The sequence below is a fragment of the Orussus abietinus genome, unplaced genomic scaffold, assembly GCF_000612105.2.
Source record: "Orussus abietinus isolate OABI.00-Male unplaced genomic scaffold, Oabi_2.0 scaffold3, whole genome shotgun sequence".
In the NCBI taxonomy this organism is placed as follows: domain Eukaryota; kingdom Metazoa; phylum Arthropoda; class Insecta; order Hymenoptera; family Orussidae; genus Orussus; species Orussus abietinus.
In genome coordinates this window covers 2,656,693-2,717,084 of record NW_019395984.1, presented here as the reverse complement: position 1 = coordinate 2,717,084, position 60,392 = coordinate 2,656,693, and the positions used below count along the sequence as shown (strand labels likewise).

General features: G+C 51.7%; 2 protein-coding genes across 2 annotated transcripts; both read left to right on the top strand.

Annotated features, from left to right (window-relative positions):
- Positions 1–18,623: 18,623 nt before the first annotated feature.
- Positions 18,624–47,290, top strand: LOC105699043 (discoidin domain-containing receptor 2). Its single transcript, XM_023433905.1, is given in 15 exon segments — positions 18,624–18,708; positions 33,749–33,851; positions 36,367–36,598; positions 36,843–36,990; positions 40,188–40,352; positions 40,935–41,068; positions 41,386–41,593; positions 41,676–41,771; positions 44,688–44,863; positions 45,128–45,613; positions 45,700–45,837; positions 45,899–46,212; positions 46,307–46,541; positions 46,717–46,866; positions 46,940–47,290. Coding segments are annotated over 15 exon segments (2,820 nt in total). The 3' UTR covers positions 47,090–47,290.
- Positions 47,291–50,634: 3,344 nt separating this feature from the next.
- Positions 50,635–52,283, top strand: LOC105699062. Its single transcript, XM_012423762.2, has 3 exons — positions 50,635–50,778; positions 51,142–51,255; positions 51,410–52,283. The coding sequence occupies exons 1-3, from the start codon at positions 50,706–50,708 to the stop codon at positions 51,532–51,534; spliced, it is 312 nt and encodes a 103-aa protein (XP_012279185.1). The 5' UTR covers positions 50,635–50,705; the 3' UTR covers positions 51,535–52,283.
- Positions 52,284–60,392: the final 8,109 nt, after the last annotated feature.

The following is a 60,392-nucleotide window of genomic DNA, read 5'->3' as shown; positions in this document are numbered from 1 at the left end:
AACCATCTATGGAGCACACGGTTTTTTGCAAACAAATTTCACGAAGTAAGGAATACCTTTTCGTGTATCCTGATCCTTTCACCGAACCAGGACTATTTTTTTACAACACGTAAGCCTATCTAAATAATGGGACACCATGTTCCTGGGGCAGGGGGAGGGGGATATCTTCACTAGCCGAAGAGTTAAGGCTTACCCTCGTTAAGAGACTCTTCGGCTTAACGACTGCTGATTGATGGGTGGAGGCCCCGTTAAGTTCCATGGGGGAGGGGGGTTTAAAAGTCAGGAGGTGTAATAAGGAACGTGTCGAGGAGAGAAGGATGGGTTGGGGCAGGATTCTTGAGTTCGAACTATGAGGATGGAGCGGTGTCCTTGAGTGGTCCTGGCGCCGAAGAGGCGCACGGGATTTATGCAAATGCAGAGGATTGGTTGGGCCGAAGTCTGCAAACGGAACGGTTGACCTGTTTTTTTTTCAGGGATTTTTGTAAGACCGCTGGCAAGTGATCTCTCGCTGTTGGTATCGTTGATTTCTCGTGGATAAGCTGATGTCCCTTTTTGACTTTCGAGGGTGAGGGAGGATCCGCGACTTAGATCGGAAGCCGGGGATAAGAGGGGTGAAGGGCATTGAAATTTGCGGGGATTACGCCACCGCTGGATTACAACGAAGCTCTTGGAGCTGAGCCACCGGACTTCGCCGCATCCAGGGATCGGATTTCAAGGGAAGCCTTTAAAACATCGGCATCCCTTAACACCACCCCGTCTATGGGGTGCGTTAAGACTCGGCGGGCATCCGGCGACCCGGAAGCCCCCTTGACCAATCGCAAATCCGAATCGAGACGGGCGATAAAAGCGATAGCAGCGACCCTCCGGATGGAAGGGTACAACTTTACGGGAATCCATTTTGGAGAACACGCGCCGAGAGGGAGAAGAGAAGGGTTGTCGTCGAGATAGCCGATGATCTCGCAACACCCCTCGTATATTCCGTCGCTTGGGGGCGAAAAAAAACACATGTCACTAGTGATGGTCAGGGCTTCAAAAAATGCTCCCCTCCGGAGGCCCAACAAGTTTCAACGCCACCCCGCAGCTTCCCATGTAAAATCTTAATTTTTATTCAATTATCCATCCGAAGTCCCTCGACATAACCTCGGTAGGATTTTTCTCACGCGTAATTATGTTACCGCGGGGTGGGAACTGATATTCCTTGGTGTAAACCACGTCGGGCTCTTCTTCCTTTTTGCGGGAAATTGGATCCCCTTAATGAATCGAAGTGGCCGGTAAATGTTTCTCGTTAACCCCGCCCGGGCGGTTTTTTCCGATCTCGAGGATGCTTCACCCGGTTTCGCCAGACCCCAAAGTTTCGGCAACGATGGGAACTTGCGGGCCATCGCGGCCGGAAGTTCGCTAATGAATTGCTTTGGGGATGGCACCAGCGATTCGGCATCGATCGGGGGTGGTTCACGCACGTGGCGGACTGAAACGCGGAGTTTCCGCGTCGACGGGGGCGCTAACGTCGCTAACGTCGCAAACGTCGCCCCGTCGTATGGGGAAATAGTGGGCCAATTATCCCCTATACCCCTTCGGGGCCGAGTGCCGCATATTCTCACGTCCCTCGATAATCGACGGGTTCTCCGCGTTCATCTGAACGCCTCTCGGCCGATCCTGACGTGCTTCCGCGTCTGCCGTCCCTCGTTCTCCGCGCTATTTATATTATATCCCCTCGTACTAGCTACTACTTATCCGTTCCCCCTATTTATGTTGTTGCTCGATTTTTAAAAAAGAGAGATACGCCCACGTAAGATTGCCGAAACTGCGCGGCACCGAGGAATTCTCGATTTCCTAAATCTTCCACATTCTGTGAACAAAAATTATCCGAAATACTAGGAGATTTCTGCACCTGGGAATTTCTTGATTACCCCCTCCGCCGCGATAAGGTGGAGGTTTCTTCTACTTGGCATCCGGAGATATCCCTGGGAATATCGGGGAAGAAGTTTGGAGTAAGGAGCGCGTTAGCACTTTGCTACGTGCCCCCGTCCCCCCACCCGGAGGACGTGGCCCCCCGGAGGATTCTTTAAAAACTCTTTACCCCCACACACGTGTAACCTACCGGAGGCCATGGTCGTTCCCCCCCGACACGGGGGTATACACATACCCCGCAATTGAAAGCGCCGACCAAACGACTCCAATTTCGCCTTTATGACTTCTTCCGAACGGGGAAATCATGAAACTCGGTAGAGGCTCGCGCCAAGTACGTACACGTGCTCGGACGCACTTGCCACGTGTAGACGTGGAAAGGCCGTCGAGTTCTCTCTGCCGTTGGGACCTCCGGGTCCACTTTTCGGGAACGCGTCCCTGCGTTTCTGTGAGCACTCCCTTCCATTTCGCTTCTACCGAGCATTTATGATTGAGCACATCCATTCCACCCTCCTGAATGCTCGCGGCGAGACGTACGTGTACTTAGCGTATTCAGCCTTCAATTTCAGGGAGCCGACCCGAATCCCCGTTCGCGCAGGAAACGGCCGATTTATTAAAAATACATACACACAGGTCCAGTCCACGCGTTTCCAGCACGTGTATGCACACGTGTATATGCGAGTACTGCGCGAAGAAATTCACCCTAATTAACGGTGGAGATCAGGAGAATCGCAATTCCTTCCTTTTCCACACACCTATGCCGACTGCGAATTATTAAAGGGCTGATCGTGGGTACGGCAATTAATGTCGCATGGGTCGTGGATTAATTTCTGAATTACCGAGTACCCGGGTTAATTTCCTTTTATTTAGCGTCCATGACAAATGATACGAGGGGCGGATTGTAATTCGTTACGTTACACCCCGGATGACGAGTCCCGAATCGGCATGGATTACCATAAATCGCCATAAATCAGCATAAATTCTCGGCGTTCCTTAAAACGCGGGATTTATTAAGTAGGCGGAGGTACACCCGGGGCGCGGACGGCTGCGGATTCGCTCGCCGATGAAATTCATCCGCTGCGGAAAAAGGAGTAGCCGGCTGGTCGCCAAAGGGGTGGATTCCAGGGGGGGAGGGTTCGATTAAAAAGGAAGGAGGAGGGAAGACTGGATCGTTAGTGCCGAATTGAAGAGCTCGGTCAAAGGTAATGGCCGAAACCCCGCCAGCCCTGCGAAGGGGTTTTTCGGGGTTCCCGGGAATTATACGTGGACCTAAGGTGAATTTATTGGGGGGCGGGGGTGTAGGGTGGCAGGGGCTTTCGGGGGACTAATTAGGACGGGCATGAAACACGGAATTTCAGCCGGAATTCCGCTTTCCGAACGTTCGTCGACGCAAAGGGGGCGCGCGCTCGAAGAGATCGAAGGGTAAAATGAGAGAATCTCAATAAAAAAAAATTAATAAAAAATAGTCATAAACGGTTCGGCACTTTTTCTCGACATCCATTCTTTCTTGGTATGAAATTATTCCCAGTCGGGAATATATTCCTTTCGGGACGAGGAGCGCAACAGGAGCGTGGGTGGGAAATTCCCCGGGGGGTTCAGGGGGTCCTCTCTGTCGGGCGGGATAAAAAAAAGGATTGGGCGCGGAGGGAGCTTGGCGTAAAAAAAAAAAGAAAGGAGCTTTCGAATTTTCGAGCCTGCACCTGGGAGCACGAGGCGCGGCCCCGTTGGCAGCGTCGGCTTGGATTTCCACGAGCCGGTTAAAATACTCGAGGCATTGGCAGTTGGCCAGCCTGAGCTGACGAGGTGTCGTATATCTGCGGGAACAACTCGGTGTATCATTTCGCGGGGTGGCGAAGGGGGTGGCGAAAGTGCCGGGAGACGGGGGGCTTGCGGAAACGGCCGGGATGCAAATAATGCCGGCTGGGAGGCAATTCCTCCCCCTCCATGGGGAGCAATCCAAGGGCCCTAAGTAGCCGCTCCTGGCGAGGTAACCAGCCGTGATTCCTCCAAGAACGAATCTGGAAAGAGAAATCATCGAATCATTGAAAATCAGTAATTCCCAGGAATTTTCTGATTATCTTTCGTATCGAGTTAAAGTGATTTTTTTTTTATTTTTTGAGATCCCTCGAGCGGGCCCGATTCCGTAAACGTCGTTGTATGGGCGTCATTTCACGGGGGGTAGCCTCGAAAGGGGGTTGAAATTACTAGAATCCCCGATTTTCCTCATCTTCGTCATCAGGGGTGGAGGTGAATTTTTTTTTTACGCGCGTTTTTCGGAGCGGTACGGCGAACGTCGTTTCGGGGGCGTCATTTTGCGGGGGGTCCGGGACGGGGGGGCAAAGTGGTCTGAGAAGGGGTTGTGCACTCGCACTCGGAGTGTATATCGGGGAGTAATGCCGGCTGGGATGCAATTCGACGAGATGGTGCGCAATCTGCCGGTCTAAGTAGTCGCTCGGTACATGACGACCAACTTCGGGAATAATTGCTCCGCCTCTAAGTACGCGGGGGGCGGAAAAATGGAGCGATTCGCGGCTTCCGGGCGCGGATTCCGATTTCCGGACCAACCCGGTGGTTCCGAAACCCCCCAATTTCGGCGGCCTGGAGAGAGAGATACCCCACGGTCTTCTCCGAATGAATTCGTGAAATATTCAACAACACGCGTGCGCACTAATTATTGTATTAATATTAAACCGACCGCGTTGCGCGAGTAATGGGAAACTACGCGGAGGGCGACTCCCTTCGATTCGAAATGCGGATTCCGGATAAGTAAGGGGCGGAAAAAAAAATTATTGCACACCTAGGTGAGCACAAGTACGGACGTTTTCGGGAAAGCGGGGGATTGCACCATTGTTGGGAGGAAATCAGGGGACCCGACACGGTCGCGCGGATTTTTCAGACGTCACGGTAAGGGAGCCCGATTCTCTTTCCGCGCATTGTTGGCCGAGTCGTGTAGAAATAATTTTTCGACAATTCTCCCCGTCGGGACGTTCCCGAGAGAATGGGATATATTTTGAATAAATGTTAAAAACCATGCCGGCATACCCCGCGGCCCTGTACATTGGTCCGCGAGAGTGCGTTAGTTTTTCCGCCTTTTAAGAATATTTTATTCAGCCCTTTTGTCTTATTTTTAATTAATAACGCACGTCGAAGCCGGACGAAGATTTCGGGATGTCGTTAGGCGTTCGCTAAAATGCTATTCTTTTTTTAATCCCGGAGCCCTCTCCTCCTTGCCGCCTCTTGGCAAGTACGTCTTCCTCGAGGCCGCTTTTCTCGTCATGAAAAACCCAGTAACGACGAGTCCAACAATGAGCCTTCATTACCGTCAAGCCAATTCTGCCCAGGCGGAAGAGCGCGGAGACAATTTCAAAGAAATGCTGGATGCTTTTATTGCTGCCAAACAGAGGCACAAAGCACCTCGGAGTTAGAAATTCAGCCTGCCGATGTCAAGTTACTATTAAGGCCCGTAATTAGGCCGTCTTGTATCTCTCGGCTACTCTTGGCGAGTTTCCGCGCGCGGCAACCTAGTGTGGGATTTCCGTCCGGGAGGAAAATTTTTTAGGAAAATTCACCCTGGTGGCGGAAAATATTCCCGATGGCGTCCCTCGACGCCGGGGCACGTTCCTCGGGTTACTGAGTAACCGGGAGGCAAGGTTATCGGGGCATAAAAAAATCAATGATGGATAAGTACCCGAAGAGGGAGTCGGTATCAAGGCAGATCGGCCGCATGTGATAGCAGGCCTCTAGGAAGGCCGCGATAATGGACGGGGTGGCCGCCTTTATAGAGCTGTCGGACTGGTTACAAGCGGGACGTATACTGTACACCTCCCTCTTCAAGGCTCACTCCCACGCCTCCGATCCGTTTGTCCCGCATGCGGAATACCCGCACCGCCGAGGAACTCCGACGCGACTCTCCTCCGTCCATCCAGCATCCCTGGACCCATGCATCACCGATCAATAGGGTATCGATGATATCGACCTCGTGGTAACCATGGAATAGATTAGGACCACGTGGTTCCTTGATAAGGGCCGAATTCGAGAAATGGTTGTTTCGGTCCACGACGAGGAGCGTGGAACCTCGTACGCAGAGACGATCTTAAAATGAGATTCGGCTATTTAAGATTAAAATTGACATTTAATTCGACAATGTAGAATATCTCTGAAATTTTTTTGGTTATCACGGAAAATTCTGCTTTGAATTTTGACCCGGTGATTTTCGAGGGGATGAATCGAAGAAGGGGTCCTTTCGGTAGATCACGAAGGGCGTCGAGCTCCGTTCGCAGAGGCGTCGCGACGCGGCCGTAACGAGGCGTAAACCGTACGCGTCTATGTGCGATGCGGTATATTCCGCGTCCATCCCGTAACGCGCCATTACCTCGCACGCGGAACTCCTGCACGTCCGCGCGCGGTTCTCCGTGCAGAAGTTCCCGCAGAGGAACGGCCGCTCGGCGCGTTAGACTCCATTACTCTGTACCGCCGTTCGCCGATTTATTGAATAATTGAATCCTCCGAATGCAAATGTCGGAGGCCGAATATCAACGGGACCAAAACGCTTTATGAGAATCGGCCCGAAATCTCTGACTAATCTCCGGAAATCGATCGGCGCTATCGACGGCGTCATCGTACCCGATCAAAGATCGAGTACCAACTTCGACGTCGAACCCGCGGACGAATTACATGGTAATGTTAAATGTACTCCGAAAAATTCCCAAAAAGATCCGGAGGCAATTCAATTTCATGTAATTGACGTACGCTATGTGATTTACCCGATGACCACACGCAGGATTGTAAATGACCGTTTCGCGTGACGTGGATGACCAATGACCCTCGAACGTTCATTTAGGATTATCGACCCTCCCCGATTTTATTCCCATGTCACTTCCCCTTTGCTGGTCACTTCCTGGCCCTCGAATTTAAGGAACGATTTTCGCAGGCGGGCCGATAATTGGAGCACTTTTAAGTGATATCGGGGGCCGACCGGATTTATGGGCGTATCGGGGAAACGGAATTTTTCGAATTAACGACGGAGGTGCCGGAAGGAAATCTCGCCGAATGGAATTTCTTTTTTTTTTTTTTTGTTCCCTCCTGGAATCGCGCCGAGTCCGGGCGAGAGACCGATGAAAAACATTTCCCGACACGCGTGTCGCCGGGGAAAAAAAAGAAAAATCGCATTTACTTCAAACAGCGGAAAAAATGCAATTACCGGCCTTTCCGCTTAACGCGGCGGAATCGAATCGGTCTCTGCATGAATAGCTAATGCCAGATATCGGCGCGACTAAATGTTTTATGAGGACGACGGGGGGGATGGAATTACAGGAATCAAAATCTAATCGGCTCGAATGATCGCAACGAATGGGGAGGCAGAGATGATTAGGGGGTAGAGAGACAATTGGGAGGCGATATGCAAACGAGGGGAGGAAATTTTTCGTTCCTTTTTTCCCCTTCTCCATATTCTTTTTTTTTTTTCCCGATAATGCCGGCAGATAATCGCCGCACATTATTGATATCTCCATTTCTGATTTGTCGCACCTTCAAGATGGTTAATTAGGGACTTTGAGGGCTCTTCATTTATTTTTCCTATTTTTCCTTTTTTTTTCTTTTTTTTTCATTTATTCTTCGATTAATGGCTCGATTGGCGCCGCTCCTCGGGTACGGTTTTCGGGCCCGGATTTGGGAGAGCCGATCGATCGTATCGATTAGCCGGTCGACGTTATTCCGTTCGACGGTTCATTGAATAATTGAATCCTCGGTGCGAATCCTGAATACCGGATGTATCGGCGGGGCTAATACTTCATGAGAAAGAAAGGAAATCCGCGGGAATCAATCACTGATTGGGTTAAGTTATCGGGAAGGAGTAAGACCCTCGATAAGAGAGGGAGGGAAGAATCGGTGGGGGAGAAACCCCCCCTCCCCCAAACGGCCGTCCTCGTCGGTGTATTACCTTTCATTGCGGTTCGCTGAATAATTGAATCCCCCAAAGCGAATCCTGAATGTCGGATATCGGCGGGGCTGAATGTTTTACGAGAGCAAAAGGAAACCCATATTGCCGGGATCGAACTCTAATCGAATCGAATGATCTACGTGGCCGGAGGATTTGATGCAATCATAAGCCAAGGATATACCCGGCGAACCCGAATCGTCGTGAACACGATATTGCATTCTTGAGAAAAGTAGAAAAAAAAAAGAAGGAAAAACATATGAATAAATAGTCTCCCTACGATTTTCCGGATTTTCACCGTCATTTGTCATATTATGCGTTTCTACCGATCCATCGGAACTCGGCCTTAAATATTTCATCTTAACAGCATTGTCTCGCTGTAAATATTTTTAGGATTCTTTTCCTCCTCGAGATTTTATAAATTTTCAGATATTTTCTAGCGCGTGTACTTTTATTTTATTTTTTTTTTTATTTTATCCTGGAAACGTGGAATCCGCCTTGGAGAATGTGTTTTGCCGTAATTTAATTATTTATTAGTCGTGGAAGACAATCGGATGATTTTCCGGGAACGGTGGCGGGACTTGGTGCTCCCTCGGGATTACTCGAATTCGGTCCCCGGGATGCTGGGGGAAACAATCGGGAATTCGACGGAAGTTCCCCGCGATCGGAACAAGTGACTTTAAGTGGCGCGAAACTTCGGAACTTGATTTCCCCCTCCCCATCTGTCGCTCCCTCTCTCTCTCTCCCGTCATTTATCCGCCCCCTCTCTCTCCGTCTCCCGGTCCAGGAAGGTTTGTTCCTCCAGATGTTAATTAGCTACGGAGCCGTCTTGCTACCTGGATTAACTACAATTATATTGTCGCGATGGTGTAAGACCGACAGTCGAGGTGACAGAATTACGCGCGCGCTCGTGATAACGCCAAGTCCCCTGATAAGCGCGTTCGGTCGTCGTTAACGGCTTCTTCGAGATTTCCCGTGACTTTCGTCGAAATTACCGCGGATTTTCCTGTAATTCTCAATCCGTTGAATGAACTTGTTTTCTCATTTTCTTCGGTTTGGGAGAAATTCCGATAATGGCGACTCGCATTAATTGGTCATGGGAATTTCCATGATGGATACGTTAATAAGCTTCCTCGATAAATACTCAGGATTTTAAGGCCGTCCGTGACTTTCGCCCAAGTTCTCGCGGTCCGTTCCCCTAATTCACGATTTTCTTTCATGGGAAATTCAAAGAAACGGGCTTTTAACTCTTGCCCGCCGAGAAAGGCGACATGAACGAATGCGACGTGAAAACAATGAGCCGGGTACATGGGAACGCGTATGTATGAGTATGAATGAAAGAAAACCCGAGGAAGGAGAAAACGAGCTCCCGGGCGTTCTGGCTGCATCCAGCTTAAATCCATTTGGCGCAAAGTATAAAAAAAGGAGGGGAAAGAACCCACCGGTACGAAAACTTATTTGCGACCTCGTTACGATGGACAATGCGGGGGAATTCCTTTCGTATCCCTGGGAAATCCTTTTTTCACCCCGGGAATAGGAATATCACTTTTCTCGGGAGAAGTAGTCTCCTTTGCGACGTTCCTAGGGAGTGATTGCGCCTCTGCAAAAATCCCAGATGTAGAATAATCTGCCAGGAAAAAAAAAATTGAGATTTCTCGTGCCCTTGGAAATAAATTAATTAGGGCAAAATAGTCTTAAGCGACGTTAGGCCGAGCATGGATTCGTATGCATAATCGGCGATGGGGGTGAAAGGGGGCGAAAAGAGTTAAAAAGGGGCGAACCAGTTACCGGGGTTTCATGGCGGGCTTAATCCCACTCGGCAGGAATATAAGAAAAGGCTTAAAGTGCGCAAGTGCGAAAACTTATTCCCGACCTCGTTACGATTAACGAGAGGGAAAGAGAGGACCGACAATTTCCGCGGTTTCCTCCGCGAGATTCGCCGGGCGTTAATCTACGCCAATACTTTCCCCCCGAGTCTTTGAGTCGGGGGTGTTCTTTTCCACCCCCTTAATCGGCGGGGTAGGACAATGCCGGGACTGTGGGAATTATTGACGAATAGCAATTTAGCTTTCCGCCACTTTGGGGGGAGGGAGGGAAGGCGTTTTCTCTCCCCGATATTATGCGTAAAAGGGGTAACCCGCGAAGGGGTTGAAAGGGAATTTCGCCGGGTCGAGAATTAGCGACCCGGGGGTGGGGCCTGACACGCACAAATCGAGGGTCGAGCCTGCCTAAATAATTAGAGCGCAGCCTTTTCCGGTGCAAAGCTAATTGTGGGACGAGCAGTCGGAAAAGGAGCCCCAAAATGGCGCTGATAACAAAGGGAAACCCCGAACAACCCCTTCTAATCGGGACATATTTCACCCGCGGAGAAATTCCCAAAGGAATTCGACCGTTCCAGCCGAACCACCCCTTCCAGAAAATCCCACCCTTTGGTCCAGTTTTCAATATTATTTCCCTTACCCCCTTTCAAAATTTGAAACATCCCTCGTACGAGTCTTGCTCAGGGTTCGGTCCGGGGCGTCTCGTAAAAATCGAGGAAATTTTTATTCGCCTCGCCGCTAATTGCACCGGAGGGCTGCTGCCGAGGGGTGGCAAAAGGAAACGTTAAAAATGCGTGCAAAGTAAATAAGGTTATATTAGCGGGGCCGGCGGTCGGTACTTTAGACGAGTTACAGGTCGTGACATTGACGGATGAAGCGGAGAAAGGCATTTCCACCCTCCCGTGCACCCCTCGCCTCTCCCGGGCCATTATGCTACATAATTTACTGGCGCCCCCAGCGCCCCCCTCGACCACCCCCTTCGCCACTGCAGAAACCACGGCCCTGTGCCCCGCGTTGGAGTTAACCGCCGAGAACCGAGGGGCGCCTTTGATCGCTCCTCCTATCTCCTATCTCCTACCATCCGACCCTTCCTCACCCCCGGCCGCCCTCTCGCTCGCTCGCCTCTCTTCTGTTTGCATTTCTGTTGCGCGGCTCTTCTGAACGGGGGGTGCAAGCCCTCCCCCATTGTGCGCCGCAATTCGACCATTAATATCGTTTCCGCGTCCCCGGGACTCTCGGACGGCACCTGCCACCCCCGGACAAAAATGTCAAGTTCCACCCTCCACCCCTGGACGCGAACCGCTGAGACATTCCCCCCTTTAAAATGTACAACACGTTCATTGGCCAATAATTAAAAATCTTCCTTTTCTCTCTTTAACCGCTTCGAAACTACATATAAGGGACGATTCTCAACGCCAAGAATGAGGGACGAGTACATATGTTCTTTTTTATGAAAAACGTTTTTTTTTCCGGATTTTTTATAAGAGCGATTTCCAGGGTTAAGGCTGCGTTTTTGTGGGTGTGTGTGTCTTTTTATTTTTCATGGGTGCGGACGTCTCCACGGTCTCCCATTGTCGGGGCGAAGAGGCGGGGATGAAATATCGGCAGAAGTGGCGGAAAAGGGGGTGGGGGCTGAGGAAAGGTCGGCGGAGTAATCGGAAAGCCGGAAAAACTGGCGGTGCCACTTACGTCTTGTGACGTGCTCCAGAAATCGAATTCCCTTCCGGCCGCGGCCGGAGGGAAAACCGCACACTCGGGTTGTCCGCGTTTTTCGCGGCCCGTTTCGCGCGTATACGCCGCGCGGATGACGTACAACGTAACTCGGGAGATCGGAAGGGGGTGGAGGGACTCGATTCGACGTTTCACGAGGTCAAGGGTCGCTCTTAGGGGATGTTTACGTATTCGAGAATATCGCCCTCGATTTTCCATCCCCTTCCGCTCTCTTTCGTGCCCAACCTGCGGGGGAGGAAAGTTCACTACGCGGAATCAATGCTTATCTATGGACGTTTCTTAAGAAATCACCGAGGGGGCGTCCCGGGGGGTGAGGGGTGAAGGATGATTCGTGGGGCGCGTGGAGGGTGGTTCCAGGGTTTGGGGAGGGCCGCAGATGCAGAGACCGCTTCGGTTTAGGGGGCTTTTACGCACCCCTTTGGTCTGTGTATCAAATGGAGCTCCCCGGATCGTCGGGGGTGTTACCCCTCTCGGGACTAAGTGCCCCCACACCCCCAGACACCCGTAAACGACGCTTTCACACCTGTGCACGCAGTCGGGGAGGCTCGTGCGGGAAAGTGCACGCGTATGTGCACAAGTGACTGCACCCAACCCGTCCCGATGCGTGCACGCACCCCCGGTTTCCCGTTTCCGCGTAAAACCGCGAGGCGGCCAACTTTCCGCGGTATAAATAACTTTCAACGGGCCAGTCGTCTCGCGTCACTCCGCCGCGGCCATATTTCACCCCGAAGGGGGACCGCCGTTTTCCCATTTCACCCCTTGAGACCGGCGGGGGTAACAGCCCGGCTTTGTTTCCGCAAGAAAGTTCCGCCGAACCGAAATCCGCACACGAGGGAGAAACCATTCCCCCACTCGCCGGCCAACGCAGCGCTGGAAGAGTTGCCCCCAACTTTGGGGGGTGGTTCCACTTCACCCGGGCCTTGAGAAATCATTTTTTCTTCCTCCCCTCCCGATCTCTCATACGCGATAGCACTTCGATCGGGGGCGATCTCGAGGGTGAGTCAGGTGACGTAACGGAAACGCTTCCAGGGGGGAGCTTCTATTTCGAGATTCCCGGGGTGGTTTTAGTTCCTTTTCTCTCCCGGTAGCCGAAAGTGGAACTCGCCGCGCCGGGGGCCAGATTGATCGGCCCGATTGGGCCGCGCGGTTCGGCGATAGGGAAATAACCTCCCATAGAGAGGGGTGGAAAGGGGTATATCGCGGATCCGCGCGGTGTCACGCAAGCTCGAGCACTTTCGACCCTCTCGTTTTGTCGCCGATATCTCGAAATTTCCCGGCAGGGGGGGCCAGGGTAGGATTATTTTCGTTTCTTCGTATATTATTCCCTTATTTTCTTCTTTTACTCCGTTTTCCGCACCCTTTCCCCACTTTTCGGGAAATTCCCGGGAGCAAGCTCGAACACCCTTTAGGTTACTCGCGAGGCACTCGCTCGTTCGCGCGCACGCGAGCATTTAAGTGCACACGGGAGGGTGGGGAGGTGCGGCGAGTATGTGGAGCATAAGACAGGGGGGTGGAAACGGGGTGGGGGCGAGAGCGACGGGGAAAAGGAGGACTTTTAGCACCGAGTGGTCCTTAAAAAGAGGCAACACTATATGCGATGCCCACTTGGTAGGATGAAACGCCTGGCCGGGGCCGGAGACGCCGAAACTGCGAGCCGCAGCTGCAGCTGCATCCACCCCCGCTGGCGTGCATCCCCCTTATGGTAATGCCCACTCGCTCGCTCCGTGAATGCGCCTAAAAAGAACCGGCGAAGCGTCTGGATTTCAAAAGCCCGTTTCAGAGCCTCCGATGCAACCTGCCTCCTTCCACCCGCGAGTCGCGCTACGGCCCTTTTCTTTCCACCCCTTTCCGGACTTTTCCACCCTTTCTTGGCCCGGCCGAGCCCTCGAGGGCCCATTGGCCCTCCTATCTTGCCTCCTGGCGGCACTTCTGGTTGCGCGCCGACTCCTCTCCTGCGGTTTCCGCTCTGCCGCGAGCCCATCGATTCGGGCCCGTTAGGACCATGCTGCGGAGAACTAGTTTCCGGGGGAAAATTGGCGGAAATTAACCGCACCGGGGAAATATCAATTTTTAGGGGATGGTCGAACTCTCTGAATAATCAAGAATTGCCTACTTTTCCTTATGAACGCGAGAAACATTTCTTATGATTGGGGGAAACATTCGCAGATACAGAGATCTTAATTTTTCGGGGGAGTTCACCCCTGCATAAAACATATGAATTACCGTAGAAATAGACGTGGAGTAATATAAATTGACGTGTGTGTTGTTTTCTCTGTGCCGATTCCTGGAAAATCGAATATCGTTTTCCCGGAAAACGGAGGAGGAAAGTAACGCCGATGCATTAGGGGCGCGGGGCCGAAACTCGCGCAAACCGCGGCCCCGCGGGGCCGGAAAATGGCCGCAGATAGCGGGGAAAGGGAGTAAAACCGAAGCATAGGGTGCGGTATGACTATTTTCCCTATCTTTATCGTAACGGCCGGCCGTATAAAGCACGGAAAGCCCGCCCGGGCGGAACTGCTTTCGCCGTTCTCGAGTCTTTCTCACCCCGTCTCTCTCACCCCCGGAGAGGGTGCCATCCGTCGGTCTCTCTTTTTTTTTCGGAGCAGCCGAGGGGGATGGTGACTTATGCGCGTACTCGACCCCCGACGACACGCGGTAACGACGTATTCCGCGTCGCGGAAAACGCCGGCCGTGTATCGGCACGTATCTCCGCCCCCCCTGGCCCCTGCAGGGGGTGGGCCGCGGTTTTTGCACCCTTGCGGAATATTCGCAACGAGGCCGCGCATAACGCTTTGTACAAACAGGCCGCGGTTATCGCGCCGGAAGCGGAGACGTCGGCCGGGGGTGCGGGGGTGGAAAAGGGGTGCTCCAGAGGAGGCAATACCATCAGGGGGGCGAGAGGGCCACACCCCTTATGTGCCGCGCGATAACTTAAAACCGCAGGGTACGCGATAATGGCGCCGATAGGTTAGGTCGGCCCCTCCAGGGTTGCCGAAGCCGCCGAGACGCTTCGGACGTCTTTTACCGATGGCGCCCCGTAAATTACCCCCCACGCTCCACCCCCGCGACCCCCGTCACGCCTCCGCTGCCCCGCAAATGCGTTTCAATTGTTTGATACGTATCTCCGGGGGGCGGTTTAATTTTCCCCGGCCCTCGGAAAACCGACGTTTAAAATCATTTCCGTGTTTCGTCGCGCCGGGGGCTGCGTGGAGGTGGCTTTTCCGTACACCCTCCATGACGGGGGTAACTGCAGCCAGTGAACGATAATACCAGGTGGTGGGACAAAATTGGGGATGGAAAATTAAATTGGGGATTAAATGCACTTTTGGAGTTGGACCAAATTGTTCCACCAGGCAGTGGAATATTTTTAAGTCAGGGTGGAATCAGGGTGGAATCATTTAAGCGAACGTTCTTAGGGAGTCTCGATATACTTTTGCCATTGATTCCCTTCGCAGAGCCCGTAAAGTCCCATTGGAGCTGTTTTGCAGCGCCAGCAGGGGAACGTTCCTCCCCAGGTGGGGGGTCCGCCCCCGTGCTCGCATCCCCCATCGTCCTCTGCCCCTCTTCCCTCCTTCACGCTCGTCCAATCGCCGGGGAAGCACTTAAACTTCCCTTCGAAAACGTCGAGAAATCGAAATTCTTTTCGTACGACAAAGCCCCCACATTGCCCCCTCCACCTTTCTCTACCTCTCCCCCCCTGGCGTGTTCTGTATTCCGCATCACGTTCCCCCGGCTAAGTACGATCGACGATGAAAATCCGAGAGGAACTCGGGATGCTGGAGGCTGGCTGAGGGTCCAGGGTGGGATCGGAATATCGAACCGGCTCGAATGTAGCCCGAAGACCTGGGACCGTCACCCTGAAGAATTGTCTAAATTGCAGTTTCAGTTTAAATAAGAATCCCGCCGTGCACAGATGGGCTCTGGAGATATCCTAGAGTCGGTATGATTTTTTTTTCTTTTTTTTCTGGGAGGAATAATTGTCGATAAACCTTGAAGACGTGAAATCGAAGAATTGTATTCCGCGCCTCCACCAGTCCGCGTGAAGGATCGTATAGGCGGTTCTCCCTGGACGAGATCGATGCTTCCATTGACGATGCGGAAAGCGTTCCGGCGCGGTGTCCGGCGTGAAATTGAAAAACATATTTCGAAGGACGTCAGAATGGGGGCCCGGAAAGGTGCGGAAGAACACCCCCGTTTCTCATCCCCGGCGGATCCGTACGGCCGAAGGGGATGCCGAGGAACAAATCCTTGCTTGATCTGAAGGACGGGCTCGGATAGTTGTCGTTGCCATTCCGGGGGTTTTGGGATCACGGACAGATTGGTCCGTTGCTGGTTGGACGCCTTGCGAGCTCCGGGGATCCAAACATTTCCCTCCGCAAAGCCCCGTCAAACTTCTCTTCGGGAATCTACGTTGGAAGAGGCGATTATGCTTGGGATGAAACAAAAGAAATGAGAATGAATTTTAGGAGTGAATTCATCCTTGACTGTAGATTCGAGTCGCTCAAGAATGGCCGGGTAATTATATAAAAATTGTATGCAATGGATGAGCGAGTGTCGTTTAAAATAATTCTTTAATTATGGTAAAATGGCCACTTACCGTTGGGACGGCGAGGAGAAATGCCCGTACGGGAAATGACTTAATCCCGTAAAGCCGGGGCCGCCGTGCTTCCCAACAATGGCGGCTTTCTTCTCTTTTTTCGCCGTAAAGGAGCGTTTTGCGTGCCGCGCTATGACCAATATCTCGGCTCTTGACAAGCCACTTGACATATCGATCCTTCCCGCCCGAATCCCCGCCAAATTACGTAACCTAGTTACCGAGGCACTCGCGAGTTTCTTAACGTCATGGGTTTTTTCTTCGTAGGGACGAGAAAAATTTTGAGCTTTTTTGCGCAAGGACGATATTTGCAAGATCAAGTCCAGGAATCGAGGGCGGTAGGTCGAGTCTATCTGCGTATTCTTGTCCTTTGTCTTGCATTTGCTCAGACTTCCCGGCGCGACATAATGGGAGCGTTTTCCGCAAAAATATTCCATTTCCAGGAATTTTGCAGGCCGCAGCCCACTCTACGGGATGGGTCATATTTTCATATTTCTATCGCAGGACAGTCTTGCATCGGGTCTCATTACAGGGTGGGGTGGTGGGAAAACGAAGCGCGAGATTTTCCCCCGGGAACCGAATCGTCCGCCGTTCGTCCTGGCGACCTGGAGTGAATGTCCAGATGTGCCGGGAGAGGAAGGACTCTTTTTTCGAGAAAAGAATAATTTTCAGCCCCGAGAAACGCGAAAAGTCCAGGGGATCCGAAGCCTCGAGGTCTCCCCTAGCGGGGATTTTAGTTTAAGAGGTTTCCCATAACAAATAATTGAATTTTCCGGTCGAGCGGAAAGGAAGACAGGACTATTCTTTACGGAGGAGCGGCTTCGCCCATGTACCTTCTCCCCGAGTGCATGTGCAGGCCCATGTACCGCCCTCGCACATGGGGAGCTCGATCGGGGAATAAATGCATCCCTCCCAGGAGGGTCGGGGTGCCAGGTACATTTTTAAATAAGAATCAGGGGACACTGCGGAAATTTTCGCGGGACAAATAAATCGGATTACCCGACTTTGCGGAGGAACGTGAGCCAGATGAAAAGAGGGCGCGCCGAGGGTTGAAATGAGGGGAATGTCGCGAGACAGGGTCGAGTCGATGGAGCCTCGGATCGGCTTTTAAGCTGCAAGGGTGGCAGGACACGGGGGCGGATGGGGTGGGTTTAAAAATGGAGACTTGCCTCCACTTGTGAGGAAATTCTCTCTTGATAAGGGGATCCCCTCTCCCGGGGGAGGAATTCCCTCCAACTATTGAGGTCCATCGGATATTTTAGAATTATGCGATAACGCGTTGGTATTACTCTGGGATAAATAAGAATTTTTTTCTAATTGTAAACTCGCGGGTGGACTTAATTGTCAAACCCACTGCAGAGGGTCATCGGAGGGTGCATCGAGCTGTCATCGGGGTGGCACCCCATCCCCAAAGTCTCCGGTGCCAAAAACGGGGGCCGGCATTTCCGTTTCTTGGCACACCCCTGCGATGGGCAGTCCACCCCTTCGGGACGTGTGTCGCCTAGAGAAACACAGGATCCCGCAATGAAGTCCCCGTCCAATTAGCCGTACCTTGCACCCCCTACCCCCCAGCGGCCAAGCTCTCCTCAACCCCCTAGAACCGACGCTCTTATCAATTTTCCCCCCGTCGAAGAAGTCATTCCCACGACATGATAGCCGATCCAAGCCAAATAAGAGCCTGTTTGGACAGCATCCCAACTCTGTTGACGAAACCTCGAGATATTAACGTCCCTATATATATGGGGTTGCCTTTTGAGTCCCCGACCTCGGTCAACCTCGGGAAAAAATGAGCGGTGGAAAGGATGAAAAAAGGATCCTGCGAATTTCCACGGTCCTTTAAATTGCGGAATGTCACGATGTCCACATTTCTCATGTTTTCTTTTCTTCTTTGTCTTTCCTTTTTTACCAGAGACCCCGTCCAATTAGTTTGCCCTCCCTCGGGGGGTGGTAGATACATCGGGCCAATTTTTCCTCCCGAATGGCCAACAATTTCAATTTCGGACTCCTTATTATAACCTTGCGCCGATTCAAGTCCATTCGCGGAAACAACGGCGAATAAACCTTGAAATGAATTACGGGACCCGCTGAAATGCCCCTACTGTATTTTTTGTAATTTAGAGATTATTATACATATATAATACATATTGCCCGGTTTTAAGGTGGAACGTAACTTAATATTCATTGCTGTAAATTTCGCCGATTGTCACAATGTAAGTCTCCACGGCTCATTCTCCGGATTTCGATGACGTCCCCGACGCGTAAATATTAACGTGGCGCGCCCCGGTGTTTATATCAAATATTATCAAAGTGGATTAATTGTGAATTAAAAGCAGTCGGTCGGCCGATATTCGGGATAATTATCTGCGAAATCGTTGGACGTGCCGGTCGTTTACGGGATGGACGATCATTTAAATTATCTGATTACGTGTAAAATTGCGGATATTGCGGCCATTGTTCGACGCCGATGCCCTCGGTGATCTCTGGCCCTGGTTGGTCGGAGATTTTCGGACAGCGTTCTCTGGGAAACTATCACCAGAGGGGCATTCCTAATTTGACGAGGAATAAAACGGGCCCTTTTGTTTATTTCAGCCACAGAGCGTGTACTCTCTCGAAGGCTCTCCTCGCCGGAGGAAACATGAAGACTGATCGGCTGCCAACTATAGTTTCTGGACTGCTGGCACTGTTGGGGATCTTCATCAACGTCGACTCGCTAGACATACGTAAGTCCACGTAAATTGGCCCTGATTTATTCCCTACATCGCTACCGGGTCCAGATATGATAATCCGCAATATGCCGGGCGACGGAAATGGCGGGGCCTCTGTTTAATAATTCATTTATCCTCGCCTCTTTTAACAAGGAAATTCCACGAGGAATGGGGACCGTAACGGGGCCGGTCGGCATCTTCGTGATTTCGAGCAGGCCGTCATTAGACTAATTGAGCGCTCCCAATAAGCCTGGAAACGACACACTTGCACAACAAATTGGATGACGTTATTATGCAACGGGGGCGGCGCGGCGTAACAAATCCCGATCAGTAGGTCAAATAAACGAGGGACCTACAACCTTATTACGGGTAGATAGAATCGGATAATTGCGAGGCGCCATTTAGCGCACAACATCCCAGGCGGGCATTACGCAAGAAATGGCTACCTCGTTTAAAAAGGACCCCTGGAGAAATTAATACAATTCATTTTGGCGCGGATAGGGAGAATGATTTTATTTTTCTGTGGGGTATTTTTTCTTTCGTTAGTTGTTTTTTTTTTTCCCCTTTGCGTCGCCAGGGATTTCGAGAAATTGCCCGTGGGGGGTCGGGGGAGGGGGCAAAAAGGGAGTTTCAAAGTTGAAAACGGTGGAGCGATCAATTCCTGCGCGATGAGTCGCCAGAAGTATTCCACTCTCGTCCGCCCTCGGCTCCCTCTCGAAACTCTCGTCGGCGGGGCAGGTGATCGAAGTTTTTATTTTCCCCACATAGCCGGGGACGCCATCGGTCCTCCGGTAATGACTCGCAATTTTCCTCTCCCATGGGATCAATTATTTCGGGAGCGATGCGGCGAGATGAATTGCCCGGGACCTCTCTCTCTCTCTCCCTCTCCCTATCTCTCTCGGCTCCCTTTTCCGCGAAAGTTTCTCGCGAAATTAAACCAGGACTGCCCCAGGTCGACACGGGGGTTGGACGGCACTCCCCCTTTGCGGCTCCCTCCTGGAAGATGAAGTTTCGTTGAATTTTAATTTTATTTTTCAATGTTCACCTGCCTCTCCCTTAAACTGCACCTGAGGGATGCCGCTCCCTGTCCCGCCAGTGTAAGCCCCCCTACACCTGCAGTACCTGGGCAGAGGGGGCCAGGGTCCAGGGCGGCGAAGTGCACCCTCCCTCGGCGCTGCCCCCGGCCGGAGTGGGATGTGACTCGCGGAGGGTGGAAAAAGAGGGTGGGCCGGGGGAAAAGAGCGAAGAGACAGGGAAACGGAAGGCGCCATTGTCGGCAGGTCCGGGCCAAGGGGTCCTAGCTTCCGTTCTCCTCGTTATGGTAAATGGTCCCGTCCTCGAGGTCGGGCAAACAGTTACACAAAGATGAGTGCAGGTGGTGCACTCGACACCGACTCGAGACGCTTCGAGGACCGGTCCCGTACAGTTTGTCCACCCGTACGAGTGGCGGGACCACTTGGGACCCCCTGGACAGGTCAGCGGGGGGTCGCGGGGAGAGCTGGACCCGGAGGTGTCCGGACGCGAGGCAAAAGTAGCGACACGGCCATTGGCCGCTTTCCGAGCGAGGGCCGCGATTATTCCCTCCTCTCGAGACACTCTTCAATCCTGGAGAACGATCCCGAAGAACCTCCCGAAGAGCTCATCTCACGCCGGGGATCGGCCGAGGGATTTCAATTAATTTTCTGACTCCGTCGTGGAGTTCCATCTCTTGTCCCTCTGGGACCCAATTCCCGAGTTCATCCGATCAACTTTCGCCCGTGAAATTGACAGTTCCGTATAGGACAATGAAATGTTGACCGTGGATCTATCTCTTGAATTTGTCACGATGATCTGCTCGCTTGAGGAACTGATCAATTTGGGCGGGAGCTGCATCAAGGTACCAACAAGGTATCCTAGTTTGGTCCTGAAAGTAGTAGCAATTTCAGAGATGGATTCGTCTCTTCTGGTCCCGTAAAGAAATATCACGTCGTCGGTTTCCTTTTGCTCTCGAGGCGCCCCGACGTCGGTCCCGCTCCAGGAATAGCGGCCAGTCATACCGCCGGGGAAGTTCGGGAAGTCGCGAGTTTGTTGGTGCGTCAATCAGGGCCCGACTTCGGGGCCGCGTCTGCACCGCGAGGTATCCTCGAAGTCGAGAGTCGAACCGTTTAACGAGGTGCCAACTTGGGGAACTGGGTCGGACCGACGGCCGTTCATCCCCGGGACGTCCCGCCGACGTCCCGCGCCGCGGCCCACTTCGCCGGGGGGCCGTTAACAAATTAGCCAAGTTCGGTATTTGACTTGGTAATGATTTCGACTGGTCGTTCCGGTTAATTCCGCCAATCGTAAGAAGTGGGCGCCGACCACGGTACCAGGTACCCGAAGAGGACCACTCGATATCGGGAATCGTCGAGGACCGAAGAGGAACCAACGAGGATCCAAGACTTCAAGGGACTCGAGGCGCCCACTTCCCATCGGTCCAAGTCGAGGACTCCTCTATTTTGTCCCGAGATTCACTACGGACTGACGGCAATGATTCTTCTCCGGGGATTCACTAAAAACGTCAGCTGCGCGCAATCCGTGGACTCCCCCCTACCCGGGACAGGAGACAGGAGACAACAGACAGGGACATTTCCCTGGTGTCCCATTGTTGGCGGAGTCTTTGTTCAGCCGAAGAAAAGGATCGGCAACATCTTCCACCGGTCTTACATCGGGAATCCTCAAACGCCCCGGTCGTAGGGTTTGGTGCTGGAAGACGAAGGAGGTCCTTAACGAGTCCTGGGGAGGTCAGACGTTGGAGGCGCGTCTTCGGCCTCGAGTTTGACCCATCTCTGGTCCGAGGAACAAACTCCGAGAAGCACCCAGGATCCGTCAGCTGCGCGTAATCCCCGATTCCTCCTGATCTTGAATTCGCCTTCGAGGACGGGACGTGCACGCGGGGTCCATTGTTGGCGGAATCTTTGTTCCAGAGGGAGGCGGCGAACTAGCCGAGAGGCCACGGCTGCATAGACGGAAGGGGGTGCCGTCGTCTTTCGGATAAACCGTATTACCGCCCCATTGTCTACGGGCAACCAATTTGAAGTAATGAGACACAGTCAGTTGCGGAGAACAATCGACTTCCAGCAGCGAACCGGGCCGTCGCCCGATGCCTTCCTTCCGCGTTTAAGGAGGCCCGCGTCAATCTCCTGCACCACCCGACGCCGCCCATCACCACCCAAAACCACCCACGACCCAACCACCCAAAACCACCCACTCTAAGAGCTCATCCTCCACGTCCTTACGTGCTCCTAGGCGAGGCTTCCCGGCATAACTCCTGCTCTCTCCCTCTTTATACGTGTACGTATACGTGTCTATGTACACCCACCTCCACCCAGGGCGCGTAATATCGTTTCGCCTCGAGGCGCCGGCATATACGCGAGACAGATTTCAGTTAACTCTCGCATAATCTCCTCGTGAACGCCCATTAGCTGGCAGCCAGTTATTCCATTATTCGAGTGCGACTTCGAGGTAGGCGGCGACGGGCCCCACCTGGAGAACTCCGGCTTCTCGGCGAGACAGACTCCCGGAATCGATGGGGTTGCTCGGCTCCCTACCATGCCGCGGGATTATGCACCCTCGGATGACTGCTCCCTGCTAATCGCCGATTATCCGGACGCCGATCATCCGAGGTGGTAACCAGCCCAGCGAAGATTGGAAGACGGTCGACGATGACACTTCGTCGTCTCTGAAACTAGGATCCGAATTTTTGTTTGGGAGCTCAAGCTAGGTGGGAATTGACTCCTCCGGTCCAGGGATGGACCCCATCGCGGTTTCAATTCGAGATGACCCGGAACCAGGAGTCGGGTTTCCTGTTTGAAACGGTGATCAGGTGAACTCGGGTTGCCGGGCTTGGTGTCACCAAGGGGTTGTCTCTTGGTGTCACTTGGGAGGGCGTTTGGTCGTGGTCGGAAAAGGTGATGGTCGATGGGGTGCGGTGTTGGTGATGGGATCGGCAAAGGTGGGGATGAAATTATATGGGGTAGGCATTCGACGATCGGGTCCTTTAGTGGGTTTAGCTCCTAAAAGGTGACACGACCTCGTGTCGGGGTCGTCGACGAACCTTCCCACCTCGTAGCACCTACTCGATCCTACTCCAAGGGTTAGTTCACTCGAGTTTTACCACGGCGACGCGTTTACTCGCACTTATGGGGCGCCCTCGACCTACCTCTAGGTTGTAGGAGGTTATAGGAGGCGAAGGTTGAGGGGCTCCTGGCTTCTCGAGGCGAATCGATCCCCGACACCTGGAATCGGCAGGATTAGGTGCAGGGTCCTGGAGGATGCGTGGCTGCGTCTTTCGAGATATAGATGGTCCTGGGTCCATTGGGCGGATCCGGGTGGAATATGGACGCTCCTGGGCTGGTTCTTTGCAGGATGCTCCGGGAATTGGAAATTCTAGCGGTGGCTCTTCAGCCTTTTAACGCCTCGAGGTAGATAACGACTCATCGAGGGTACCTCGGATCCTTCCTCTTCCAGGTCTTGTCCTCAATCTCGCCGTTCCAGGGCGGCGGGCTTTGCTTTCGGCCGCGTTTATAGGTCGCTCCAGACCTATCTCAAGTCCCAAAGATGGAGGAGCTCTCCAACGAGAATCGAACTCGGCCGGATCGGCGGGATTCTCTCGCGTTTCCCAGCCGTTCCCGGGCTTTGAGATTTACGGTCCCGGCGGCCTCTGCATCTTAGAGCCTTCAGCTACTCCTCTTCATGAATTGTGTTAGGTCGAGGTGAGCTCCGGTGCTCGATACCTCCACCTGCCGAGTCTCTCCTTAAACGATGCCCGATTTATCCCCCTCGAATGAGACACCGACTTGATGCGCCCCTCAAAACCCTCTCCTTCCCTTCGAGAGTCTATGACGAGTCTACCGAACCTTAAGTCCTCGAACCCTTCCTCGGGATTCTTCCTTAAAAATCCAGGTCCTTCCCGAAAAATCCTGGATACCAGAATCCTGTCCTCGCTAACCCTGCCTCCAGCTCGCTTACTCCTGGTTCCTGGTAGTCTTCCATCAAAAGGACCTCCCTTCCTCTCGTCCGCGGGAGGTCGACTCGAGTTTTACCGCAGCTTTGCTTTTACCCGACATTTATGGGTCGCCCTCGAGCTGCCTCGGCTTCCAAAGACGGAGAAGCTCTCCAGCGGGAATCGAACCCGGGATCGGCAGGATTCCCTGGAGGTCCTTCAGCCAGGTCGTGCCGGGCCTCGCGATTTACGACCCTGGCAGCCTATACCATCCTGGACCCTCCCACCCTGAAGAGGGTGGATTCAGAGTCCGCGGAAAGTCTACGCACCGGTGCGTAACCTAGCGAGGCTCCTTGGCCCGCCACCTCGCTAGACCCTGAAGAGGGGAAGGGCGACGCCGAGGTAAATTGCATTGGCACCCCGAGAAAGGTCTCGCCGAGAAAATGGAGAGAATTTCGTAGAAACTTCCGCGAAAGTCGGCGTCGACCCCGTCGACGCCCGACCTGGTGCTCTGGGACGGAAAAATAGCTCCACCGGGCGTCCTGGGGATCCTTGATGCGTGCTCGACAAAGAAAGGGAAACGAAAATCATATGCAAAACCCTCCCTCCGGTGAAAATATTGAAATTCTAAAATCCTATAAAATGTGGATATTAATTGTACGGCTTGTTACGGAAAAATTTCCGAGGATTTTATTTATCCTTTTTTCGAGCTTGCGCCGAATCCTTCGAACGTTTTTAAGGTTAGGTCACGCAGGTTGCGACGGCAGAGGTAGTTTTTCGAGGGAAATACGTGAGATGGGGTACTATTGATTTATAGCCGTGGACTGGTTATTGTATCGGCGTAAAGAGAAAATGATAAACTCCGAGTTAGGTCGATACACGATAACGTGTGTTCGGCAAACGTCGGGGGAAAGGGGAATGTCGTGTATTTTATTGCCGGGGAGGTAAATTGCATTGGCGCGTCGAATAAGGTTTCGACGAGGGAAATGGAGAGAATTTCGACGAAACTTCCACGGAAGTCGGGAACCTCCTTGCGACTCGTCCCACGTTCGATATATCTGTATCTGCGCCTGAGGGATATAAAAATACTTGTAGCATCGCACCTCGTAGGCTCCGGCCGACACGTACCGACCAAACCACCCCATAAACTCAGGAGAGCCATCACTTATCAGGAACTAACCACCCCCACCCTGTGCCGAAACACCCCATTAAAAGATACAATTTTTTCTTTTTTTTTTTCCTCATTTCTTAGACCACGTCTCGGTACGGCGATTCGCTGGTTATTAACCTCACCCCATAAAAAGTCCAACAATTTCGTGTTATCTTCAAGTATCACCTCGATTAGGTACTTAGAAAAAAATCATTGAAAATCCTGGAAAAGTCGATCCGGGATTTTCGGGCGTAACTCGAGGCTCCCTCCGGACGACTCGCCGAAGGGGATCGATTCCTCGCCAGTGATTGGCATCGGCGAGTCGATTATGCGCTCGTTAGGCTCAAAGGATCTCTCCTCGGGCTGACACGCGACAACCGGAAGGTGGAATCGACCGCGGCGGGATCGAGATTAAGAGGCCACGAAGGGAATATGGATCGCTTTACGCGATACTTACCCCTTTTTTGCGCCCCCATCCCCCGGGTCGTCCCGGAAGTCGACTGACGGAAGTAACGTCACGCTCCGGCGGAACCATTAAAGACCCATCCGACGGCGGAGTTTATATCGCCGTTGAGGAGAGCCCCCCCCCTTTACCCCGCCCCATGACGCACCGTAAATACACAATGCGACAGTGATGGCTGTAAATTTCGCGGAGGTCCTGGAATTTTTAGTGTCGAATCCAGGAACACGGTGCTCGAAATGAACGTTATTACCTTGTCACGTTTATGGGACTTTGGGGACGGGCTTCGATGGCTTCGGGGGTGAGAACATGGGGTGGGTGGTGGGTGGTGAACGGGCGATGGGTGGCGCGTTATTCGGGAACGCGCACGTGGAAGAGGGCTCCTCGTCGCAGAGGGGCCAATAAATGACAATGACCGCTCGTTAAAGCGCCATTTATTTCCCAATGACAATTCGACGAATATTCTAATGGTGGATAATAATCGACGCGGTCGGCCCGACTCGCCGGGCGATACGACTCCGTTTTTCCAACGTTAATTGAACACTCGATGCTTTAATAAATCCGACGGCGTTTTGCCATTTTTCTCCCTTCTTGGTCGCCACTGCGATGGTACCACTCCAAGTACCTGGAAAAAAAAATTAGAAAAGCTTGGGAAATAATTAACCGGTAGCCGATTTTAGGGTTTAGGAGGGGTGGCAAGTCTTGGAGAAACGCAGGGGGAGGGATCGAACGCCGTTTGCGAGATTTTTTACGGGTTTTGTTGCCTCGGTTCCTTTTGAGCCCGGTGGTACCGATGATCCCAGAGCTGCCGACCATGGAGTTGGGTCACGAGTTTCCGTAGAAAGTGGAATGACAGGGAGTTTTGCGAGCGGTGCCACGCCGTGCCGGGCTTCCTGTCAACCGGAGAGCGACAATCCAATAAGAGGCTCCGACAACTTCGGGACACACTCGCTAACGAGTGAGGCGGCTCCAAGGTGTGAGCAAGGTACACGCCGAGGAAGGGGATGGGGCACTTGAAAAGACTCGACGGAACATTGACGTCTTTATGGAACAGCTCTGGGGGGAATACTTGGCTCGGTTCCGGTGATCTCTGCGTCTTGGCGCTTCCTTCCACCGACGTCGCCATTGAAGGCCTTTTGACGAGCATCGACTCTGCGTCAACGACTTCAACTTTGCGGGTGAAAGGCGCTCACCAGGACAGGGTTAATACTTTGGCCCAATATAATTGAATTAAAGAGTCCAGACTCAGTGGACGAAGGTTCTTAATTCCTGGGTAATGCAGCTCTGCAACTTCCGCGACATTGATCCGGCTCTCTGTATCTGTCGCCTTCTAACGACGTCGCCATTGAAGGTACTTCGACAAGCCTCCACTCTGCATCGGTAATTTTAGCTTGAACAAGGAGAAAACGTTCTCCAGAAAGGCATTAAAGTGCCCCAGCCAGGTGGACAAAGATTCCTGGTCGCCAGGTATGTGCAGCTCCGGACTGCCCGGGAATGTCGATGGCATAGTTGGCGAACTGACTGGGGACTATCTTCCTGAAACATGCAACATATTTGAGCGGTATGCAAACATTTGCAAGCAGTTCTCGGCCGAAGTCCTGCCGGGAGGAACTCGGGAGGGAGTTTGCTCCCTAATCGGGCGTGGGACCGGCGATAATGGGGTTCCCAACTCGGAGACCGCGCGGATGGATGCAGAAGGTGCCGAAGAATCGGCGGGGAGTTCCCACGGAACCGCGAAACGAAGATACATCCGACGAAGGGAGACGTCGGTACCCCGGAAGCTGCGGAAAACGCTTGATTAAATCCCGGCCTCATCCATATGCAGCGTATGCATCGCGTGCACAGGGGGATGAAAGAGTGCACCCCCAGCGACGAGCAAATCGGTGCTTAATTTCGACGAGTGTCGAAACCGCGGGCTTAATCGCTGATAAAGAACGCAAAGGATCCTTGGTCCAGGGGAAAAATAATAAAAGGACCACTCGAGGGGTCTCGTCAGGACATTGGAGTCTTTACGCGGGGGTGGAACTCGGGGAAGGATCCTTTCAGCCGCGGCTGATCCTGTGTACGTTCTCGAGTTCTTAGGTCGGGCTTCCTTCCTCCGGGAGTCCTTTGATCCTCAATCGAGGCGCTGTAAACGGGATAGGCGATCCTATAACTCCGGAGGTCGAAGGGGAGGGACGCCGATCGAGCGACGCCCCGATGCCGCGTCGATGTCGTCCCCGTGCTTAGAGGGTGTACGCGGAGAGTCGCCCCGTTGCCCTCGTATTGCCGCAGGGACGCCGGAGAGATACGAGAGGGATGCTGCCGTGATGCCGCCGCTTTGCCGGCGTTTTGCCACCCCTTTGGCCCGACATCGCCCCCGGATGCCGCGGGTTGGAACGGGGCCGGGGGTCGCATCCCTCCGCGTACCGATCACCCCCTTTCCGTTCGAGTTCAGCTCACTGCAGGGCACAAGGTGAAGGGATTACAGCCCCGCCACCTGGCGAGCTCCCACCCGCTTCGGGAGATTCTGCCACCCCCTGGGGTGCATCACTTTTCGCCCCGACCCGTCCGCCCTTAACTGAGCAACAACGCCACCCTCTCGCGAGTCTGATAAATAATGGGGGGACGGCGATAACGTCCCTCTATGGGAGAGGGACGGGGTGGATCTAACCCCTTCCGAACCGAATGTCGAGTGAAATTACCTAGAGGATTGGAATTCGAATTTTATACTCGAGTACTGCCTTCTAACCGGGATTTTTATCTCGAATTAACGAGACCCTGATTTCGTTCACCGATTACTAAGGGGTGGGTCGATTTATGATTCGTGATCGATGGTTTATGGCCTATGAATCTCGATTATCGATCCCCCGGATGAGCCCCTATTTTCCGGGGTGAAATATTCCCGGCACTCTCCGGGAGGGAACAATTGTCCCGGGGTGGAAACCCCCGAGAGCGGTATCGCCGTTTCATTCCTCCACCCTCCGAGGGCGAAACCACCCCTTTGCCTTATTTGTCCCCGCGAGCGAACATCTGCGACATATTAAATGACGAGCACCCCTGAGAGCAATCCCCTGGGTATTACACCGCGGACTTTTAAGACAAGAAGCTGGATTACTCCGCAAGCGAGTCGAGGGTGCCGAATGCGACTTTCGATAGGTCGAGGGGCCGGGAGGGGAAAATCGAGGGACCGAATTGGCGGAACCTGAGGGCTGATTTTACGGGGGAACCTAAAATTTGGGGTCGCTGGTTCTGAAAAATGGGGAGGAAATGTCTGATTCGGCGTTTTGTGCCGAAGGGGTCAATTTTGAAAATAGGGGAAAATTCTCCGACTGGGGGTTTCCTACGGGAAAAGGGGTTGATCGTCGAAATGGGAAGAGAAATTCCAGGGTTGAAGAAGCGCACAGGAAACGGGGTGGATTTTGAAATTTGGAGAAAAAAAATGTTTTTTTAGACGTTCCGAAAAATGTTCTCACCTACCCCGAGATAGGTAGTCGAACTTCGAAGTGGGGTGGAAAATTCCTGAATTGGTATTTCGTGCAGGAAAAGGGGTAGATTTCGAGAATGGAACGAGAAATTCCAGGAATCGTCCGGGAAAATTGGCGATTTCGAAATCGGGAAGAGAAACGTCTGATCCGGCGTTCCTGCAGGGAAAAGGGTAGGCTTTGGGGATGCAAAGCGGCCCTGTCATTGCTTCGCTTTACTGGGTCAGGGTCTTTGAGATTTTGCAGGGGCTGCAAATCACGATTCCGCCGTATGGCGAGGATACGAAGGCCCAAAAAAGAGGAGGCCAAGTAGGTTGATGTTATTCGGCAGGTGGAGAGCCGGATAAAGCGGCAACTTGTACCCCACGGAGCCCGGAGCTCCCAGATTTTCCGGGAAAGTTAACTTGTTTACGTATTCGGTTAAACCTGCCACGGGAAAGTTTTGTGTACCCTGGAAGCCGCCTTTCGAAGTTGGCTTTTCATTCCAGGAGGAGACACACCCCGTGCCCCGAGCGATGGGAACGGAGCTCGGCCGGAAGTTTCCTACCCTTTGCAGGATGGTAGCCGGGCTCGTCGAGGTTGTTAGGTGGAACCTTCGAGCTCCGGAGAATGCACATTTAGGAATAAATTTAAGTCCCCTCCCGCGCCAGGATTCGGAGGGAATTCCGCCCCGACTTATGGGGATGAAAACTGAAAGCCAGATAATTCCGGCGAACCCCGTTTAGGGACCAGTTGGAGAACGTTGGTGAAACCAGATGACTCTCGATGACGATCGCAATCGCCAGGAGTGGGCTATGGTTCCCATCCTAGGTATAAGGTGGAGCCTTCGAAATCCTAGAAAATGAACATTTCGAAATAAATTTAAACTTCCTTCACGTCAGAATTCGGAGGAAATTCCATTTTGACTTGGGGGGTGAAAACCGAAGGCCAGGATAAATTCGGGGAGCTCCATTTGGGGCTCGTTAATGAACTTTGGTGAACGTTCGCGAACCCGGGACGATGACTCTTGATGACGATCGCGGTCAGCTAGGGGTCGGATGTGGTTCCCGCCCCTGGGGGTCGCAAAAACACCCCTGGACCTTGGGGGCGAGTTCTTGCTGGATTTCCGAGGCGTCGTCGCCGCTACTCCACGTTCTCCTATCCGCGGCGCCTCCACCTCCGCGTTCGCCAAATTGCCACGCCAGCTCGCAAGACGAATTGTTCGACGTGGAATGCGTCGCAATGAATCCCCGAAACACCTCGTTCCTTCGACCGCCCTCTGACCCGCCACCTCGCCCTTATTCCGACGGCACGTTCGTCGGATTCCCGACGGCAAGGGCGCCGGCGTCGTTACCTTCCGAGCGGAGGTGGCGCCGACGCCGTTCCCACCTTACCCGGAGGTGGCGTCGCCACGGGACGCCTGCGACCTTCTTGGTCCCCAAATCGCGAAGGTCGAAATTTGAAAATCTGCATTATCCCAAAAGCAAAGAAATGAAAGGATAAGAAACTGGATAAACGGTATATAACACTGGAGTTTGGAAGAAGACGGAAAAATCTTGGAGGAATAATTGGGAAGATTGGCGAATGGGGTAATGGAGGAGGAATCGAGTAAATTTAAGTATGCGCCTTGAACTAATTAGAACTGGTCGCGACGTCGCCGTCCAAGTCGCCCCGCGGAGACACCGCCGCGGAATCGTCGCGCGTCCTCGGGGCCCGACGCGTGGAAATCGCAGCGACGAACTTCCGGGCTCTCAAAGTGAAAACAATGGCCCCAACTCGCCCGACCGGGACCGGGCAAATAATTAATTTAATTAATTCCCCTCTCTAATTGGATTGGCGGCTGGCGCGCGCCCCGCTGGCTGAATAACTAAACGGAAATAATACGTAATAGAAATATACACGCAATTATCTCTAGGCAGGGACTTGAGGCAATTAGTCGGCAAAAAGTCGCTCAAGTTGTACGGGGCGGTGAAAAAAAACTAAGGGAAATGTGCAATTATTCCCAGGTCGCGTTAACTGGCTCCGAAGTTGTCCCGTTTCGCGTTTTCCGGGGGTGGAGGGTGCATTTTCAGCGAAGCTACGGGGCCGATACTCGAATTTACTGCAAAACGGCGGAACAACGGGTGCGATTCCCCCGGGGACTCTTCCGCGCCGTTTTCGGCACGCACCCGTCCACGCGGCGCAAAACGTCCGGAACGGGGAAGAACAACGTCCGTTGCTCGCGCCGCCTCGAAACGCCGCCTTTTGTGCCATCCCAGGAAATCCACTCGCCTCCACTCGTTCAGGCAAATTGCGCGAGAGGGACTCCTGTCTCTAGCCTTTTCCTCCTCCCTTTATCCCGTTTCCCCGTTTTCTTGGCTTTTCCGGCCTTTCCTCGGCCCGAACGCGTCGATTTGCCGTCTCCTCGAATTAACGCGAGAAGCCTCGATTGGCCGAGCTTCTTTGTGCCTCAGACTTCGTTCGGACTAAACTCGGATTCGATTTGGACTGTTTAGACTTTTTAGACGTGTCAGACCTCTAGACAACGCGCCGTTAGCACTCAGGGATAAAGACAATTACTGGGCCGGGGAAAAGCTCGGTGGAAAATCGAATTTACCTGACGAAAAAAGAAAAATAAAGAATCTCCACGGATTTCGCTATCACCGCCACGTAATTATTAATTCCAACGGGGACTGGTTTTACTTATACATTGATTCATCTAATTGCAATTGTATTGCAACGATGCGACAGATGGGATAATTTTCCACTCGCCGAATTTTAGACCGATAATCGATAAATGTTTATGTAGGGTGTGATTAGGGGTGATCACTGATAATGGGAGATTATTCATTATTTTTCTATGAAATGTTCGGATACGCGGCGCCCGGCAAACCATCCCCTCGTTGGTCGTTAAGGGTGACTTTTCCACCCCTAACGAGCGAAGCTAATCGGTGATCCCATCCGCGCTAAAACGCGCTCCCCCGTTGCGGAATTTCGGAAAAACGCGGCGTTTCGGTTTCATGCGTCGCTTCTCGCGTAATATTTTCAAACCCGCCCACGAGCCGCCATTGTGCATCGCGGCCGCGAAATCGCCGTAGGGGAGTGCGGAATTGGCCCGGCGATATATCCGCGATGTATTCGCGATCCGCCCCCGCAATCGGCCGATCTCGATCGAGCCGAGGGATGAAATCCCATTTCGGTGACCTCCTCGACCCGTCGACGCGGTTTTCCTCCCGCGGGGGAAAAACGCACCCCCGGAGGACAGGTAGCCCCGCGTTTATATTCATTTGGATAGCGGCTTACGCTCTAAGTGCACCCTCGTATATCCAATGTGGGGACTAAGGAAGGTCCTGCCCCTCGTGAAATTTCATTTTTTACCCACAGTTGGAAAAATCTCTGAAAAGGTATATTTGTAAATAATTGAAGTTTCAGGGTGTCTTCCTTCTAGCCTCCATATTTGCTCTGTAAATTTTCAAACGACTCGGCATATTCAATTCGGAGGGGAGTTTCATATACGAGTACCAAATCTGGCGTCACTTCCATATCACCTTAAGGTCGTAGAGGAGTTTCAAATCGAATCGGCACGTTCCTCGAACTTCCTCTTAGATCGTAGAGTAGCCTCCGATGGAGGTGCGCGAAATTGGTCCCGAATTCTGGGTCCGGATGAAATCTGGATGCTGGGTTGGCGGCAGGTCTGCCGAGTGGATGGTCGTTAGTATGTAATAAACGTCCACCGGGCGGTGCATTTCCGCCGAGTGCAATAAACCGAAAATCTGATCGGGAGTGCATCGGACCAATCGCCTTGACGATGGAAATCTCTTCCGCCGGAGGAAATCCGTTCGATTCCGGGTTCGGACTGGACGCCGCGACGGCCCCGCCGTCCGAAGAAAAGTTTAATGGGAAGATTACACCTGAATGACGGCGTAAACTCGGGATAAATTGAAACGTGAATGAGGCTGCTGAAAGACTAATAAGTATGGTGATTGGATAATATCCCAGCGGCGCTTCGCCCAGGAACGTCCCGGGGTGTTTGCCCGGTCCACCAGACCTCGAGGAGCTCCGTTCCCCATCAATTCGTCCCTTCCATTTCATAGTTGATTTTTAAAAATCATAAAAAATACAGTCTCTCCTGGTCATCCCAGAACCGGACTCTCTTTAGAACCTGGAATTTTCACTGGATTTCATGGACCTCCCAACTTTATTCCACCAATCGAATACATTTTTTTTTTTTTCAGATCTCTGGAGTTCCAGAACTCGAAGAAATAACTCCCTGGCATAACCGTTCCCCGTTAATTCACCTTAATTTCGTATCTATTCGATTTTAAAAATTGTGGAAAATCCAGGACACCCCCTAATTGGTGTTTCAATTTTGGCCTCGATTTCGGCTCGATTTCATGAACCTCCCGGTTTCATTCGCCCGTGGGCAGACACAATGGACGACAGAGTTTACGTCGTGTAACTCTGGAGTCATTGGCTGTTCATCTACGTAATTAAACCCCAATGATGCGCCGCTCCGGGAACGCATAATGCACCTTCGGGATCGGGGGCCGGAAACATTCAGTTTTCAGCAGGGCGAGCTCGTTGTTCCTATTTTCCCGGGTGCTAGGAACGATAACGCGTTACGAGCCCGGATGACATCGATGACCGTTGACCGGTGTAATTAAACGGCGGTGATGTGGTGTTTTCGAATCGCATAATCATCCCTTGGGAGTGAACTCGGGGATCTCCGCGGTCCTGATAGCGTGGGATCGATCAGCTGATCCGCCGTCACGCGGGACGAACCCTCGATAACAAAATGACACGTCGATGATGCGCAATTAACCTGCAGCCTGTAAAGGGATTCCTAAGAAATATTCCGATGCGTTTCGACGGTCGTAAAATGTCCACATAATTTTTTCAGAGTTTTTTAAGAAGATCAATTGGGGGAGGATTCTCATAAAATTGTCGGGAAATTTCTTTAGAAATTCTTTAGAAATTCCGAGGGGCTCAGCCCCCCGGCATTGCTCTGCTATCTTGTTTCCCGGTCCTTGGGAGGTGATTAAACGTCGATAACTTTTCAGGATCATGTAACGCGCCTTTGGGGATGGAGTCCGGAGACATCCCCGACTCGGCTATCAACGCATCCTCGTCCTACGTAACCAACGTCGGGCCTAGAAGTGGACGGTAAGGAATATCTCCTGAATTTTTGGGGACTGTCGAATTTTTATTAAGAGAGGAAGTTCCTGGGGGAATCGACTCGCCAGCTCGTTTATAATTCTTTGAGTCGGGACGCTCTTCCGGGCCTTTTAAAGTGGATGCCATGGTCTGATTAAACTGTCATTCGGGGCCGAAGTCAACGCCCGGACGTGTCCTCCGCAGATGGCAGCCACTCCTTTGCGCCTTTGCGTCTTCGCCACCGTTTGCTCCAGCAAATTAATAACTTAACGAAATATTAACGTAGCGCTGGGTCGCTGTGGTTAGAAACTTAGGGGGCCGTAATTAAATCCCAACGTCAGGAAACCTCGGGGTCCTGGGATCGATGTCGGGAGACTCCTTGCTGAGAGTAGGCGTGGGCTGGACCACCGATGGCCCCAAATCCAAAAAGGGGACTATTAAATAGATCCACTGTAACATAAATATCCCCACTCTCGTTCCTTTTCAACAATATCCCGTGAGACGTGAAATGCCAAGAGAGGACTCAAAAACGTTCCAAATCGAAATCCAGATATTGCCTCAATCTTACAGGGAAGGTCCTTGCTGTCGTACGTCGCGGCAGTCTCGTCATCGCTCAAGCTCAGGGTGCAGTTTTAGGATAAAAAAAGTTTCGTCTTATTTCCTACAAAGTTATGCCAGGATAAAAGGAATAAACGGGGAAAGTTCAGGCTTGTTCCTCGGTTACCCCTTTTGGAGCAGTCTTCGCGCCCATCGGTTCGGTCGGGGGATTTTTCGGACAGATCAAACCACCCTGCGGATCATCCTGGGGGGTTCCCCGTCCAGCACACGTCGACAGGAGTTGGCAGACGGCGAAAGAGAGCAGCGGGCCGTTTTAATATAATTCCAGAGCCAGCAGGGAAAGGTTAAAACGGGCCGGCCGGGTCTTCTTTGTTAGGGACGGAGGTCCATAGCGGGCGTTGGCGGGATCCCTCGTCTCGCCTTCGCCTCCTCCTCGACTAACATTCGCACAAAGGGCCGCCTCCTTTGAAGGCAATAATGTTTAAACTTGCCCCCCCCTCGTGCAGGATATGAGAATATTGTTCCTCGTCGGTCGCCGCGCCTGGAATAAGCGCGACAAAGTCGCGTGCCTTCCCGCGTTTCGCCCTCGAGAGCCCCTGAGAGTCGCAGACTCGCGATTCGTATATTGCGGACTGGTAGAAACGTGGTTAAATCGAGATTGCGCGGATCCGAGGCATTCCTCAAATCGAAAAAAAAAAATAAGGACCGTAAAATCCGCCAAGGCCGCCCTGATACCGGAACGCCGACGACGAGGCGTTCCCTCGCACACCCCTTTCAACGATTATTCCACCCCTCTCGAAATGACTTAAAATTCATTACCGAAAATCCATATCAGGTTCCGATGTATACGTATCCAGGATGTCGGAGACGTTGGACTCGTCGCAGGCTGGGAAGGGAATTTCACGGTAAATCTCTGGTTAAACCTAGATCGCGAGTCGCTTTGAACGCACCGTCCGATGGGACATCTCCGGGGTGCTTCTCTTCGGGGCTCGCACCGATGCGCATTATTCATCGCGCGAAGAGGTGGGAGAGGCGAAACGAATGGCCGCATTCAAAAGCTACTTCGTATATACCGCCGGCTGGAAAGTTCATTCATCTTAGTTTAACGGGGCCAGACACATTTCAAACACCGCGACACAAATAACCGCGTTACGCGGCCCCTTCGCCACCGCGGAGTCCCCGGAGTATCCTGCCCGGGTGGAGGCGAGCAGGACATTTATTAATCACAAAGTACAAGGGAGCAGACAGGCAAATAGAGAGACGAACGAGATACGAGGGCCGTATCCGCGGCGAGGGGGAATTATTGCAGGAAAAACGTAATTCCGCAAATGCGCGATCCCAACAGCCTCCCCCGACCTCTCCGGGATGTCCTGGTAGGAATCCTTTATCGTCGGAAAAGTGCCCAGGTACCGTGCACTCGATGCCGAAATACCTGGGGTTCGATATTTCAAAAGCAGACCCGAAGTGAAATTTTGAAAAAGAATACCGCATCGGTGATGCCAGGGGCTCCTCTTCAGGGAGGGAAGTCATTCTTCTGGGCCTTTGCTGCATTTTCGCTCGTTTCTAATCCTGGGTCAGGGTTCGCAGGGCGCCGTCATTAAACCCCTGGATGTTGAAGAGTTTTGTTCCGTTTCGTTTCTCTTCCTCCGCCTCTTTGGGTTCTGACGAGAGGTGCCAGTCTCGTGCAGTCCCTTTTCAGGGTGAGATGTCTGGCAGATTTTTTTTCTGGGTGCGAGATAGATCCGTAATGACGTCGGTAATGATGCCGGGACTGGATCCAGGATGCACGTGGAGATGTCATAGACTGATTCGAGATCCCCTCCTTGGATCCGCATCGGGTGAATGTTGGAGCCTTGACAATTTTGAAGGTCCTTCAAAATTCGAAGAAATTCATTCAGCTATTACGAGGTGCCTGCTGATTCTGCATCGTGCTAGATGTCCTGACCGATCCTGGTGTTGTCGACAGCCTTCGCAAGGAGACCGCAGGTGGAGCCTGGTGCCCCAAGAGGCAGATCGAGAGTGGCATCAGGGAATGGCTGCAAGTCGACCTGGGCGGCCCTCGAGTCGTCACGGGAGTCCAAACCCAAGGACGATACGACCACGGAAGAGGCCAGGAGTACGTCGAGGAGTACACCATAGAGTACTGGAGACCGAGCTTCGAGGATTGGCGCCAGTATCGTCGCTGGGACGGCAAGTCGGTACGCAAAATTCTTGAATCCACCGTGAGAAAAAAAAATTAATTAAACCAATGAAATATTTCCCGAATTCAAAGAATAATTATTACCGTCAAATAAACTCGAATAAATTGTCATAATTCCAAAGGAACGTTGCATCCAATTTATTTGAATGCATTTGACTCAAATAATTAGTCTTTGAATTAACTAAGTATCTCTCTGGTTCAATTAATTTTTTTTGCTATTATTTTGCCATCTCTTTTCGCAGGTGCTGGTCGGTAACAGCGACACCTTGACTGTGGTGACGCATCAGCTGATTCCGCCCATCTTCGCCAGCCAGATTCGAGTGTTGCCGCACTCTGTGCACCGGCGCACCGTCTGCCTCAGGATCGAGCTCAAAGGCTGCCAGGACGAGAGTAAGGCGGGATTTATTTATTCACTCTGTTGTTACTTATTGCCGAACTCGTAGAGAGAGAGAGAGAGCCGGCCGTAACGGCGAAGGACCTCCGAGCTCCAGGGGAGCGCTCAATCTCGGGATCCTTCGGGTCCTCGGACATCTCCTTGCGGTTAAGTGGAATTCCTCGGAAACCCGGGGCACCCTCGGTGGATTTTAATTCGCCCTCCTTCTCTATTTACGAGCTCTTCGATTATTCAATTTCTAATCTCTTCCGAGTAAATCTTCGGATGGGTCGTAATTCTGCGGAGTCTCCTGTCGGACGAGACCTTGGACGTGGGTCTCTTCAAGGTGAATCCTTGACTTTAATTCGGGGTTAATTCGTATCGAAGCAGTTGGGGATTTTATTCCGGGGTTGCTTTAAGGTCCTGGGTCATTTTAGGGGGAACAGGTGTCCGGCCTTCCTGGGCAACTTCCGACCCTTAATTCCCGGCGCGTTGCATGAATCAATCGGCGGGGTCCCGGCGTTTACGAAACACACAGAGCGCGTCTCCCGGGGGCCTCGTAAAGAGCTCGTAAACAGCCACCGTCGTGAATCCCTAATTTTATGGACCACAAAGAGGAGAACTTCTTCCGCCCGCGGAACTCGTTCCCGGGAAACAAAGGGAGCTGGACGGTAGGTTCGGTCCCTCTGGCGACGCTGGGTATTCCGATCCCCTTGGTCTGTCGGTCCCAATGATCCTTGTGGTTCCGTTGGTCCTGTTGGTCCCATTAATCGATTGCCCCAATGATCCTCTTGGTCCCACCAATCTTTCCGATCCCTTGGTTCCTGCGATCTCCCTGGTCCCTCTCATCCGCGTAATCGCACCGTCCCAGGGACCCTCTCAGTTCTGGTACCATTGCTCTCCTTTCTCCTCTTATCGCCACTGATCTCCCTGGTCCCCGTGGACCCCAGTTTCTCATAAATTCCCCTGTTTCTCCCCGGATTCCACGAAGAGTCGCGACAGTCGAAATAACACCCCCGTAAATCCTATTACCATCGCCGGCGCATTACGGATGCATTAATTGGTGCAATGGCAGGGAATTCGTTTCCGACCTAGTTCTAGTACTTAACGATTACGTAGCTAATAGAATCGATGAGAGCCACCAGAGCGGCGCAGCCCTTTCTCTCTCTCTCTCCCTCTCTGGCACGGCTGTGGCAAACGTTGTAAACGTTACACGCCACGTGTAAGCGGCTGAGTACGCCATTATAATAATTTCAACCAACGCCCTCGAAATACGGATCGAAACCCGCCGCACCGAGAGAGCGCCCGTAATGTATGCGAACGCGGACCCGGATCCCCAACTTCGAAAATTCGATTCGATTTCCGAACCCAACGGCGGAATCGCGGCGGTTCCTCCGGTCGTTCCGCCACGAGCTAGCCGCATAATCAACGGAATTCCCGGTCCTGATTTCGCTCCGAGCTCGCCTTCTAATTATTAGGGCCATCCGCCTCTTCGGATCCGCTCTTCGTGGTGATGGGGACCTTGACCAGGTCCAATTCCTTTTTCTTCGGGAACGCGTTTTCCTGATACAAATGCGCCAGGTGAGCGATACACCTTGACCGATTGAGAACGAGTTCACGGGAAAATATCCTGAAGCCTGAATTACGGTCTAAGGACGTTCTCTTCGGGTTTCTCTTTGAGTCCCTCTTCGGGTGCTCTTCGGGCCCTCTTCAGGCCTCTCTTCGGGGGAGAACCTCCCTCGAAGAGCCGGCTTGCACGATTCTACTTGGCTCGTGGAGAAGTCCCATACATTTACCACTGTAACGAGCGGTATGAAGGCTTTCCAGCTTGTAAGGAGCTTTCCGAGCGTGAGATCGAGCCGGCAATGGCCGGGAATGGCAGATTTATGGAGCGAGCTCACGGCATCCGGCTGAAACGCGACCAGGACCTGTCTCCGTGGGTTTGACCGATCACCGCCAAATTGCTACGACAAACCCCGAAGTATCAGCCCCCTGCATTGGAACGCGATTAACTTTTCCCCCACGCGAGTGCGTGGCCGATCCTGGGGACGACAGGATTTTCGGGACCCTGAAGAAAGGCACCGAATTGATGGCCGTGACCCAGTCGAGCGTCAATTTGCGACGTGATCGGTTCCCACGGGCTACACGACCCGGAAAAGAGAAACTGGAGTGAAACCATGTCGCTCGGGGTCGCCATCCCTTAGGGGAACCAATTTCGTCGTTCTCCATAAGGGGTGTGGTACCATTGAGTCGAGTGGGGCCATTTGTCGATTTGTTCACGCTTAACGGGTTCACTCGGTTTAATTCCTTCCCAAAGGTTAATCTTCTCGGTCTTCTATTCTCCTTCGTACCCATTTCGTACACCCCTTTCTTTACCATGATTTTAATTATCTAAATATTGAGTTTATGCGTGCAGTTTTTGTGGTCCCGCTAAATTTATGGTTTATCGCGGTAGATGTGAAAAATGTGGTTTGAGGGTTGAACCTTCGAAATCCAGAATTCTGGGGTCGAAGCTGGTGTCCTGGTTGCTGGGGTGAAACTCACCCTTGGAGGACTAGGACGAAAATCGCGTGCCAGGGTGCACGGACCAGCTCGGACGTGGCATAAAATATTGGGAGTTGTCGGACCACCCTGTAACAACACGACATGCTCCTCCTACCCTGAAGAACCCCCTGGCGACTCGGGCTAACTCACGCGAATTATTATTAATTTTCCCCGCCCACAAAATTCGCCACCCCCGGCACGGGTGGGTATATGGGGAGGAATACGACCCTTAACCTTCGAACTGGACGAAACGGGGCCATTCGTGACCCCCCAGAAGTGATTACACCCTCCCTTATCACGGGGACCACCAAGGCACCCTCAGATGCGAGGATTCGCCTAGTTAATTCAAAATCAATGAACAACTCGGAGTCTTTGCGACAACTCTTCCCTCATTATTTTTTTTTTAATTATTTATTTTTTAATTATTTATGTATTGCTTTATTTTATGCCCCGATGGGTTTTCACGTCTTTTGGGGTTGTAGTTACATTTTCAGCGTTCATAAATAAAGACGAATCGGCTCGATCACAGAGTGCCTCGGGAAAATTGCGCAATGGCACCGTGTAATTATCAGCTATTAGCTCCGCTAGGAGTCCTGGTTTAAGAGGGGGGTTTCAATTTGAGCCTAAGTCACTAAAGACCCGGTTTAAAGCGTCGCCGAATGGTTATTAGGTGGCATAGCGAGCTACACGATTCCGGAGTCACCGGTGCCCGAGCTCAGCGACGATACTTACGACGGCAAACGGCAATATGGCGTGCTGACGGAAGGCCTTGGTCGTCTGGTCGATGGCGAAGTCGGCGCTGACAATTATAGGCTCGACGTCGAATATGGAAGAGGTACTTTTTCCTAATACTAAGAATGTTTAACCATTTCCGAAACATTTCCGTATCTACAATCTAGAAATATGTCCTGGAGATACGCAACAAGCCACTAAAAGCCTGGGCTAAATGGATCGTGAGTTCGACCACGAAATTCAAAGCGAGATGCTTTAAAAATCACCACTTTGCTTGGATTGACTTGAGAGGGAAAAAAAATTAAATTATCTCGTGATAGATTGTCAATTTTATCATTAAGATCGAGTAATATGAATTTTGAGAGAGGGTTAGGGCAAGGGAATTTTTTCGGAGTTTGTTCCTACGCTGCCGATTTCGGTATCTCGGGATTTAAACGGAGTCTCCTGGACGAGTCCCTTCAGGGTTCGGATTCTAGGTCAGGTGACTTAATCACGGGCCAATTTTCGCCCGAGTCTCAATTTCAGCAGTCATTAATGGGACTTTCAATTAAGCACGCCCGAGCAGCCTACCCGACAGGAGAGGCTCTCGGAGGAGGCTCTCCCTCGGGATGGCATCCGGGACATTTTCGCAAAAAATCCCGCGAACCGACAATCGAACTTCTCGTTGGTCCTTTTCTTATCGCAGGCTCGTGCTGGGTAGCCTGGATGCAAGACACCTTCGCCGGGAATTTCGTCGAGCTCGTTTTCGAGTTCGACGACCTGAGAATCTTCGACGCCGTGCACATCTACGCGAACAACTACTTCTCGAGGGACGTCCAGGTGAGGAAGAGCTCTGAGCGATTTTGCAAAATACACCCGGCTAGCCTGAAGCTGGGGCACTTCTCGAAGAGTATACACCCTCGGACTTGGTTTTGGATTAAAGTACAACTCTGAGAAATAGAAATTCATGGAACCAATGAAATATTTCTATGAACAGTGCCAAAGAAATATTAGGTTGACTCAAAGAAAAAAAAAAATTCATTGACTCAAATAAAGTCAAATTGTCATCGATCCGAGGAAACGTGGCATCTGATTTTATTCGAGTCTATTTGAGTGGAATTATTCCTTGAATTAAAATCTTCTTTCTCCTCTTCCAGGTGTTCTCGAAGGTAAAGCTCTGGTTCAGCATGGCGGGGAAATTCTTCAGCGGAAAACCCGTCATCTACACCTACATGCCGGACACGGTTTTGGAAAATGCTAGGAACGTCAGTGTCGGACTTCACCGCCAGCGAGGGAAATTCGTTAAATTGCACCTGCACTTTGCTGCACGGTGGATCATGATCGGCGAAATTACCTTCGACGTCTGTGAGTGTTATAAAATCCCTCCACGTGTGAATTTAATATTTCTCACTCCCTGATTAATTTAAATATATATTTATGCGATCAGCTGATCCGTATGAGAACGCCACCGAGGAGAGTGTCTCCCAAAGTAGTAACGGCGACGTCTCGGTCAGCCCTGGAATGGACCTAAACCTTCAAACCAGTGAGTAACCCCCCTTTCTGTCATTTTAAAATCTACCGTTCCTCGAGAAATATTAAAATTTCATATTTAGAGGCAGTATATACATTGTGGTAATTTTTGTGGGAAGTGAAAGAAATTTTTTCCACCGTTTCCCCGGGGCTTTCAGTCGACAGGTTGATCGACGAAGCTTTGAATTTCTGTCGGTGGGGATCACTCAGTTAATTTTGCACCCACCTAAAGCAGACCCGTCTTTTCAAGTACATAACTAGTTCATCAAACTAGCTTCCGCATGCAACATAAACAGATGCTCACGCGATTTCCGCGCACGCCAATTTGGCCGCGAGAGCTCCGATATCGACAACGAGCCATAATCCGCGTTCGCAATAAAATCGATCATAATAGTGTTAACAAACTATCGGCTCATCCGGCGTGCCTGTTTGCACCTGGACGGACAAATATATTCCGTGAATTCGAGGCGCATCTCGGACTAAATTCCGCCGAATCCGACTAGCGTTAACTCCGGATACTAAATTCGCGTATCGGGGATGGGATGAGCTTCTAGTTATTCGAAAACGCGAGCAAAGTCCCGAATAAATATTAATTCCATAATTCCGACGATCCAAGTTCGTTCCTCCTTCTCAATCCACATTTCATCCCCCTCGGGAAAATTCTCCCTAAAGAAAATAACGAGTTACTCATTTCGCGTATTATTCATAATTTTCAAGGGAGCTCCTCGAGCATCAGCTGATCAGCTGATCAGCTGATCAGTCAACAACATGAGGTCGTGGAGCAATCTCGGAGGCTGGTTATCTCAAATCCGGGCATCCTGCAATCGGAGATAATTCGGTTAAGAAAATGAAGCAAATATTCCCGAGTAGACCGGGCCGAGAGGGAAATTACTTATACCCGAGCCGAGTGTTCTAGCGAGAAATACACAGAGTATCGGTACGCATGATCGGATCGGATCAGCACCAGGACGCAGGGCAGATCAATGCAGAATCGATTTCTCGAATTTATTTCCTTCCAATGGTAGAGGAAGAAGAAATCCAAAGTGCAATTTTCTCGGAGAAATTGCGTCGACTATTTTTTTCTCCCCTTTTCTTCATTCCATGCCCTTTGGAGGTCCTCGAGGGAGGTCGCCTGGATTTTTTCCTCGGGTGGGGTAGGTCGGGCGTAAGTCGGTCACAGGAGCGAGGAGGGATCGCAGGGCTCCTTATAATTCATGTAGCAAGTTCCGCCCGGTAACGTAAACAATTAGCCGGATTAAGCGGCAGCCATCTACGGGGAAACTCGGGGGGTGAGAAAGGAACGACAGTCCCAGGTCCTCGGAGCCCCGAGAAAATTACATGTCCCCGGCAGACCGACACTAACGAGTGGATATCACATCTAACGTTTGCTACGTGGCCGGGGGCACCAACACCCCCTGCAAAACCCACAATCGAGTGTACACGAGGGGGCGGCCAGTGGGAGGGTGTAAATAAAAGTTAGATGGGCGCAGGATTCACTGGATAGGGAAAAGTTCGTTAGTGGGAGAGGACGGGAAGAGAGATGGGTGGATAAACAGATAGAACTTTATTACGTTCTGGGACAGAAGCTTGCGCGACTTCCTGGCCGAGGGTGGCGCCCTTTCTTCCCACCCCAATTTCCAAGACCTCAAAAGAATCCGATGCCACGCACCTCGACCGGACTTATCAGTTTATCGGACGTCTCCCTGTCTCCTCTAGCCATTTCCTGAGAGCCTAGATTTGTAGGAAGAATTTAATTATTCCCGAAGAAGTACTCGAAGATCCTGAACGGTGCAGACCCGAGGAAGAGGACTCTTCGCCTTGTACCCCTTTGTGAGGGAGTTGTAATTTCTGGAGGAACTATAGGAGTGGATGTGGAGTGGACCCATGGGATGTCGATAGGTCTCTTCAAGGTGGAGGGGAGAGCTGGGGGTTCGTCTTTCTCGCCTTTCGGGGCTTGGTCAGGGGAAGTACATCGAATATTCTCACCGTTAATTTCTCCGGGACTGGAATCACCGTTAACAGCCGATAATCCCCTAATTTCACGGTGATCCCGCGTTGCGGGCTGGCGGCATGTTTCCCGCCGCGGCGGTTTTCTATCCGCAGGATTAGAGCCTGAGGGGAGTGGATCGGAGCCACGCCCTCGGCGAGGGGACACAATTTCGTTAATGGAAAAGTTCAAGTACGGAAAATTGAAAAGTTATCTGACGAAGAGGCTCTCTTCGAATGCGCCGCTCTCGCGGGCTCTTCGGGATCAGCCGGGATCTCCTCCGGTTTACGGAGACCCTGAAGAAGCTGCGCCGTCTTCGCGCACTGCCTGCCCTAGGACCTTTTAATCTCCAGGAACCCGCGCAAGTTTCACGGTTAATTAGTGCCTCTAATCGTATCATTTATTATTCCCCGCGACTAACTCCGGCCCTCTGGCTCCGCCGCGGCCTATAAAATCCTTCCCGAGGGACCCAAGGACTCTCCGGAAAGTCGAGACACTTCCTGCCGCAGGGAAGATTAGGTTGACTCTCGTTACCCCAAACTTTCTAAATCGCCCTCCTTTATACTTTAGTCGTTGCCCGACACCGAGGTTGCGGTAGGTTAGGGCCCTCCTGCAAGGGCGTCCTGCGCTGCAATTGTAAACGAGGTGTTCCCTCGTCTTCGACCCCACATCCCGAGTCTTGCGCTTCCTCGTTTCTTTTTCTCGATCCTTCGTTTGTTACAAAAAGCCCCGTCATGTAAATTTGAGTTAGCTGTACCGATGAAAACGAATTTCATGCGTTGCTGGAGAGGAGCACGAGGTGGAGTGGCGCGGTACACGGTCGTTTGCGAAGTTCGGCAAACATGACCACCCTCGTAACGTAGATGCTTTTTCCCGAAGGAGGAGGAGTTTGACACTCTTTCGGGAGAAGTTGTTGATAAATTGGTCACTTTCCTCCCCCAGTTACCGCCCGGGACGAGGGTCAGGAGTACGTGGAGGTCCTCATCGGGGTCCTCACCGCCATCACTCTGCTACTTCTTCTGGTGTTCGTCATCATTTTACTGCTGAGCAGACGACAGAAACTCCAGAGTTCACCGACGGTCTTGAAGAACCCGTTTGGCTTCGCCATAAATATGAAGGTAAAGTCGAGGTCTCTTTTTACCTCGGATCCTCCGGGGATCAAAGTTGGAACGAGCGACATCGCTCCGAGGGCTAACCCGGCGTGACCCGGTCGCCTCTGGCATTTCTTTTAAATTCCTTCAATAAGCACTTCCACGAGTACCGGGGAACTTATTACGGGAACTGTTTAAGTTCCCCGGCTAACTCGAGGGGAGCCAATCGGGGGTGCGGCTGAGAGTGAAGGAAATTGAGCTGATCTTTTGTGCCATGATCTATGATTTCAGGGCCTCCTCCTGAACCTGACCCCAGGAGAGGTGTTAAGAGACAATCCCCACACGTCACCCGACATCGTCGAGGACGTGTCCATCCATGAGTCCCTAACGATGGAGCAGTTCGACTCGCCACTGGTCAGCTCTCAGTACAAATCCAATTACGCCAGCGTCCTGGACGACGGTGAGTTCCCAGCTCTTCAGCCATCGATTCCTGGCAGCAAAGCCTAACGACCGATCCCTCCCCCAGAAATCAACGACGCTGAAGAGAACCCTGAAGAGACCACCTCCAACCCCAAGCCGGACTGTCCAGCAGCGCCGCCGAGCTACACTTCTTCCCCAAACAATTCGCCAGCTCGACAGGCCCAACACTTCAGGACTCTGCAGACCTACGCGAGCTCAACTAGTAGACCCAATGTAAATACTGCACCAAACAGCACCAAAGACGTGGATCAGATGGTCCCAAAGCGCTGGCACACGGCGCCGAAAGAGAAACACAAGGTAAACTCTGGTCCCACTACCCTAAAGGGACTCGTCACTTCCTAACCTCCTCGTTGATGATTTCTACATCCTGATCACCTCTTCAGGTACCAGCTCCAGTGGTCAGCTGGAACATCGCGCCCAGCATGAACAGGCCGTACAGGTGCAAAGAGATCGAGCCGACGAACATCCCTCGTAGCTGTCTGCGAACTGCTGAGAAACTCGGCTCGAGTCACATCGGGGAGGTAGATGATGAAGAAGGTTTGGCGATGTCCTGGAGTGGTTTCTTGAAAATGGCTGTTTCAGGTGGTGGTCTGCGAAGCTGTGCGCCTGGACGAGGTCGTCACAGGAGCTGGAAGGCTAGTGGTCGCCAGGGTACCAGCCAGCCTTGAAGACCCTGGTCAGGGAATCAACCTGGCGGATGCCATGAGAGAGGTGCGTTTCCTGTCTTGCCTGACGGATCCAAACCTGGCGAGGATCCTGGGGGTATGTTCGGCGGATTCTGGGTCGCCCTGGACCATCATCGAGTACACGGAATTGGGGGATCTGGCCCATTACCTGCAGTATAGCGTCCCCCTGACGGGCACCTTGAGGCCCAGCTGCAGTCTGAAGGTCCTCAGGTAATTCCTCCTCTATAGGAGTTTAATTTCTATTTTAGAAGAAAATTATCAAGAATGAAAGCGATGATCATGGTAACCATAATTTCCGTTGCAGTCAGAGCTGCCTGCTGTACATGGGCGCCCAGATAGCGTCGGGAATGCGGTTCCTGGAGTCCAAGAACCTGGTGCACAAGGACCTGGCTGCCAGGAACTGCCTGGTGGGTCGGTGTTACAGCATCAAGATCACGGATATCGCGATGTGCAGCGATCTGTACAAGAAGGACTACAGCGACATCGGCGGAAGACCTCCTGCGCCTATCAGATGGCTGCCCTGGGAGAGCATTCTGATGGTGCATATTTCCAAAATTCTCGACAAAAATGGCAACAAGCTCTCTCGATTGCATGCGTTCAGCTGTCTTTTCGACGCTTTCCGTTCTGACATATTACGGCATCAGCAAATAGGACTTTAATCCCGTAATGGCGTGGACCGTGTTACCTGGTCTGATTCCGTTCTTCCTTCTTCAGAATAGGTACACCTGCTCCAGCAGCGTTTGGTCCTTCGCCGTCACGTTATGGGAGGTGACGAACTTCGCCAGGGAAAAACCATTCCAACACCTCACGAACGAGCAGGTCATACAGAACGCCGAGCTAATGTACTACGGCGAAGAGCTGCAAGTACGGATGCATAAAAAGTGACCGAAGATGTGGATCTCCTGGGTGGGTTTAATTAATGGTGCCATTGTTTCAGGTATTTTTGCCAAAGCCGACGATGTGCCCGGAGGAGGTCTACAGAGTGATGTGCTCGTGCTGGAGAAGAGACGAGTCCGCTCGGCCGAGTTTTAAGGACATTTACACGTTCCTGAAGAACGTTGTGGCGGACTACCGACCTGGGGCGTAATCGTAGCCGACTGTGATATGCAGAATAATCTTTTAACCGTTAACGCGTATCTGGGCCGATTCCTCCGAATAGGTTGACGATGATTTGACTTCCATTTATTTCCGCACCCCGAAGAGGACGGCGAAGAATCGCATCGCATCACGTGGCACAATTGCGCGAGAAAATCGCACAATCTTACGACTAAGCTCTCTAACTTTAATGCGATTTTTCCGCGAATTTCCGACATTTTTGCGAGACTCCTCGACGTGCAAAAATCTCGGAAGAAATAATTACCGCGACCTCTTGCCAAGCTCGCCCTGTGCCGATCGATCGTTCTCGTTATTTCGACTTAACTTGACAATTATTTCTAACTTCGCCGACTTATGTTGGCCGCAGAGATGCTCGGATGTCGAGAGAAAAGAAGTAACGACACGTCGAGCTCTATCAGTGGAGCAGCTACAAAAGTCTGACTCCTCGTTAGCGTATTTAATTGCAGACTAAGTATTTTCCAAGATGCTCAGGATTAAATGGATCGTATTTCCGGGTGCAAGGTCTTATTTAGAGTGGGCGGTAAAGGGACACTTCACTGTGCGGTAAATTTACAGAAGTGCGAGGATTACAGTGGTAACTACTCAGGTGATCCCTTGACTCGTCTGAAATATTTTTTGAAAATTGTGGAGGGATTCTGTTAATCTCTTTCTGAGGCTCGGTGAAGCGTCCCCTTATGGGGAAAGACACCCTCGTCCATTCTCGACGTCATCAACGCCAGTATGAAAGCTCTAGTCAGTTCGATCGATGAATTTCTACGAACGTGTTAATCGTGTACAATATTCTAACTTTTAGCAACGCGAGATATATACTATCGACAGGATTAAGTATCGAGAGGCTAAGCCTGTCAACTTGTACATACAGAGGGACGACGTAAGCAGCGTTCATTTCTATTCTGGGAATCCTGATTTTGCAAACCGCCGTCAAATGCGGTCTCGACTTCGTTTATCACTTCCGATTAGTATAACGTTAATCGTCGCCTTGCGTGCAAGAGGGGACCTAACGATAAGTGCGTCTAAATTTGCAAGTGACACTGTCAATGCAGCCGCCAAAGGCTCGTCCAGTAGAAATGCGATGAAGAAATTAAGAGGCAGATTAGACCTAGATCTACAATCTCAGAATCTCGAAACTCTCCTAGCACCGTATTAATAGTTAACCATTTCGGCTGCAACGGAGAAAAGCCAAGTAAAATTAAAAATAATATATCAAGAGAAAGAGAGAGAGAGCGAAAAACGATTTTTTCAACACACATATCATAAGATCCGGAACCACAGTTTTCGCGTTATTGCAGCCGAGATCGTTGGACACCTAACAACTGCAACAATAGGAATCAGAAGTAGATAATTAACGAAAGAAAAAAAAAAAGTAAATGAACGTAAAGCCTTAAGGCGCTCGAAAAGTCTGGAAAATGATAATCGGCTAGGCTGTCGTGTAAAAAGGGATATATCTAGGCTGTAACGGGGGACTGTCTTCTGAAACATGTATACTGACATCCGGCGCCTCGCTTATACATATCCGATTTTTGAAAAACTGTAAAATTCCGAGGCCGAGGTTCTAGCCGTCACTTAAATATCCCGGGAAGCCAATAAAGACGATCTTTAGGATACAGAGACTTGGTTCGCTCGTTGATTCCGATCTGTATACTCGCGTGCTCGAAGCGACTGACTTTTATTACTGCATTTATTGTTTCAATTTTATTTTTCATAATTTTAGTTACCCCGCTTTGATTTAAGTACCACGCCGGGTTGATTTAGTGTCTTATCCATTAAAATAAATTGATTAGCGATCACATGTAATTTAGAGTTAAATAAAACCCCTGGGTTGATTCTAGGCCTCCCTATAATTATTACTACATCGCTGTCACCGATCGAACCATTATCAATCGCATCTCGAAGGCCGTGATATTAACACGCGCGGAAAAATATTCGCGGGGATTCCGCCGATAAACCGTAATGTTTGTCCCGGGTCAACATTCGGTCCGCCATACCGAAGGCCTCTTTGCTCTTGTTTTCCCTCTTTACACAGTAATGGCACGACTCGTCGGCGATGATGGGCAACCTCTTCCGAGATCGGTATCAAATCCCGAAAAATATTCCACAACGATATTTGCACTGCAAACCAAAAACTGAACCGAGTCTCGTTTCGCATAAATCGCGGAAATTTCAAGGCCTTCCGATTACCGCAACGAGCTTTTTTCTATCCAGTATTTTTCCCTGGTTAATTTAAGGTGCAGGGAGTTTTGGAAAAAATTCATAAAAATTCATAATTATCAATCTGTGATTTAACGCCAGACGCGATAAGGCTAATATCAGGCCTATGAAGAAAGGCGCTTATTGACTCAGCAACGATCGGAAACCTTTATAAACGTTCTTTAAGATCAATCTTAACAAGTGTGAATCGATGAAAACTGCCCGTCACAAGAAATCAATTTGATATCGTCGATAAGTTCGATAACGGGCTATCAATAATAGGATTCGGTGGTGCGGCAAAAATCTCAGAGTTTGTAAAAGCTGTTCAAAGACGATCTTGGAGAGTGTAGAGAAAATCAATTGGCGGAAATTATGATTCACAGGGTTCCAATATCGCCGATGAGTTCGATCTCGATTAACCTATCAGAATATTCGGTGAGGCAGGAAAAATCTCATACTTTGCAAATCTGTTCAAAGTAGGTCTTGGATAGTAGAGAGCGAATCGATCGGCAGAAAATACCGCTCACAGGGAATCGTTCGTTCCGATATCGTCGATAAGTTCGATCCCAGCGGGTAGCATCCCTCCGGCGTCACGATCGGCTCGATTCAACCCGCTGACGCCATTAAAATAATGTTCCTCCATTCGTTCGTAAATCACGCCGCGGTGCGGTTTTTCTCTTTCTCCCTCCCCTTGAATTTTTCCCTTTTTTTACCCCCCGACTCTTTATTTACCCCGAGTGGGGCGCGGATCGCGGCCGGCTCCGCGTTTTCAAAAGCGCCGGGCAATTTCTGTTATCCGATGCAAGGGGGCATGGATAAATCGAGGGATCGCCACGACTCCGCAATTATGGCGGTAAACGCGAGGCCTTTGAGTTTTATTTGCACACGCGGAAAAATCCCGCCATCCCGCCGGCCGATTTCGCGGTTACACCGGCGGTTTCCCTCTATCTCTCTCTTTTTTTGTTTAAATTCCCCGGATCCCCAAAAGCGAACGATTTTGTTCCGGCATTTCCAGGACGCGGGTTCCAGTGACACGGGGCTGGATGCCATTTCCGCAAACTGTGTAATTCCTCGTGGAATAAAAAAGCTATTTCAATACCGCTAGGGAATAAACGTCAATGTTTATTGGCAATGGTGCTTAAATGTTACTTCGCGATTATTCGCCGCCATTTGTCGGGGAATAAAGTCCCCCGAGAACCACCGGCGGTAATGAAATGCAAGACGCAAGAGGCGAGCCATTGGTAAACGAAAGCCGATTCGTCGTGCGAGACGACACGCGGCCCGATACCGATACAAACGGATATGCGTGTACATACAGCGTTTATATAATGCCGACCTGTCGGGAAAGTGAGAGCATTGAAACGTCGACTGTCAAGAACGAGGGACGCTCCGGCCAAGAAATGGGCTTCTCGTCGATATCAGCTGACTTCGGTCTCCTTTTCCTGCTCCTGGCGGTCCTTCTCTATGCACGAGGTAAGCTTTTCTCGGCACCCCCTTTCGACCCTCGACCGATACCATCGGAACAAGGGGAACACGCTATCGTAATTTCGTAATCTACTATCGCTGCAAAATTCGGGGACCACTGATCTGCATTTTGTATTAGGAAAAGCGTACTGGAATTATAATACGATATTAAATCCCCCCCCCCCCCCCCCCCGAAAGAGTTGCAAGTGCAACGTCGATCGAGGTGGAGCGTACATACAAATCGGGAATTTAATTTCAATGATTTTCAACGAGAATTCCTAGCGTTTCTCATTTTTCCTGGGGGAGTAGAAGTTGGAAGGAGATTGTGGAAAATAATTCCTGACTCGTAGGACTATGTTGGATTTTTTCCAGGGGCTCAAACTGCGGAATTGTGCCCAGCCGAAAATTGCATCCCTGAGGAACAGTGCGAAGAGCCGGTGTTTTCTACAACCTGCGCTGGTCAACAAGAAACTTGCTGTAGCGTGGGTAAGAAAGGCGGTTTAAATGCATGGGAAGTGTTCATCGAGGCTGAGGATCAAATATAAAATCTCTTTCGATGTCCTTAGGGAAGGAATCGGTACAAGACCTACTGAGGGTCCTTGCGAAATGTATAAAGTCTTGTTGTTTTTTGTTTCTCTAGTGAAATCAGCATTCCGCACAAAATGTCGCCATCACGGAGGAATCTGCATGGAAAGATGCGGCGAGTCTCTGCGACGAATAGTGACGGATTGTCCAGCTAATGAAGTTTGTTGTGTGCTGGTGTAATCAGACATAGACGCATCCAAGTGCATCAAGAAATTATCACCTCCCGCGTGAAATAACATCCCAGTTTCCGGAGACGTGATCAAGTTTCCGCAATAATCGCACCATACCGCGAAATCGTAAAAACAAAATCCATAGACACGCCACCACATGAAGAACCCAACACGACTCAATGCAATTAGTCATGCCCTTGTTTATTATCTCGTCATCGCGGTAAAAGTGTAATTTTCCTACAGATACCGCGTTTTCGTATCGCAATTGTCCTTGGAGAATTTCCGCGAACAATAAAAACGGGGCAGTGACATTCGTTTAAGTTTGGATTAATTATATTTTACAATTGTCGAATTGTATCTGAAATTCGAATCGTTATTTGAGGAAGTGATTGCCAAAATGTGGGATTTTCCAGCGAGGCGAGGAGAAGGTACGGAGGGCCATTGAAATGCCAGGAGCGTCCAGTCGATCTCCGGTCTTTCGTCCTTTTATTTCCCGGAGGTTCTCTTAGTACGTGTTATGCTAGTTAGGTACACATCAATTCTGGCCGATGCACCGTCTATTATTATTTCAAGTCACAAAGAAAGCTGCCGATAGAGTTTGCCGATCACGTCCTGCTAAACAATCCGCCGAGGTCTGTTTGGTACCACTCCTCTTCCTCTTCGGGTCCTTCACCTCGGCCCCGTTGAGACAACATCCCCTCGATTCCGCCATTGTAAAATAAATCCCGCGATGTACAATCAAAAAGATGAAAAAAACGATATGAAATTAAATCCCATAAACCTCTAACCACCTACTGGTGTCTCGTTATCGAGCATCAGCTCCTCGTCTCGAAGAACCCCGAAGACCTCCCGTCGGTAATCGGGAGAGTTCAATGCTTGATCTCGAGCACAGGTGGCGCCGCTTGATTTTAATCGCCTCCTCCGTTGCACCTCTACTTTTGATCGATCGCCCATTAATCGATCGAAATGACAAATCGGCGGGGAGCTCGATCAAGAGGGATCCTCCTATCCAGGTAATTACCCATTACAAACGACCTGGCTGACAAGAAGTCTCCACAACATTCCCCATTAGTCTCGAAATACCTCCAATTCCACGATTTCCACCTGAATTCGTTCTCCACCCCCTCAACGAGGGTGGAGAACGCCGCTCTGTACAGGATCCCCCCGCCTGTCGGTACCGTCGACCTGGAGGGCCGGGGGTTCCGCGGTTTCCCAAATCGGGCGATCGACAGGGTCGATCGTCCAGCGATCGATCGGGGCCGGGGGGCGGGGGGGCTCGCCGCAAATGAAAGCCGTCTTCTTATCCGGCGAGGGGATTGCCCGGAGCGGGCGAGCTGGTTGACAAGAGAGGTTGCCGGAGTAACGAGAGGAGGAGGAGGAGGAAGCGGACGAGGGGGCAAGGTGGAGACGGCACCGAAGGACGGCGCTCCTGGGCCCGGGCGGGGGACTGGGGGGCGGGGGCGGCCACTCGCCGGGAGCACTGCAGGCAGACGCGCGAGGTAGAGCCGTTTCGGTTCCCTCGGGCGCAGCGGGAATCATGCCGCGCTTCAAGGATGCCGGCGTGGAGAACGGGGGGGCCGGGGGAAGGCCCCCGGGGCCCGGACAGCCTCGGTCGCTGCGGGTACGGAAACGGCTCCGGAGATAGCGGGAGACCCCGCGGCGGTGGAGGCGCTGCACCCGCCCCAGGCCGGGGGGGGCCCCCTGCCCCCGCGGGCGCGAGCGAGACAATGCGTGCCAGCACCCGGAGGCCGTGGCCCCTCCTCTCTCGCTCGCGCCCCCCAGCTCCGACTCGCTCCCTCGCGCTCTTCGCCCGGTAACGATGCCCCACGGCGAACCGCGGCTACGGCTCCGAGGAAAACGATAAGCACGAAATGAAATATTAATGAAGTACGCACGACAATTTTTCGCGATCCTATCGAGCCGCTCGAGGAGCCGGCTGCGACCGCGCCGCAGGGCCGAATGGGGGACCACCCCCCACCGTTGACCTATGGCGGGGTCGAGTGCTTCTTTGAGCGGTTTTCGGGGAAGGGAGGGTGATGGGTTCAAGTTCATGGGGTGGTTTGGCGATGGACAGGTGGAACGGTGAGAGTCTCTTGCATTCTGGGGGCGCGGCGACTTTGAAGGGGTTAGGGGTGGTCCGGGTCTCGAGGTCTTTGGGGTTTCAAGTTCCCGAAATCATGGGGACGCGATTAGAAGTTTTATGTCGGGTAATTGAAACATCGCCGGAATGGGGGCAGTCGTCAGTTTTTATACATCCTGGCTTCCGAGTCCCCTTGTAATTTCGGGGCAAAAAGTGGACCTCCTGGCTGGAGTGATTATCCTTCGGGAGGGGACGGCCTGCCGGAAGAGGAGGAACTCTTTCGATTCCTCCTTCGGCTTCCACGCGTCCAACGAGGACGCACCTAGGCTCGATCTATCCTGCGCCGACTGAGTACTGTCATAAACGTCGAGATGCTAATGCCCGACGATTTATCAGGCCGCTGCACCGAGCTCCCGGACGTGGCGCGTCCCGGCGCTCCGATGTCAATCAAACCGCAGGAGGAAGAGCGACCACCTCCGTTTTATCGTCGTAACCGCACCATGTAATAAAGGGCCGTTCATCACGCGCCGGCGCACCGGCGAAAAGTGCTCCCCTTCCGCGAGTGGTAACGGCAACCTGGACCGAAAGCTCGCATTAAGGTATCCCCGCGACATTCGATGATACGGTGATTTACGCGATCCCCCTCCCCCCGCAAGACCGAAATCCAAAACCGGAGGGTGGAGGTCGGGCCGAGACCAGAGACCGGAGACCGAGGATCCTGGGAAATCGAACCAAGTCGAACCGACCGGAGCGATGGTCCCGCGGGAACGATCGGCGCCCGATTCGGCGGGGGTGGAGGCGGGCCTCGGCAGGGAACAATGTATTAAAGTAACCCATTGGACTTTTACCACGACCATGTCAGCTCGGACGTGGTTGCATCTCGCAACGAATGTGTGGTACCCGAGGCAATTCCCTAATTGCAGTGAGAGGCGGGCGGAGAGGGCAAGCGAAGAAGGGACGGCCTCCTCTCGGTCCGGGTCCCCGGGCCTCTCCGAGCGTCCTCTCTCTGCCTCTATCCGCTTCTCGCTTCCTCCCTCCCGCGGCCGCATGGGTCTCTCTCTCCCTCGCTCGGCCGCTTTCCGTTGGATCCGGAGGTAACGCTCCGCGGTGCTCCGCGCGGCTCGAACGCCCCCGCAAGCCACGGGCCGCTGCCTCGCTATCTCCCTCGCGCTCACGATCTTCACGAGTCGCCCCGGGGACCACCTCTGCAGCTATAAGCAGACTTTACGGTACCGCGAAAAATATGAGCTCTACCTAGGCAACCTTTCCTCTCGCGCGAGACCTCTTTCCCTCGGCCCCCTCCTTTCCTTTGTTTCGGATACCCTGAGAATCGCGAGTTACGGAATTGCGGATTTTAAGGGGGACTCGTCTACTCACTCTTTTCCAGATTTGATAAGAGAAGGACCTCGGGCCCTGATAAGGAGAACCGCGAGGAAATCAGGAGTGTTCCTCGATCGCTCATTTTTTGGGCCTATCTGCCGAGGTGAAAATCCCGAGTCATGAAATTTCGAATATCGCGGGAATTTTTTCTGCACACTGTCACGCCTGTAATGGACACGTCCGACACCCTAGAAGCTAGCCGGCGTGTGGATGTCCTTGTTCGAATAACCATCGGGGAACTAACCCGGTCCTTTCCGGGATAGCGAGAAGAAACCTGCGGTTATGACAACGGTATCGATATCCGCGATACGGCTGCAGGAAAGCCGCATCGGACCGCAATCGGTGTCCTCGCGAGTCGCGATCTCCAATAATCGAGATTCGATCCGGAAATCCCGACCCAGGGCTCTCCGCCATTCGACAAATATCCCAAATCCTCATTATACATATTTCCTCCCGATGAAAATTCCCAAATGGTGGTGAAAATAGAGGAGGTTGGAAATAATAGCTGGACCCTTCCAGGATCTCAAGGGATCAGCTGGGTGGAAACTGTCGGCCCGTTTTTCTAAACGCTTCTGGGAAGGGAGAAGCGATCGTGAGCGGGATCGCGAGGGGGAGAAATAATGACAGAAACTCGACCGAAGGGATATCCTTTCGTTCTCGTATTCCGTCTCTTCCCAAAGGCTCGAAATCCCTAATAAGCATGATTGGCCGGGGCCGGGATATAAGGTGGGAGTTGGGGCCCCGAGCGCGTCCCACGGCCATCTATGGGAGCAGCTTGCCTTTCTCAGGGAGTGTTCCTTATGTAAGTGTAAGGCCCCGGAGAGGGGACCGGGCCCCCGGGGCTGTCTGGTCTTCTCAAAATGATTCACAGCCTCCGGTGATTTACATTCGCTTGCGTGGGTGATCGCCGGACTCCCCGGCCCCTCTGCTCTCTGCCATCGGAAAGGTTAAACATACACCCACGAGAGGTCGCGGACGACCGGCGATCGCGATCGCGGACTTGCTGGGAATGGGCAGGGTGCAAACTGCTGGGAGGATTGTCAAAGTCGAAAAATCGAGAGGTGCTATTCATTCGATATCTGGAAATACGGCTTGAAGGAAGAGATCCTAGAAAAATGATATCCATGAATCGGGAATTACGAAAGTGCGTATGCAAATTTCTGATCGCTATTACAGACTCGCTCGAAGATGAACGCAGATGTCCGAGATCTGTCGATTAGGAGAACTGCACAAAGGATGTAAGAAGGAGCAGCATCCCGGGTGAAAGGTGAAAGATGCGAAACAGGAAATTGGATATGGAATGGATTTCCTTGGGGACAGGTTAAACCCAGGTGAGAAAGTTCTACATGGGCGAGGACATATAGAAAAGGGGATGCATAATTCATGCGAGCGTTGTACGGTCCGTATTTAATTCGCCTAGAAATCAGGGAGAGCAGATACCGATGGCTATTCCCGGATCCTAATAAATAAATATCCCCAGATACGGTAATTCCGATAAATAAATACCTCCGAAACCGCGATTCCGAGGGATCAATATTTCGAGACCCGGTAATTCCGTCGAATAAATACCGGCAAAACGTTAACTCCGGTAAACAAATTTACTAGAAACATCTCACGGGTCAATTGATGAATTCGGTGGGTAAATTCCGGAATACCTTTAGATATACGGTAATTCTGATTAATGGATACCTTAATTGCGGCAATTGCGAGGAATAAATTCCCTTCGACGCGGAGTAATCCCGATAAATAAATATCCCAGGCTTCGTTAATTCCCGTTAATAAATATCTCTCAACGGTGAATACCAAGGGAGTTGCGCCTCACCTAGACGTACAATTACCGATCCATCGTGCACCTTTACTCGCGTAATTAGACTCTGAAAGCCAACTACCAGTGCTTTAACGCCTCTTAACACGGGCTCTGGGAGCGGGCGCAGGTGTTGAATCGAGTGCGAGAGCTCGCATAAATCATCGAATCAATCAGCCGATCGAGTGTGTGCCGATCGACGAGCCACTTTTCAATTTTCATCGGCGAAACGCTTAATCTTAACCCTAATCTCCAATCTGAATCCCGCGCGGCGGGATTCGGAATGCGAGAGAAACGTCCGAGGCGCAGATCAAGGCGCGACGATTAGCGAAATGTCAGCGAGAACGTTTCATCCAGCTCGGATGCTGGGACCGAGAGGATGCTGCCAGTGGATCCATTAAATCACCCGGTCGCTACTTGGAATCCGGTAGACGATGAAAGTAATCGTCGAAAGGTGTGTCGGCCAGCCTCGACCGGAATCGCCGGCTCCGAAACGACCGCTATCGAGATCGATGATGACTGATCGCTCAATCGCGTGCTGGCTAAATTCTTTTGTCAGCGAGTGATAGGGTGCGGAAATGGACCAGTCTGGCTACCGAACGGAAGACAAGTGTACGTCAAGTACAAGACGAAGAGTGACGGTACACCGTTACCAGAAGTCCAACAACGTCCGCCCGATTTTTGGGATTCTCGAGAGCTTAAAAATGATTTAAAAATCGAAGGAGCGGAGGGACATTTTTCATTCGTTAAATTAATCGACAGATTCTTCGGGTGAGTATTTTTAACCCAGGCGCGGTCGACGGGATAACGTAACGATTAATAAATTATCATCGAAGTCTGCCAGTGGACGTGGGCCGGATGCATGTCTGCCTACACACTCTTCGGTCGAGGCTGATCGAAAAAGGCAACTCTCCGTCTCTCCCGATCGCCGATATTCGATATTCGAAGATCTGGGTCCAGCCATAAGTCCACAGGTCTCTCGAGCTTTAGGTACCTCGAAGAGTACCAGGGTTATTTTCTGAGAGAGAAATCTTATGAAACCAGCTTTCAAACTCTTCGATTAGAGGGCTACTCCGGTTACGTCGGTGGGTCTTCGAGATCCTCTTCTGGATCCTCATCGAGGAGGGAGTCCAGCTCATGGAGGCATATTTGAGGTGCCTTTCCTTCGAGGTGATTTTAGGATCCTCGATTCCATGGAGATGGTTCGGAAATCCTGCGCCGATCCTTGCGCCTTGGGCGCGACACGACCCGTTTCAAAGACACGTAGGGCGAAGAGTCGGAGGCGCGGAGGCGCGGAGGCGCGGAGACGCTCAGGGCACGGCGGGGCATTCGAGGGTACGGCAGGGTACGGCAGGGTACGGCAGGGCACGGCAGGGCGAAGGGAGGACTCTCGCCCTAAAATATGTGGAGCCACGGGCGACTCTCGGACTCCTCGTTACATCGCGGCGGCCGCCCCGGGCGAGCGGTCCGGCCGGGCCGTCTCTGTATATCGTATGATACAAAAACATCACATTATTTTCTCTCTCTCGCAGACGGCCAGCTCGGCCGACTCGGTCTCTCGGCGACCCGAGGCCATGTGACCGCCATTATATTCTGCCCACCTTGTGCCCCTAGCCCCTTTACCTTTACTCGGGCGCAGCGTCGCCGCGCCCGAGCCGCACCCGAGATCTCCGTCCGGATTACGACCCTGAATCCCGCGAGTCTTCTTCTGGGAGTAACCTCGATAACCGATAGAAAAGCACGAAAAATCCGGACTTTTTTACGTCTCTCCTGGGAGTCCATGTGCCCTCTTCGAGAAGTACAGCTCCACGCTTCGGGGTAAGAAGTGAAATTTTCGGAGAAGGGAATTTCATGACGTGTGAGGATTTTCCAGTCATGAGAGAGCGAGCTCCATCGGTACGATCGCTGGTCGATAAACCCTCCCCGGAACGAGATGACCAATAAGAGGATCAGGGCGCAAAGGTACACGCGTCCTTTGGGCGTACACGGACGACGCGGCGGTGCACTCTCTCGGACACGTACGTCATTTTGTCTCTGGCGAAGTCGTTGCTTACGTATGCGAGCGGCATCGTTCGGGTTGGGTTTGGAAGCGCTGGGGGCATCCTGGAACGATGTTGTCGGCCGTGGCCGTTTTAGCCTAAGGGCTCCTCCAATACGACGGAGAGAGGAGAGAGCCACCGGGGGAGGGAGAGAGAGAACCATGCCCGGTTCCCTTTATATCGCGGCTCTCTCGCTACGGCCCCATTATTCCCAATGGCCATTGGCCAATGGTATCGGCGAAGTACTAACTGCGCTGCTATTTTACAATGCGACTTTACGTGCAGCCCGTGGGTGCATCCACGTTACCTGGGAGTGGAGGTAGGGCGACATGTTCCGTACACCCGAATTTTGGGATTTGGTTTCGGACTAGTCCGAAAAATCATCGATGCTCGACGTCGGGGTGGACCTAATTTTCATTGGGAGCGAAAAATCGACCGTGGTCAGTGATCGAGGTTCGATGCGTCAGGAATGGTCTAGGGGAAAAGTAATCGGGGCTTCGTTAAGGGCGGAATGCGCTGGTCCACGAGGTGCACCAGTTACGATCGCTGGGACCCCCAGGGTCCCTCGAAATTGAAGTTGAAATCCTGCGAGAGTACGACCGCTCGACGCCGCCGGCGTCGCCTGGAGCTCCCCCTCGGGCGTCGAGATCCCGAGATGGGAATATCGCCCACGACGCCGCAGTGGGGAGAAATCGATGGGACTCTAATGAAGTATCGATAAAATCGGAAGTGGAATCCCCGGACCTGTTTAATCCTCCGGCCATGTTACACCCTCCCTGACTGAAAATTCCGCGAAGCATTTCCAACCCTCCTTACAATTTTTATAAACCTCCGAACTCTTCCATACAGAATGAAGACTTAAAATTCCACCAGGACTTGATTCCTCAGCCATGCGGAAACAAAGTGTAATGACTTGTTAAAATAAATTTCTGATACTGCCAAAGCATTTTTTAAATTATTTACACCTATCCAATCGCAACCTCCGTCGACGATATGGCAGCTTTTGGAAGATTTCCTCCAAGTTTTCATGTCGAATTTCAGTTAACGGAGACATAAAGTAGCTGACCGAATCCCCAGTTTCCCCAACTGGGAACTCCGGGGAAACGTTTTCAACTCTCTGAATAACTTTGACGAGTCATGGAATAGACCTTAAGGTGATACGAAAGGGTCATTCTATACATATCAAAGCGTGAAGATATTTATAAATTTTTCTCCAAATTGAGCGCTCCAAATTATCTGAAACCGTAACACGTGATTATGGAGGCTCTAAGAAAGAACGCGATGTTCGTGAAATTTTATTTTTCGAAAAAAAAAAAATGTTTTTTTAGTCCTTGTCCGAGATACACATTTTTTTTTTTTTCGACGAATTAAATTTCACGAGCATCGCGTTCTTCTTTACACCTCCATAATCTCGTGAGGAAGTTTCAAATGATTCGGTGCACCCAATTTGGAGTAAAATTTCACAAATATCTTGACTTTTAGGTATGTATATGACACTTTCACATCACCTTAACTGGTGGGTAAAAATTCGAAATCCATGCTTTCGAATCCCGTGCCCCGTTATT

Coding starts and splice junctions, on each gene's coding strand:
- LOC105699062 (XM_012423762.2), top strand. CDS start 50,706: ATGGGCTTCTCGTCGATATCAGCTGACTTCGGTCTCCTTTTCCTGCTC. Junction 50,779..51,141: donor GGTCCTTCTCTATGCACGAG/GTAAGCTTTTCT, acceptor GATTTTTTCCAG/GGGCTCAAACTGCGGAATTG. Junction 51,256..51,409: donor AGAAACTTGCTGTAGCGTGG/GTAAGAAAGGCG, acceptor TTGTTTCTCTAG/TGAAATCAGCATTCCGCACA.